General features: G+C 38.6%; 2 protein-coding genes across 2 annotated transcripts; both read right to left on the reverse strand.

Annotated features, from left to right (window-relative positions):
* Window positions 1-1,059: 1,059 nt before the first annotated feature.
* On the reverse strand, window positions 1,060-30,407 carry ARGLU1 (arginine and glutamate rich 1). Its single transcript, XM_036756881.1, has 4 exons — window positions 29,775-30,407; window positions 19,859-20,084; window positions 17,495-17,578; window positions 1,060-1,949 (listed from the first exon to the last, which is right to left on the reverse strand). Exons 1-4 carry the CDS (start codon window positions 30,119-30,121, stop codon window positions 1,782-1,784), a joined length of 825 nt encoding a protein of 274 aa, XP_036612776.1. The 5' UTR covers window positions 30,122-30,407; the 3' UTR covers window positions 1,060-1,781.
* Window positions 30,408-61,991: 31,584 nt separating this feature from the next.
* Window positions 61,992-62,530, reverse strand: LOC118848805 (ubiquitin-40S ribosomal protein S27a). Its single transcript, XM_036757830.1, has one exon. The coding sequence runs from the start codon at window positions 62,479-62,481 to the stop codon at window positions 62,011-62,013; it is 471 nt and encodes a 156-aa protein (XP_036613725.1). The 5' UTR covers window positions 62,482-62,530; the 3' UTR covers window positions 61,992-62,010.
* Window positions 62,531-72,089: the final 9,559 nt, after the last annotated feature.

Here is a 72,089-nt window from a genome sequence, read left to right on the forward strand (position 1 = left end):
TTAACACTAAAAATAAACCTCCCCCAAAGTTAAGACAAAACGAAAACAAAAAAAAACCCAAAGGTTAAAAAAAATAAGTGCAGCAATAATGAAAATATTCTGATCCTAAATTGCTTGTCCTTTATTTAGTAATACAAAATAGCTTTAAAGCCACTGACATCACATTTGCTTTTAAAAGCAAGATTCTTACAATTTATACCTATTTTTAATTATGTGCCTTATTTTAAAATTTATTGTGAATGATATTTCAACTGATCATGTAACTTTTACTTTACTGCCACTACCTTATCTTCATCCACAAGATAAGAATGGAAGTAAGCATGCAGGGAAAAGAAGTCTAACTTTTAGCTACCCTAACCTGTACTGAAATTCCCTATGAAATAATATTAGTATTTTCCCACTTCAACTCCATGTTTATCTAACTTGGATAATCATTTTTTTGTAACAAAATCATCTTCTCATATGTTTTAATATCAGTAGGTAAAAGGAAAAATACAAAAAAAAAAAACCCAAAAACTCAAACATTGACAAACTGAGGGCATCAGAATTCCAGTTAAAAAAAGATATGACCATCACATGCCTAAGAAATTTTTAAAATTCAAAAATATACTTTTTAAAAATAAATATATGCATGTATTAAAAAAAATACCTGAAAACTTTCTGAATAAACAAATCTTAAACTTTCTGAATTTTGGAAGAAAAAAAAAGAACCCAAATCCCTGTCTTTTAATTTAAAAAAATTTTTTTCCTAGTTTTTAGAACAATCTGTGGTGATACTTAAATCCTAGAGGCACAAATCTGAGGATTAGAATTTAAATGCCTATCTTGGGTCTTGTAAATGATACAGTTAAGCATGAATACTGAAGCTATAATCATTCTATCATTATAAAGCAGATATTTATGAAAATAGCCATTAAATATTAATTCACAAGCTTATTTTAAATTCTATATTAAAGGTATAAACTGGGAGAAAAATTAGTGCCCTTAAGTGTGACTTAACTGTTGACTGACGAAAAGTATTTTTAAAAATAGAACTTAAAAAAAAATTACTTAAACATATGAATTTAAGACTTATTTTATTCAGCAAATTGATTTATTTACACAATGGGGAATGCTGGTTAGATTTAGTCAATGTAAGAAAAACAAACTGAACAGAGACAATACTGAACTATATATATATATATATTTATATATATTTATATATTTATAGCAGAGTTGACCAACTGATTCCTTACCTGTATCAGGAACATCAAGCGCAACAGTGGAACAGTATCAGAGGACACTGATTTAACAATACATCACATAGGTCCAGTAATACCCTGGGAATTTACCAATGCAATTACCAACTTTTCCCTTTTTTTGTGTTTTTTTTTCTTAAAAAAAAAAAAAGAAAAAAAAAAGAAAAAGAAAAAAAGTCAGCAAAACCAGCATTATGGTCTAATAAACAGAGTATAACTCTGAGGTGAGTGGGTCAGTAAAAACCTTATCAGACCATCCACAATTTACAGTGTGACCTGATTTGTTTCAGACCACTAATACAGAATTAAAATGGGTGAAAATATCACTCTTTAGAAGACAACAATGATCTGATAAGGATTTGACTTAATGGAAGTTAAAAAGAAAAAAAAAAAAGTTGCAGAGCACAGCCCCTATTAGAACAAGCTAACTTTCCAGATTTTCCAAATTAAAAAAACAAACAAACAAAAAAAAAACCACTTCAACATGAAGCTACCATACAAAGTTTTTCCATTTCTCTTTGTAAAAAGTTCAGAGTTTTCAATTTAATCCTGGGTGGTTTTTATTGAGAAGGACAGTTTTGGCCTGGACTTCCCCTTGCCCAGGATAATTTTTTGCTCTTCTTTTTGTTGACGTTGTCTCTCTTGTTCTAGTTTCATCCTTTCCTCATGAATCTTTCTTTGTTCTTCAACAATTCTCAATTGTTCTTCAGCCTGTGAGTTAAGCAAAAATAAGAACTCTAAATTTCACTGATTTTAATATAAAATTTTTTATTCCAAAAATACATGTAGTAAACCTAAAACATTTAATTAGCTATATATTTTATTCTTGGCATTCTATATTTATGAGGGGACAAATAAACTAAAAGCAAAAATTAAAAGATTATTTTTTAACAAAAGGTAATTTAACTTCCTAGGTAAGTGCTTGTTGATTGCTGACTGAGGGTGTGACAGTCAGTAAGATCCTGTTCAATCTATGCCTTCTAAATAGGATGAAAGAGGTTCATAAATTTTAATTCTTAGGCATTAGAAGAAGATAAAAATAGATTAAATTATGTATCTACATTGATGAAATCATTGATCTTTCAAAGTACTTTGCTCAAACAAGTACATCTTAATAAATCATAGGATGAGTTTGTTTTGCCCCATTTCTGGTTCACCCCTAAACTTCCTTTTTTTACTATTTCCTGCTCATGGGACATGAAAATCATGGAACCAGTGTGACCTAGTCTATAAACTCATGTTAACTTCTAATGGGCACAATGCTGCAAACTCATTTTATTAATGCATCTATCGACTGCTTAGCGCAATTACCACATTTGGGAAGTTACTTCAATTATCCTTCACCAGACTCAAAGCCTTTACTTTCCAGAATCCCACACTTCTTCAGTGTTGGCCAAATATTTTTCCCCAATGGAAAAAGTAAAGTTGATACCACCTAGAAAGAGAAGGTCCCTATTTTTCTCTCCTTTCTAATTTAACCTCTTGTCTCACCCATTTTGTCTTTTTTCTATTTCTGAATAAGTAATATCCTTTCTCATCTTCAAGGCCCACCCCTCTACCTATTTATCCTTTACTCCATCTACTTCTGCTTCCTATAACCTTCTCAACTTCACCGTTTACTTTCTCTACAGGATCTTCAATCTTACAGTCAACCAATAAATAATTTGCACATAAACTCAAGAAAGTTTGTGATGCCCTCCACTATTCCTGGGACATCTCACTTGACTTTACTGGTCTAGCTACCATTTCTTTTTTATTAAGGGTAGTTGGTCCATACTCATTGCCTCTTTTTCTCAAATTTCCAATGTCAAATTATTTCTCTATTAATCTTCTTGACATCTCTACAGTATTTTATAACTAATGCCAACCACTTTCACATTGCCTTCTTTCTACGTATTCTCTTCCACAAAAATTTCATCTGCTCCCCCAGCTACATCTTCTACAGAGACTTTGTTGTGGAGCAACAATGCTATATTACCAACTGCCTGCAGATCATTTGTAATAGGCTACCCCAAATGCACCCAAAAACATCCCAAAATCTTTATGGTCTCACCTAATCTTAATCTCTAATAACCTTAACTTCCAGTACTCACATACATGAACCCATGCTCTAACCAACATGGTCTGACCACACCCTGGTGTTTCGCTTTAGCATATGCTTCCTTCTTTGACTATAAAAACTTTGACTATAAAAACCATATGGATCAAAGTCTACTTTAAATTATTCCTCAAGATCACTGATCACTTTGTTAAGAGTAGCAGCAACACACCCACTTCCCCAATTATAACACTTTGTTTATACAACTCAAATGGTACCTAGCTCATTCTGCCTCATACTGTAGTTCTGTTTCTTTCTCACCCAACTAGGACTGTAAACTCAATGAGCAAGAGGGAGTGTCTTATTTAACATTTATCTAGCTATATATCCAGTGTAAGAGTGCTAGGAGACATTCTGTCCTCTAAAATTAATGGCACCGAAATAAAATAATCAAAGGACCACTTTTTATTTTTTACACACCTAACTTCACTAATGGTCTGAAAAATAAAAGCAAGGAATGAAATAACTGCCAGCCGAAATAATCAGCAGGAAAAAAAAAGAAAACCCAACCCAATGCATCTTTATCCACCTAAATCCATTCACATTTGGGGGAGGGCCACAAGCTCACTTGAGGCAGAGAGGAGACCAAAAAACAAAGCCAGCAGAGACAGCCCTAACAAACTAGGAAAGAGCTCAACCTAAGAAAGACTCATGGAAACCAAAAAGGATATTCACGAACTAGTCCCTATTTCTCTAGCCCCATCCTAATCCTTAATTAAAAACTTTTTGTCTTTATGTCTAAGCCAATTACAGTTTGGCCAAGGTAAGCTAGTATATATGTCTAGCCAAAATCCAATGTTGTAATATCTCAATGCTGTAGAATCAAATGTTTTTACCTCTTTCACATCTCCCTGGTGTATCTCCCAGGACCAAAGAATATAATTCCTCCACTCCCCTCAATCTGATGTTTAAAATAGTGTTTGCAATGTAAGAGTCATTCAAATATTTGTTGAGTTACTGAAGGAGATAATTGAGGGATATAGATTTAAGTCAAGAAACACGTATGGGTTATGTTGCCGGTTCTGTTACAAAGCAGCTATACAATTGGGTAAAATGTTTAAACGCTCAGTGTTGTATTTCATTATCTATCTATAAAACAGGAGGAACATGGAACTATTCTCCTTAAATGTCAAAAGAAAACATAAATACTGTCTTGGTGTGTCTATGTGTGTTAATAATGAAGACAGAAGACAGGTAAGTAAAACTTGGGATTAAAACAACGGAAATTAAGCCCTTTAAAAAATATCATAATTGTCACATGCAATAAGTATCTTTGAGTGCTGGACCTGAAGTTAAGAAAACCCAGGTTCATAACACATTTCCATTGTGACTAGGGTGCAAAAGTCATTTAGCCTTTCTGCGCCTCAGGTTCTAAATTAATAAAATGCAAGTTAAGTGACACTCAAATAAGGTAATGCATTGTAAATTACCTTGCAAACCAAACTTTGAAGTGCTATACAAATGTCAGTTATTAATAATTTCATTAACAGATTTAAACAGAAGGAATATCACTAACATTTAAATTCACTCATGAAACCCCTATGTTCATAAAGCTTTAAATACCAGAGTTCCACAGACCACACAGCATGGAAAACACTCTAAAAGTTGATGGTTCCATGAATCAATTTACAACTAGGGCCAAAAAGTCTCCATTTTACAAGCATTTTAGTTAAACTGAGTTTCAGAAACAGTATAGAAAAACCACTAGACTCAGAATCTACCTAAAACCTATAGGAGACTCCTCGGCTCCCAGAAGTAGTTTGTCTTCAATGCAGCACCTTACAAAATCCTCTGCTCTTTGGCTTCCAGGGATCCAATACCACTCTTTCTAGTGGAAAGGGGACAGACTCAGCCTCTGACACTCACTACCTGCGTGACTTTGTGTAACTTACCCAAGCCTCAATTTCCTCCAATGTAAGGTTAAATACCCTCTGAGATCCCTTCTAACTCTAAATTTATAACTCAGGCTTCAAAATTACCTCTCCCCTCAATACCATATCAATAAATCAAGCATACAAACTAATTCAACAAGATTAAAGTGTGAATATTTCAACTCCTCCATCCCATTGAGAAGATTTGCTAAGCTGTCAAAGCTGAAAGCTCCGACTATCCTGACGTATCCAATTGTCTGTGGCTTCCCCTTGCTAAGAAAATCCAGTGGTTTGCATCACAAGATTCCAAGATTTTCAGAGGCAGCAGCTTCTGCCTTTAACTCCATAAACATTTATCAAATACTCATCTTCAAGGAATGCTGCTATGTGTAAAAGATAGAAAGATAAAATATAATCTCAGTAATTCCTGCCCACAAGGAGCTCTAATTATACTAAAGAAATGGACATGATGTGTATAAAGACAAATATAAAAAACAAATTTAAAAATGTGATAGGGTCAAAGAAAAAAAAATCAAGCAACAAATCAGCTGGCATTTATTAAGTGCCCTATATACCAGACGCTGGGGATACACATTAAAAAAAACAAACAACCTTTACTCTCAAGGAACTTAGTGGGGATAGACAAAATGTACTTAAGTATATATAAAAAATAAATATAACTTAAATACAAGTTAGTAGAGAGACCAGGAAAAGGCTTGTGTACAAAGGAAATAAAGGAAAGAAAATAAGGCTAGTCTGACTAAACTGGACAGCATAGGAAGTATAGTTATTTATCATCACACTGGAAAGATATATTGGGACCAGGCTGTTGAGCTTTAAAAGCCCAACATAAAATTTTATATTTAGTTCTAGAGACAATAGGGAGTAAGTAGAGGTTATTGGGGAGTGCTTTGGCCAGATATGATATTTGAACTTAAGGAAAAGAATTTTGGCAACTGTATGAGAGTCTGAATTAGAGGGGGAAGAAATTTGAGGTAGAAAGAGGCAAGAGTCTACTGAAGTAGTAGTCAAGAAAGTGATCAATAAGGCAGTAAGATTATGGGGTGAGATGTAGAGGTAGAAACAACAGGATGAATGGATATATGGGGGTGAGGGAGAGTAAGGAGTCAAGGGCAATGAGGTCAGGAACCTGGGAGACTAGAAGGATAGTGTTGCTTTCAACAGAAATAGGACATAGGAGAAGACTGGAAAAACTGGGACATTAGGATGTTTTAGAACATCAACCTGAGGAAGATAGCAAATCAGGTGCTACATGCTTTGAAAAAGCAGGGACGGTAAACTGGGGGTCAGTAGGCAAAAACCACCATGAGCATTATAAGGAGAAAAATATAATGGAATTTTGGAGAACTTGTTGGGTGAGGATTGCACAGAGAGAGCTGAAGTGGCAATAGGAAGCAAAGAGTATCTTGACGCCCTCCAAAACCACTATCAGAAGTTGAGATAAGAGAAGGTAAAGCCAGTTATAGAGGGCAAAATCTAGTCTTCTTACAATTTAATCTCTGGTCACCTACTCTTTAATCCAATGACACTGGTATCCTTGCTGTTTCACAAACAAGACACACCATCTCTTGTTTCCAGGCATCTTCTCTAGCTGTCCACCATGCCTGGAATGCTCTCCCTCCTCTTCTCTGCCTACCAAATTCTTTACTGATTCCTTTTAAGTTGAAACTAAAATACCATGTTCTACAGAAAGCTGTTTCTAAATCCTCTTAATTCCAGTACCTTCCTTCTGTTAATTATTTCATATTTATCCTGTATACAATTTGTTTGTAGTCTCCCCAATTGACGGTAAGCCCTTTAGGACAGAGAATATCTTCTGCCTCTTTTTGTATAAGGGGGTGGCTTTGAGTTGAGAAAGACGAGATGAGATGGGATGAGAGAAAAGATTAGTTGGGCAATTAATTAGGTAATAGGGAGAATAAACAGGTAAAAGATGTTTGCTAGACACAGAGGTAGTAATGGCTGGTAGATGAACTGCACAGTCCTCAGGGCGGAACTGTTAGTCAAAGGGGAATGGGAGTGGGGGAGAACAGGATGACATGCTTGCCTGCCTCTGCAGGAAGAGATTCAGATAAAAACTCTAGGAAAACTTGGAGAGAAAATAATTGCAGTAAAACTTAATTTGCCCCCTCATTCCTTCTAGCTAACCACAGCAGTGCTCAGCCCATCTTTAGGTTGCTCAGACATCCTATCTATTCAAACTTGAGATTCACTGTTTCTTCATTCCCCTGTGGGTTGTGACTGTATAAGTTAAACCAGAGTAAGGTCTGTACCCTCCCTTAGGGCCCAACACCTCTAGTTCCAGTTACCTCCTGGGATTTGAGATGACATCACAGAGGATGTGATGCTAGCAATAGGCACCTCTTCAAAGATGCAAATTATTCACAAAGTCTCCATTTTCATTTCTTTTTTCCTTTTAAACATAATATACTTATTTGTACCTCATAAGCATGGTCATCTACTCACTTCAGAAGTTATATTCTAGTCTTGATTCCTATCATTAAAACTAGCTGTGACCCTGACTGAGTCTCACTGAATTCTCAGTTATTTCCCTGATATGTACTTCAAAGAATGCTGAATCAATTATTTAAGTGGAAACATTTTAAAAAGTACAAAGCATTACCAAATAAGAACCTCCAGCAGAATATTTCTTTATGTTTTGCAAATTTTCAGGGCTTTATAAAAGCGCCCCATAAGCAGCTATGCCCACAGAACACAGATGACCAGCACCTACTTTATTAAGATGCATCCTTCTGCTTTCCACAATAGTAAAACACCGAAAAATAAAATTACAGGACCCTCAGTTCAGCTGGCATCCAATATGTCATCTAATGTTAAGTTCATGTTTTTCTCCCCTTTAAAGGACATAAATGGATCCTGTTTACAAATAGACTAATTTAATGTTTAAAGAACATCAGAAAACTCTTGGAAGGTAGGGAAGAAATACTATTTTTATAACCTGGTATTTTAAAATTTAGCTTTTTATGGCTTCAAGCTGCTTATAGACATTATATACAAGCATACTGTTAAGAAACCCAGAACTTCTTAAGAAAAACTAATATGACGTTTATAATTTAAAAGAGATGAAAAAAAGACCTTCGAGCTACCAACTCAGGCTTTTTGTTGTTCTTTTTACTACCATACCACCACCTCTCTTACTGGGTTATTCAATAATTTCTTTTCCCTTGTGTATGATCTATTTTTCACTATCCACTTCTGGTCAAAAAATGTAGGCCTTTCCTTACTGTCTACTAAGGAATCCTCAAGGACTTGCCTCTAACTCACTTTTATTCCTTCTCTCTCAGAAATCAACAGATCTTCTCTGAATGGTAGCTAATGAATTTCTTGTGGCACAGTATAACATCTCCAAACCACTACCGTACCCCACTACTTCTGCAACATTGATATTCTGGAAAAAGTGAAATCATATTACCTGAATTTTTCTATCAATTTCTCATACTAGGACAGTTGTACTTAAAGATGACTTGAAAATGAATGTTCTATATACATCTGAAATACTTAAAATGTTCTGAGATTCATATATATAGAGCTGGAAGGAACCTCAGAAGCTAAATCTAAGCCTTTTATTTTGAGGACCTCCCAGCAAGTTTTCTTTTTCATTTTATTTTAATGTGAGTATAGCAATTGAGATTTATCATATTAGAAATAAAAACATCCTAGTATTGAGTTTTGACATCACAGATTCCTGAATCACAATTTGAGAACTGCTGTACTATATCATGTCAAAGTAAAAGAGTAATATGAATCTTCCTTTACTAGTTAGAGAGCTCAACTACAACAAGCTCAGAAAGCTTGCCTATCAAATACAAGAGCCAGGCCAGATATGGAAGAGGATTTTGGCTAAATTTTGGGGATATGTGATAAGAACCAACCTTAAAGTATTCTGCAAGGGCTAGTTCATTCCTGTTACCAGCCACTGCTAATCAGTACAAACCATGGGAGAATCATTAACTGTGTTGGGTGTCTGGCTCTCCAACAATTGTGAATATCAATAAAGGGCCATCAGCAAAATTTCAGCTCTAAACTGACACACTAAATTCCACCATCTGACACCTCAATTCTAAATTGCTTTCTTGGAAAATGAGGAAATCACTCGGGTGTTTCAGGCTGACTCCTTTTCTGTTATTCTCATTCCCATTTATTCTTTTTCCTCCTCCCCTATAATTCTATTTCCTCTCTTTGTCTTGCCCTACCTCCAAGCTGATTAGAGTTAGAAGGGACCTCAGAGACTATCCTGTCTAATCCATGGCCATTAAACCTTTGTCTAAAGTCCTCAAAGTGAGAAGCTCACTACCTTCTGACATAGTTTATTATTCTTTTGGGCAGTTCTTTCATGAAGTTTTTCCTTTTATCAAGCTGAAACCTCTCTTTGTGCCGATACTCAGTGCCCCAAATTCTCGCTGCTTGGTTCAAACAAAAGTTCCTCTTACTCATGAAAGTCTTTGTTTGGAGAAATCTATCATGTCTTTCTTAAGTCTTATTTTGCCCAGAGTAGAAATGGTCTTAGTTCCTTAGCATTTTCAGCATCCTAGTAGCTCTCCGTCAGGGATAATAAATCCCTCCTAAAGTATGACAATAAGAACTGAACATAACTCAAGTATTTCCTGTGTGCAGAACATCACTGTACTGTGTATTTTATATGTATTCTTAATCATGATTATGTTAAAACAATCTTAGATGCCTACAGAACTTGTACTAGGCAAAATCAGGTTTAGCTGATTTTTAAGAATTAATACAAATTCTGACGTTAAAAAACAAAACAAAAAACCAACCCAGCATTTTTCCTAAAAATGTCCTACAATTCAAGCTGTTGTACTCCCTACTGAAATGAACTGTTTCACTAAAAATTTAAATGGCACATCCAAACCATGTTTTCTCATATGTAAAATGGAAACAAGGCTTTTGTCCCCATATTAGTTACTGTGAATATCAAATGAAATAAAATATATTAAAGAGCTTTGAAAATTCCCACTTAACTGCAAGGTTTTTAGTAAAAAGATTTAGGATTGGGTTTATGCAGAGTAAAAGGTTACACCACTGCAACCAACTGTAGAGGCTAAAAATTAGGAGACAAAACACATGCAAAAAAACAAAACTGAAAGTGAGATAAGATAGGGAGAGAAATTGGTGACCTCTCCTACCCTTCATGGTACTGACTTTATACTATTTTTCCTACCTTCATGACACACTGCAATTCTGATACCAAACATTTTTTAGCTGTTGGACTTTGGGCCAATCGTTTAATCTCTCTAACTTTCATTTTCTTCATTTGTAAAATAGTTATATTATTTATACTAGCTATTTAATAGGATTGCTATGAGGAAATCACTTTGTAAAACACTCTATAAATACAGTAATTCACATACTACAGGAACAAAAATTTCATTTTCTGAATGTTTATGGAACTGGAAGAGGCATTTAAATTTTGTATTCAACTCCCTTATTTCAGAGTTGAAGAAACTGAGATTTAGAGTAATTAGGGACTTGTCTAGGGTCACAGAGATGAGCCAGGACTAAGGAATACACAAAGATTATCACAATTTCTATACTCCCCTTGCCAGGTTGGTCCCATGGCTAAAACTGCCATTATTTTGCCTTGATAATATAACAGATTATTTCTCATTTTAGAAAAATCTAAATCTATGAAAGTAATAATAAAAGATAAATGAGTCATAAGAGCAGTTTCTCCATGTGCATTTGTATCGATCTTTAAATGCAGTAAAATATAACCCTAAGTTTTAGCTACTTACCAGAATTTATGATGAAGCATGTAGGCATGCCAGAGTTTCCAAATATATAAATAACTGAATATGGATCAGAAATCAAAGATCCTTGTGGTGGCTAACATCTACTTTTTAGTGTTCCATTCAAAATCAAAATCATTAAATGAACCTTCACCCTTCACTGCTTAGCTGATTTCAACTAACTCATCTTTCAAGGTTCTGTTAAAATTTGATCTTAAAATCATATAATCTTCTTTAACAACTCTAGCCTGGTAATCTCCTATAAATACCTGTAGCATTACCAAACCTGCTTGACCCTTTTATCACATACAGCCTTACAGAGTTAAATAATATTGTTGTTCAGCTGTGTCTGATTCTTAAGGGACCCCCAAGGACCACAGCATGCCAGGCCCTTCTATCCTCCACCATTTCTTGAAGTCTGTCCAAGTTTATGTTCATTGTTTCCAATACACTATCTCTCCATCTCATCCTCTACTGTCCCTTTTCCCTCTAAATATACTGACTCCAATTAAATTGTAAATTCCTTGAGGGAGAGCTCTTGGTCACCTTAATAAATTCATAATGGATCTCAAGGTGGAAAGGTATTTCAATTTTAACACAGCTTTTAAAAATCTACCATGAGGGGCAGCTAGGTGGCACAGTGAGTAGAACACCAGACCTGGAGTCAGGAGGACCTGAGTTCAAATCCAGCCTCAAACTCTGCCACATGTAGTAGCTGTGTGACCTTGGGCACGTCACTTAACCCCAATTGCCCTGCCTTCCCAGCTCCTCAAAAAAAGAAAATTTACCACATGAAGGAAGGTTTCTACTGCCTGTTAAGTAATCTTGCTTCCTTGCAATTTCTGACTCTCCCCCTTTCCTCTCTAACATGGCTAGTTACCTGTTGGCTTTGTTTTTTAAACATTTCATTGCCTTCCTCTTATTTACCACCAGATTTCTTCTTTTATTATCTTTTCTCTGGACTACCATACTTCTAAGACATGTCTTCAGAGTCTTAACAGGACAATTTTTTCCCCTCTACTTGAGATCTTGAACACTCATTGCTATCTAAGAATTTATTTTCCTTTTTACTTGAGATCTTGACTATATACCCCAAGACTGCAGAATATGATGCTTTTACCGATTAGAACAAGCTCCACAAATACAGTCCTTCATTCCTTCATCAACTCTTCTATTTAAAATGAAAAATTAAAAAAAAAATAGTTCCTCTTACAGTTCTCATTCTAGATCTAGGATCCTGTATTATTAGTCCAATCTAAACTATACACCTTATTTGTCTAGGCAAACCTCAGTGTTTCTTTTGCAGATATTATCACTCCACACATACTGAAAAGGCTATGTCCTTTCCATAACTCTATCAGCTTTACCTAAATGGAAAGGTAATTTGTCTGAACATACAGTTCCATTTACACTTAATATCTCCATCAGTACTTCTAAAAAGAGACTAAGCATAGAGTTCACTGCTTAACATAAAACAGTAGAGGCTTAATAAAATTCTTGCCGAATAAATGAATCATATAACGCAAAGGGACTTAAGAGAAAATCTGTGTACCAATCCATTCCATGCTTATAGACTATATTCTCCCAACCAGTCTTCTAGTCTTTACATCTAATTAGGGGGGAACAGGACTATCTATCTACCAACCTAACCTGATCCCCATACCCAATCAGTTTTCCTGAAATGGAAACAAAGCTGTCCCTAGTACGTGATTAGACTCATGTGGCTTCCTGGGCACCTATAAAGGCTAATAGTTCTACCAACATGAGTCTGATTCCCTCATTGTTCCTAGTCAATTTTCCTCTCTAGTCCTCAGCCTAATCACGTGCAAAATGAGAGGGCTGGACTAAATGAAATATAAGGTCCATTTCAACCCTGAAGTGCTAAGATACTAAATGTTAAACATTCCCAGTTCTTGCCAACCAAGTCCTAATATGATAAAATATTCAGGAAGTATATGCTCCAACCTGTCAGAGTCCTTCCTAAGTAGAGGAAGGACCTTCATCTTCCTCACTCTGAACACTGTATACATTTTTAGGGAGCTAGGCCATATTGTTTATTCACATTAACCTTGTAGTACATTATACAATCCCCTTCCCCCATTCTTTTCAATGTGCAGTTTGCTAAATGTTCTAAAGAAAGGTCCCTTTCAACTGCAAAATACAACCACTCTAAATCTTCCCTCTCCAGGTTAATCAAATCTCCATCCTTACTTGGGCAGTTGTAATTTTTTTAAGCTCAAATACGTCTTTACATTTATCCATATTACATTTTATCTAATTTGGTTTAACTGACATTTCTGTGATGAACTGTGTTGAATATATCCTCCAAAGTGGCAGAGTAACACCGGATTTGGGTTTTTGGAAGATCAGGCTTCTACTCATGCCTCAGAAACTTAACAGCTGTGTGACATTGAAGCAAGTCACTTAAATTTCTCTTAGCCTCAATTTCCTCATTTACAAGATGGGCAATAAAAACTACACTGATCTCAAGGGTTATTGTGCAAGTAAAATGTGCTTTGAAAACCTTAAAATCCTTATATAACTGTCAGCTATTATTGTTATTCTCATCTATCCCTCTCCAACTTTCTCTCACCCATAAATTTGAATAAAAGTTACCAGTGAACTGAGGAATAATAGTAAATATAAACTTCTAGGTTGTCATCATTCCTTTAATTATTAGCCTCAGACTTCAAACATTTAAAGGTCCCTGGTTTTGCAGTCAAAGGACCTGGGTTAAATTCCACCTCAAATAGATGGATCTAGGATCCTATGACTCTGGTCTAGTTTCTTCTATCTGGCTTATAAGGATAATATTGCTGTTAAATGCCAGATATGATGTGACATTTTAATCTATAGTTTTGCTTAGTTCAGTTACAGAACCACTCTTAAGTTGGTTATCTGTACCTGACCAAGCAAAGTCTTTGTGCCATGCTTAAAAATTTTAAAACTCAACGAGACTCAAGAGTTATCTATTTTTACTTCTTGCCTAATGAAGGAATTCTCTATACAACAAACCATGATAAGTGGTCATAAAGCCTATGCTTGAATGCTTCTACTGACAGAAACTTATCATTTAATAAGGCAGCCTATTTTCTTTTCAGATTACTCTTATTGTTACTAGGTTCTTTATATGGAGTGAAAACCTGCCTCACTGTAACTTCTTTCAAATGATCTTTGGGGGCTTCAGTTTATCAGACCAATCCTATTCTGCATTATAGTTATTGAAGAGGCACACCTGTTTGCCTAATAATTTTAGATGCAATAACTAGACGCAATACACAGCAACTTCCTTTCTGTCCTTTAACACCCTACTATCACCTGTTCTTTCTCTATAACTTAAATTAATATTCCATGCAAGTATCTTCCAAAACTAGACGTATTCAAAGCTAAGGTATAGTGGTATAAACCCAAGAGTAAAAAGAGAAAAAAAATATACCAGGAAGATATAGAAGAGATAGCAGAAGAAAATATAAGAGGTTAAGTCATAAAACCCAAACTGAATCTTCTGATTTAGTCATGTGAACTATGAGGATAACACTTGTACTAGCCATCTGACAGGGTTGTGAGAAGAGTTATCATTACTCAAAGGCTTCCTTCAAATTTCTATCTATTACTTTTTGCCTTTCTTTGTATCCCCAGCACTTAGCACAATTCCTCATACATAGGAAGCACTTAAGTAAACTTGAGTGAGGCAGCTAGGCGGATAGAGTGCCAGGCCTGAAGTCAGGAAGACTCATCTTCCTGAATTCAAATCTAGCAGCAGACACTAATTAGCTGTGTGATCCTAGGAAAATCATTTTAACCCTGTTTGCCTCAGTTTCCTCATCTGTAAAATGGAGAAGGAAATGGCAAACTACTTCAGTATCTTTGCCAAGAAAACCCCAAATGGGGTTGCAAAAAGTCAGACATGACTGAAAATGCAACAACAAGTTTGATTAACTTACTCCTCACATGCTCTCCAGCCCCATTTCTCCAGCAGACAAAAAGTATACCCCCACTAAAAGGTCATGCTATCAAACTAAATTCTTATCTCCTCAAAACCATTAAATTCCCAGTGCCTTGTATGGTGCCTAGTATATAGTATAGTAGGAATCAACTTTGTCAGCTACTGATTAACTTCTGCATTAGCTGTCAATAGCACCACCAATCTCACCAGTGTGCAACTCTGGAATAATCTTTCATTATAAACAGTTCTTCTACTACAAGGGTAGGGAACCTGCGGCATTGAGGCTACACGTGGCCCTCTAGGTCCTCAAGTGTGGCCCTTTGACTGTATCCAAGTTTTCTAGAACAAATTCTTTTATTAACGGGATTTGTCCTGTGAAGCTTGGAGTCAGTCAAAGTGTCGTACCTGAAGACCTGGAGGGCCACACGTGGCCTTGAGGCTAAAGGTTCCCTGCCCTGTTCTCAGATAATTTCTCAAATTCAAGCTTATCCTCTTACTTCCAAATCCCAATCTCTCATTGCCTTATCATGCTAATACTGATACAGTCACTCTTGGGTGGTCTCCCTATAGCTAGGTTTCTCCTATCCAATACACAGACCACTTATTATCTATGACATTAAACACAAATTCAATCAATTCAATAGGTATTGGTGTGTTTCAAACTGTTCAGGCTGACACTTTCCACCATATCTCCCCAACAGTCCTGGTATTTTCCAACAATCTCTCTGATCTGACTAGGTTCTTCTTACCTCAAATAGGCTTTCCCCTAGTTTCAACTATAGGACTTAATTCATATTCTCCCTTCTAGAACATTTCCCCGATCTCCCAATTCTTGACCATCTTTCATAAAGCCCAGGTTCAGACTGACACTATGAAGCTTTACCAAATTAGAAACCTGGAAGAGTGACCCTTCCCTTATGGTTATTTCCCTAAACTTAATGAACGATACATTGTCACACACTTTCTCATGAATTTGCCTTCTCTCTCATTTGATTTATGTATGCATACATGTATATGTATGTCTGTAATATATATATGCACATGTACACACACACACACACACACACACACACACACACGTATACATCTCACATCAACCCATGTTTTTGTTTATGTCTTTCTACTCAATTAAATCAAGATCCTGGGTGGTAGGAAAGAGCAGGAATTCATCTTATTTGAAAAAAAAATAGCTCAGGAATTATGATATTCATAAAAGACTCTTAATAAATGCTTGTTGCATAAGCTCTTCAAGCAAACTATTCTCCCTCCTGATTCCCAGCAGAACACTAAGCCCAAAGGAACAGTACCTAGGGAACCAGATCTGATGCACAGCTAAATTTTGATTAGAGAGAACGAATCCCCTGAAGTACTGTAGTCACATTATTTGAATTTGCACTGCATATTTCCATTGGGCTGGAATCAATTACCATATTTTACATAATTGTAACTTACAAAAGCATCAATTCAAATACATGCAACCACATCAAGGGATTTATTATTCACAATATTCTGGACCTAGCTGTAACAAAGAGTGCTAGAATCAGAAGATCAAGGTTCAAGTCCCAGAACTGTCAACTACTAGCTCTATAACTTTGGGCAAGACAGTTTCTTCATAGATGAAATGAAAATACTGGATTACATGATCTCTAAAAGTCCCATACATAACAAACATTTTTATAATTTAAGAAATTTTCCACATTTCTTCTACTTCATCTCAAACTCTGAGGACACTTGGGAACTAAAGATGTAATTGTCCCATGGCCTTAGACACTCCAACTACCCAAATAAACTTCTGGTCTAAGTTCCCTTCGTGGCCAATGCAATGTAAACGTGACCTTTCTGAGCTACTCTGGTTTCAAATTCCAACTCTGCCACTTAATGGTAGACTATGTGTGTACCCACAGGCAGGAAACCTCACTTCTCAGGGCCCTAGTGTCCTCATATGTAATGTGACATAGTTGGACTAGATAATTTCTAAATTCCTTTTTCTGACCAATTAACAGGATTTTAACTTGAGCCTGAGACAGTCCTCTCATCTCATCAGAGCAAGGCATTTTCTACAGAAAACAGACTCTCCATGACTAAAGTGAATGGATTATATTTATAATCCTAAGTTCTCATGAACACTCTGAAAATCAGTCTCTAAAATCTCAATATCCAAAGGATAAATTATTTCACCTTAAAGATTACTGCGTTGACTTTTATAAAAGTTGTTTATTTAGACCCAAATGATCAAATTATAAAACAAATATAAAATTCAAAATCTTGGTGTCCTATAATTAGTAAGTTAACTAGTTTTGTTTTGTCCCTCCAAAGTTGCTTTTAGCACCCTAAGTCCAATGGGACCTTAGGATTTAGGTTAAGAAAAAGTAATCTTTACAGGACGCAGTAAGTCCTTTTCTTGGTCCCAAATTACACAGATTACTTTCAGAGGGAGAAGACGGTTTAGATTCTTGGACTAGGGGCTGCCCACCCCAACCTCTAGTTTTAAAGAGGCAGCTAAGGGGCACAGTAGATAGCATTCTTTTCATTCATGGATTTTTTTCGGTACATACCAGTTTGGCTTGTGCGTCTGCAATTTTTCGATTATTCTCTTCCAGTATTCGTTCTAGTTCCTCACGTTTTGCACGCTCTTCCTCCTAAAGGGGAGGACATGGAAAGATGTTAGAAAAGTGAAGTATTTTTTATTTGTGCATCTTTACTAATCTTCCTCTGAACTTTTTTTTGTGAACTGACTTACAGGGCAGCTTTATAGCCACCTTTTGTCTGACAAATGGTAAACTGTGCAGCCACTAAAATTGGTTCTAGTACTAAATTTAAATCATCCCTCCCAGTCCAAACAGCAACCAACTAAACCCTCCCTAATCATAGTTTCCTGACAGTTATTACTAATACTTTAATATCACACAAATCAACAAGGACAACTACAAAACTGGATAGTATTTACCAAATTAAAAAAATAATATATAAAATATAAATAAAGTGAATATTTGTCTCACCAATTATGTATACCTACGTATTCTTTACCTATACTCCTTTAATCAGCATTAAAAGTTGAATATTTACTGTCTTGTCCAGTGTCCTGCAGAGTGTGCTCCTCGGCTGCCATACGCGCCAGCTTCCTCTTTAAAATGATTTGTACTGTTAGCTTGGCAATACCTGCATCAGCAGCTCAACCATTTATAAAGAAACAACATACAAGGAAGGCTGAGCTGAGGAATGCAGATGTTTATGGTAAGAAGGAACAAAAAATGTAATTCATCATTCCTAAGGCAAACAATTAATAAGAAAAATACATTTACTGTTAGTGAAAAATACAAATGGTAATCCATACTTCATGGAACTAAGGGCTTCTTCCATGGGGAAAATGGACTTAACATTCAGTATGTTGACAATTTCTTAAGGCAGCTTAAATTGTCATCTACAGTTTGAACTGGAATTCAGGAATCCAGGGGAGGCATGGTCAGGAAATAAAGTTCTGTAATTTATTTTTCTTGGAGAATTTAATGAAATTTTGTTATGCAACTATATGAATACTGCATGATGGTTTGGGCAGTGTTCAGTTTACAGCATACATGATTTTAGTATTTGGAAAGACTGTCAGAGGATTGTGTCCGTGTGAAAAAAAAAATTGTTAATATGAAACAAAGCAAGCACACGAAGAGAAAAAAAATCTTACTATGATTAGTAACTCGCTACAAGACAGCACTATTACTCCCAAAACATTTTCTTATTAAAAGCACTGATATATACCACATTTAACAAAATAAGACCTAGGGAATTAACTGCAATCCACTGTAAGCAGAGAACTGTATGTTTATCTTGGCCAAGTTAACATGAGAAAACTTAAAGTAGCTTTTAAGTTAAAAGCAAATAGGATTTGGCATTCTGTTGTCAATAACCAGAAAACATCAAGATTAAGAGTGACTATTAGTCACAGAAATTTAAGAACAAACTACTACAGGGTTTCCTGTAGTAAACAGTCGTTTTCATTTCTGCCCACATAAGTGGAGTATCACTCAGTGCTGTAGTTTTGCCTCAAAAGTCTCAGTGACTTTTTAGAAGTTTTAGAAATCCGGAGTAATTTGGTGCAGACAAGCCATAGAGACTTCAGTAGCAAATTACTGTCTCACAGAAAGACATTTTCAACTTCTGCTCCAGCTGCTGATAAAACAAATCATGTGTTTAGCTTGACTCCAGACAAGGACAACCTGTTCCTTCATAACTCTCTAGAGAAAAAAGGAGTTGTTAGTAGATACTAAAAAAAATGGATAATGATCTGGACATTTTTCCTAAAAAGATTCTTTGAAACACATTAGGACAGTGGAGGGCCTTAAGGATCAGAATGCCAAGAATTAATCCATTGTGTTGAGGCAGGATATGAAGTTTGTTTTTTTTTAAAGGGAAAAAAGAAGAATAAGAAAACCTATTTGTCAAAAGCAGGTACTGTCGCTCAAAGCTGGGCCCTGCTCTTTTTAATCTGACTGAAGGCAAGAAGCCTCTCACAGTCTAGGTAAATAGAATGATAAAACAGAAAAGAAGAATACATAACCACAGGTGGAGTTTAACCTTTTCCCTTTACCAGTCTCCAACCCTCCTCTTCCCCCGCCCCGAAAAAAAAGAAAGGATTGGTTGTAGGTCCTGCAGCCATGGCAAAAGTTTCAAACACTTCTCAAATATGTAGGCCAGTTCCATTAAAATCAAGTATCCTCGAATAGGTTTTAGGAGAATAACTGTTTAAAGCATCAGTCAGCTCTTCTGAATAGGCTAAAAATTAACTTCCGCAGCAATGCAAGTTTATATGAGAAAGGAATTAGATAGTCTGTATTCCATCTCTTTCTGAACTGAGCAGGAGGCACAACCCAACACTGAAAGTTTTGCCATGGACTGTCTCTACTTTCCAAACGACCGAGCGTTACCTCTCTAGCTTTTTGTGCTGCAAGCTCAGCTTGTCTCTGTCGCTCGAGTTCTTCGAGCAACTGCTTTTCCATGATGCGCTTAGCTTCTTCTACCCTTCGGAGAACTTCTCGCTCAATTTCATCCTTCCTTTTCTCCAATTCTTCCTCTACTCGTTTTGCCACAAGTTCTTCCACTCTTCTCGCTGTTTCTTCCTCAATGAGCTTCTCTTCTATTTCCTGCTGTCGACTAACAAATGAAAGGAAAAAAAAAACCACAATAAAACATGTAATTTGAAAGACATAGCAGCTTATGCTTTATCCCCAAACTATCAATCATAATTTGCTTTTAGAGTTAATAAAACAAGAGTAATGTATAACTTCACAGCACTATAGGGTTTATAAAGCATTTCCCTTACAACAGATATGGAATAGATACAACTATATTATCTTGTCCATTACACTATTAAGGAAAACTGAGGCTCAAAAATGCCACAGAGGTGTCAGAAACAGGATTCACATCCAGGTCTCCTGATTCCAAATCCAGGGATCTTTCTGCTTCAGCACTGAGATCAAAGGAGTATTTTATAGGCTACAGAGCTGAAAGGGACACTAAAGATTATTTAGTCCAATCTCCTCATTTTACAAAGAAACGGAGACACAGAAAGATTCAGTGACTTGTCTAGGTCACACATGAGCTGTGAGGTAGAATTCGAACCCAAAGAAATTTTGAATCATTTTTTATTTTAAAGACCTCAGAAAAGAATTCTTCCATACAATGTGCTGCTAGCAATATTGAGATTTTGTGTAGATATGAAGAAATCATATAGAAATTAAAAATGAACACACCTAGAAAAACTATAAAGGAGGATTTAGAATCAAGACCCATCTGTGCATACTAGATATAGTCCAGGTAATGTATTTGAGCTGAAGGATCTGTATTGGCATCCTAGCTCTGCTACAACCCAATGGACTCTGAGCAAGGCATTTGGCTTTTCTGGGTTTCAGGTCCCTTATCTGTAAAATGAGAGGGTTTGATGAGCTCTCTGAGGTCCATTCCAACTCTAAACCAATGATTCTGTTTAAGTTATTTGTTACCAGCTCAATAAAGAGGAGATATCCTCTGACTTCCAAGTAAGTTTTTCCTATTCCTTATGAAACATACAGAGAAAGCAGAGGTGCTTGGCATGGCTATTTTATACTAAATGCTTTTTGCAAAAATTGAAAGGTTTTTGTCCTTTTGTGAAACCTCAAGGGATAATTCTGTGAGATATAAAAAAAGATCCACGGAGTGGATCAGCAGAGAACAGGGTAAGGAGGGAAGCACGGACATTATTTCTTGTTCATAACATTCTTATCCTAAAATAAATAGCATATACTAAAAAAAAATTTAAAAGGGAAAATTACTGGTTTTACAAACAAATTTTCAGAAAAATTTGTCTCATTAACATCTGAACAAACTTTAGTCCATACCATATAGCAAATAATCTAGTCAATCCCCCACATTTTAGTATGTTCAATTCAACTAACATCATATTGTTAAATTGTGATACTACTCTATTTTTCAAAGTACTTTTTAATGTGTACACAGTACACAATATGTAACAGAAAGATGTTTAATTTTGTTTTGAAAATTCTTTACAACTCTGAGGGAACTCAGAACTCCACAACTTGTGAATTAGTATTCATTTTGTAGTATATGAAAATGCCAGTGTTCCTAAGTCACAAAGACAGTCCTCAATGGATCCAGTGTAACAATCTGGACTTGGTGGTGGTCATTTGAACAGTTCTGGATGTTATCTGTATATGTAGCACAAGTTCTTAATAAGTGCTCGTTGATTTGATTTGCAACTACAAACAGTGAATGAAAGAGTCACTGACCACTTACCTTTGACTTCTACCTCACAAAGACAAGTGTTAAATTATGGAATTTTCTATATTCCTGTTTTTCCCTTCTTTTCTACATATCTACTTTTTTACACTTTTTTCTTAGAAAACACTCTACACTAGTAAATCAAGTAATGTGCTTAAGATCAACTACACAAGGTTGCTGAGGAAAATGTAAACTACAATTGGATAGATTCTTGGAGGTAGTCACTGGGATCATAAATCTAGAGCTGAAAGTGATCTCTGAAACAATCTATTCTAACTCTCCCATAACTTTAACAGATAAGAAGACTGAGGCCAAGGGAGGATAAATTCCTGGCCCGTAGGTGAAAAGGAAACATGGGAACGACAACAATGTACTTAAGACATGCCAAAGAGAATGGGGGAGGGGAGACAGGTATACTATCAAAGAGGCTTGGGAAGATAGCAAACTGGTAAAAAATAATAGAAGCTGGTAAAATTGTAACACTCATTTTCAAGGTTGTTTTGACTCCTAAATAGGACATGATGCTGACATCTGCTAAAGCCAGTAAGAACTGGCTGAAACAAGGAGTATTGGAAAGAACCCACTAGGTTCAGTCTGGTGAGGTTATACTACAATACAGTATAGCTACAACTAAAAATCAAGTCTCTATGAATCACACTATTATGCTTGATTGCTATTCTTTGCCCTTAAATGCTCCTTCAACCTCGTTTGACCACCTTTTACTGTTTTATTTAACAGCTTTACCAGTATGGGAGAAAATGAGTGAAAATTAAAGTGAGTCAATTTTTCTATTTTAGAGGCTTCCATTGGAAAAGACTTAATGGGACAAGTTAGTAGAATTACTGGTTACAAGGAAGCTTTTATTCAAAATGATAAATTTGTTCACATTAACTCTGTCAAATAACGTTGTGCTATGCATAGTTTTACTGATGGTGGGGGAATAAGCTGATTAGGAAGAAAATCCTTTGACTAAACAAAGACTTAGTCAATCAACATTTATTAAGTGCCTACTACGTGCCAGAAACAGGGCTAATAAGCAAGTGGGATATGAAAAAAGACAAAAGACAGTCCCTGTCCTCAAGAAGCTTACACTCTAATGAGGGAGACAACATGTAGACAAGTATATATACAAGGGATCCATAGGGAATAATCACAGGGGGAAAGGTACTAGAATTAGGAGCAGTTGAGGAAGGCTTCTAATAAATGATACAATTTTAGTTGGGACTTGAAGCCAGGGAGATCAGTAGTCAAGAGCTGATAGGGAAGAGGTTCAAGGCATGGGGGACCGAAGGAGAAAATGGCCAGAGAGTATCCTGTTTGCAGAATAGCAAGGAGGCCAGGGTCACTGGATCAGAAAAAGTATAAGACGACTGGAAAGTAGAAGGTGGCTAGGTTATGAAGGTTTTTGAACGCCAAACAAGAGTATTTTGTATTTGTTCCTAGAAGCAATAGGGAACCACTGGACTTTTTTTGAGCATGAGGGCATGAACAGACCTTCATTTTAGCAAAATCACAATAATCAAGGCTTGAGGTGATGCATAGAGTGGTGGTACTATTAGAGAAGAGAAGGCGTATTGGAGAAGTGTTGCCAAGGTGAATTTGGCAGGCCTTGGCTAACAGCCTGGATATGAGGGACGAGAGATAGTAGGGAATTCAGAATGACTCCTTGGTTGTGAGCCTAAAGGACTAGGAGGATGGTACTCCTCTCTACAATAACAGGGAAGGTGGGGTTGAGGGTGTGGGAGAAGGATTTAGGAAGAAATTAGATAACGAATCCATTGGACATCCAGTTAAGAGAGGTCTGAAAGGCAGCTGGAGATAGGGTGGGGGCAGGAAAATATTAGAATGAGCAGAGAGAAGTTATTAAATCCATGGGAGCTGAGGAGATTACCAATCAAAAAACAATACAGAGGAAGAAGAGAGCCCAGGACAGAACCCTGAAGAACACTTCGGTATACAGGGCATGATCTGGAAGAGGATCCAGCAAAGGAGACAAAGCAATCAGATAGATAAGAGGAGAATAAGGACAGTAGCATCCTGAAAACCTAGAGAATGATCAATAGTGTCAGAGATTGCAAAGAGCGGCAAGAAGAATGAGGATTGAGAAAAGGCCTTTGGATCTGGCAACTAAGATCATTAATAACTTTGGAAAAACAACAATTTCATTGGAGTAAGAAGGCTGGAAATCAGACTGTATGGTTTAAGAAGAGGGTAAGAGGAGAGAAAATGGAGACAACCTATTGAAGATAGTCTTTTCAAGGAAAAGAGGACACTACCAAGCCTCAAAAGGAGTCTCAATCACTTGGCAGATGGGTGATGGACTAATGTCCAGAAGGAAATATAAATTTTCCATGATGATTTGTTTTCTTTTTATATATGTATATAAAAATAACATGCATATATATAGATATGCATATAATACCTATATATATTAGAAGGCAAAACTCCTATTTGGGGGAGGGGGAAATTGGTATTCAGTGATAGTTTAAAAAAATATATAAATGAAACATTAAAAATGGAAGAGAGAAAAAGTTCAGAAAGGGGACAGAATAACAGAGCAGTTTTGTTACTAGTGCCTTAAATTTAAAATACATGTTAAACTGTAATAGGGGTTTTATATATAAATATTCTGTTTATACACTGGAATGCTGATGTTTGTTAAGTTCATAATAAAAATTATTTTGAGTTCATAAAAATTATCTGTGATAATGGATAGTTGTTGCACAGGGAAAATTCAAAACATACTTTAAGAATATAAAATAGCAAGAGAGCCAAGCAAGGCAAAGTATTACAAAACCATATTTAACCTCTACCTGTGTAATTTTTTTCACCTGTTAGGTTTGAGGGTTGAATGAGATGATGACTAATGTTCTGATTTTTAAAGTTTAAATCCTAATTCAATGATTTCCTATCATCTAAAATATTTGTACTTATGCATTTGAAATGAAGCATAACTTCAGGGATCCATAAACAAGTCCTTATCCTCAAGAAATTACCATACCATAATGTCTAACAGGCACAGAAACAAGTAAATGCAAATTAACCGGTAGGACAGGCTGAGTAAGCCAGTAGGACACAAACGTAAAAATATTCTCAAAAACTAACCCTTCCTTCAGGCTAAGCTGAGAAACGGATTTTACTCAGCAATACTCTAGTTTTATTACCCTCAGGTAGCCCATGACTTTGAAATTATCTTGTAGGGAAGTTATAAATAGATGTTAGTACCAGCCAGAAAAAATATCGTCCATACATGTATTAACCTATGCTCTGTAAAAAAATGGATAGTATGCTACTAGCACTTGATAAATGTTTGAATAACTGAACTCCTTTGAAAACTGATCAAATTTTTAATCACCAAAAGTTTTAGTTCATGAGTATCTGAATTAACAAAAGCAAGTCAACTTATTCTGATTAAACTTTGAAGCACATAATTCACAAAGACCTATCAAATAAAAACAAAATACCAAGCACAACCAAAATATTCTACCATATTGTAAAATGGCTCAAAGGCCAGCCTGCACAGAAGTGAGTTCTGCAGACAAAGCCCTAATTATACAATGTCCTGATTTGCTCAGTCAACTAACTCTATCTAGGTTTCTAATCATTTATCTGAGCCTGAATCTCAAGGCCATCCTAGATAACTCAGTTGCATTTGTTCATAAAAAGATACTTCTGAATGGCCATCTTAAGCTCTTCTCAAGAAGAATCCATCCATTAGATAAGGTAAGCTCCTTAAAAGCAGGGATGGCCTTCTCTTCCTTTTGTATCTCAGTTCAATGTAGATTGGTTGATTCAGACCAGTATGAAGGTGCTCTAATTTAACTTGGTCATATGGTGCTGTTCCACAGTTTTAGATGACTGACTACTTGCTAAAAATAGGCTGCAATGTTACCCAAAGGCTAGAAATGTCCTGCTCAGGGATCACTCACCTAAGGGAAGAGAAACAAAGCTCTGCCTAAATTCTAATGTTATAAAGGACATATGAGTCAATATAAGCACCGAACTCTCAACATTTTCCTGTACCCTTTCAGGTCATGTGTAAATCTTATGATTATCAAAAAAATTGCATAATTGTGCCATTTTCCTGTGCTTGAAGAAAACTGGAATCGAACATAAGAGATACACTATTGTACACTACTCTATGGGAGTATCACTACTCTTTGCTCTACATTCATAGTTTGGAGTATCCACTCTAAATGTTCACATCGACTTAGTGCCTGACCTGTGGTAGAGTATTCCGAGTTTGTATAGACCTGATCGGCCACAGTTGGACACACTGAATCTTGATGCAAGCATATCAATGTCATTTTGGTCCTCTTTGAGAACGAAGGACAACCACCAACCAACCAACCACGTAGTACCCAAACAATGCTGAACAGTACAGGTTGGTATGTTTTCAACATGGCACACTGATACCTTCAAGTGTTAGTAAGTACAATGGATGAGGCTGTTTGCACCTCTTTCCCAGCCAATACTGCATAATTACTGTTTTACCTTGGTCATGGACATGTTATTGTCTGTTTTCCTTTTAATGTTGTTCTTTTCCATTTATTTTGTCTAATCTATCTTATAATTTTTACTTTTTTTGACTTTTACATGAAAAAGTTGACCTTTTATTTATTAGGAACTGTCAAAGTTCTTTGCATAGCAAACAAAGCAATCAAAGCAAATCAGGTTGATTTTAGCGCCTTTATTTCTTCTCAGCTATATTTACCTATTGCTAGGTACTTAAGGACTGATTGGTTTTTCCTTTCAGTTAAGTCCTTAGCTTTACTCACAAATCTTTATCTCTGATTCTTACCAAACTCTCCTAAACACAACACCTGGACTTCAGCCAGAAAAGACACTCTCTCAACTACACATGATTATGTATAATAGGTAAGGAAAGAACACTGAAGACAACCTCACAATTTAGAGAATGAAGGGCTTGGAACATTCTCAGGGAGTCCAAAAGTAGTATATATTGGTAGTTAAGTCCTGAACAAAGTCTAGACTTAAAGGATCTACACTACTGGAAAGAAAAGGGACTAATGTAGTTAGGCTGGAAGCAGGAAGAAATGTGGACATCACTGGCAAGGAAAAATAAGAGGAAGGAGAAAAAGTAACTAAATAAAAAAAGTTAGGTCTATGGTAGGGAAGGGTAATTGAATCCCTACAAAATCAAGTAATTAACAAGTGCCTATTAGGAGCCAAGCACTTTTAGGAGATGGAGATACAAAGCCAAAAAGTGAAGCAGTTCCTGCCCTTAGAGGAAACACCATAACATGCACCCAAAAGGATCTCTCTCTGTCTCTCTCTCTCTCTCTCTCTCTCTCTCTCTCTCTCTCTCTCTCACACACACACACACACACACACACACCGTAATTTACATAGGACCAAGGAAGGAGGCACTAGTAATGGCTTCTGGGGCTCAGTGGCATCAGTACTATTTCATGTAGATCAAAAATGAGAAAATACTTGTAGATCACTGTGCAAACGTTAAAAATGATATTAATGCTAGTTATTTCCACTACTGTCTACTGCAAATTACCATGGATAAGTCTTCAAGAAAACCTGAAAATGTATACACACACATGCAAATTCCAAAAACTTCATTCAGCACACTAAGTTCAAAAATTCCAAGAACTTTCCAAATGTGTCCTCAAGATCTGTCAAAAAAGACACCCAGCAGCATTAAGAAAAAAGTCAAACAAGGATAGGAATGGCTAAAATGGACAGTACTCTGGCCTCTCGTTAGAAAAAGAAAACTAAACTGAATTCCCAGAGCATCAGAGCCCTTATTCAAAACAAAAAAGCTACATTCCAAAATCAAATATATCTTTCAAAATAAGTTTGATCATCCCCAACATTTGAATGATCTCCTATTAAGGATTCCTGAATTAAACTAATTTTATGTGGACAAGTTTAAAAAGCAGCATGATGCAGTTGAAACAATTCTGGATATGGAGTCAGGTATCTGGATTCCAACGGGGGCTCTGCCGCTTCTTTTAAGACTTAAGGTAAATCGCTATCTCTTTTGGGTTTCAGTTCCCTCATTTATAAAAATGAGGAGTCTATATCTCAATACTCCTGACATGCTAGCCCTAAGATTGTGGGCATTTTCACCTTTACGAACTTCAGTTTCCTCATAAGTAGGAAAAACAATATTTGCACCATTAACATAGCACTGGTCTAAGAAAACATTTTTTAAACCATTAAGTGTTACTTTAATGCGAGCTATCAGTTCACACGTTCAATGGGGTGGAGGTAATACAGGCCACTCCATGCACAGGCAGCCAAACTCAAATGCCACCTCCTCCAGAAAGCCTTCCCAATAGCAGCACAATTTAATATAGTTGTTTATTCACAAAACATTTCCTTTGCACAATCCTGTGACGTGGTTAGAAAGAGGCTAGAACCTGAATATGGTCTCCCTCCATCTTACAGAAAAAGGGGAATGAGGTTCGGGGAATTGACTAGATTCCAGGTTACATAGCTAGAACCCAAATGCTGACTCCAAAGCTCTTTCCACTAGGACATATGGTCTCCTCTTACCCTACCTCCAAAAGTCCATAATAACCTTGTCTCCCTGTACCTCACAAAGCACTATTTGTACCTTTTCATACTTAAGTATTATTTTATTTTTTATATATACTTATGTATTATTTTTGTGCCCAAGATATTTCCCACCTACACTTACTAAACACCATTTTACAGATCATGGAACTGAGCTTCAAAGAAATGACTAAATTCAAGGTCATTATATGGCTAATGTGTCAAATTCAGACTTTCAGACTCTAAGCTCTTTACATTACATGTTGCCTCTTCTTACCCTCCCCCCCTCCACCTCACATAGCACTACCTGCACCATTCATATGTAGTTGTGCTATTATTTAGTTTGTTACATACTTTTATTAAGCCTCATGAAGGCTGGAATCCCATCTCATCTATGACTTGAAAGGGTGCTCTGCACACAGTTGAGTCTTTAAAAATAGGAATAATTCTTAACACTACAAATTAGTTCATGGTTTTTGGAATGCACTCTGTCAACTAAGTACAATACAAATGAAAGTTTAAGCCATATCAAACTGCTAAATTCAAAAGGAAGTTTAAATTTCTCTTTCCCTCCATAAAATTCCACATATGGGCTATAGTATATTATGACTAACCTGTTTTCTAAACAATGAGTAAGTGGGAAAGGTACTATAGTTGTATAATAGCTTTGAATTTTTTTTTCCCCTTAAAGGAACACAAAATGCTCTTAAAAATGTAAACCAAAACCTCTGCGAGTTTTGACAGCATAGAGATGATCTCATCTTGCACAATGAGAAAGGCGAAGAAAGCTCTTAGAAAATTTTTTACCTTTCAGAAAAGCTCTTAGAAAAAGTTTAGACATTATAGATGACTTCTTCATCTGCATAATAAAACGGGTGGGCCAGATGACCTCCAAGGTCCCTAACCATTTATAAATCTAACATCCTAAAGTTCCAAGAGCATAAGGAATAATCTATTTAAAATATCCCGTTGAGCAACGAAATGTTCTATTTCTTTTCAATAAAATAAGTGCTGCTTCCCAAACTAATCGGTATTGGGGAAAAAAAATTAGTTAGCAGGGTTTTGCACTGCATCAGTACACTCCACCCCCGCCCCCCAGTTCCCACGCACGCAGGGCCATGCAGGACATAAGACCATTCTCCCCAAATCCCTGTGTGAAGTCTCTCCAAAGGAAAATTCAGCGCCCAACCCGGCCTGCTTCTCACATCTCGGACAACCCAATTTCCCCGCCTCAAAATGATTACCCCTCCCCCTCTCCCACTGCCCTCCCTCTGAACTCGGGCCTCCCAGCTCCCGCCCCGCCTCGCGCCAAAATAGCTTTCTCCTCCGCAGGCCTTTCCTGCCCCGAACCACATGCTTCCCGATTAGTCCAATCGTCCGGGCGGGAGGAATCCTCTCTTCCAGAAACCGTGGAGGAGTCTCCGTGTTTGCGTGCAGAGGGGTGCGGGACGCCCCAAGCCCGCCTTCCTCCCTCTTCCCCTCCCGATTTGTTCCTCCTCCCCTCCCCCTCCCCGTCCCTCGCCGCGGGCTCACATCTTTCGCTGCCGCTCGAACTCTGCCTTCTTCTCCTCCTCCTCGCGTTTCTGCTTCTCGTCCAGGCTGCTTCGCTTGCTCACCGTGCGCCCGAAGATGTCGATGCGGTCAGGGGGGGACGAGGCGCGCTCGCGCTCCCGCTCGCGGCGGGACACGGCTGCGTTGGTGGAGCGCGAGCGTGAACGCGACTCCCGGCGCCGGTTCCTCTTGCTCTCCCGGGACTTGGAGCGTTTCCGAACCCGTTCCTTATCCCGGGACCGCGACCTCGACCGGCTCCGCTTTTTGTTGTGCTTACTGCTCTTGGTGTGCTTGGAGCGGGACGAGCTCCGACTCCGGGACCGGCCCATCTCTGCGGGCCGACGACGCTGTTGGCTCAGCCGCCTTCGCCTACGGGCCCCTCTTCTCCCCGCCTCGCGCTCCTTCACTTCTCTCTCCCGGCTGTCTCCGGACACTGGCTGAGAGCTCCGCCGAGATCGGAAGTCCGGGAGCGGGCCTGGTAGGCCTTAAACCGATCTTCCGTGTTCACAACGGCCACGAAGGGCTTCCCCCCCCCTTCAGACGCAAAGGCCGCAGCTACAGGACTTCCCTAAAATGGCAGCGACGGCACCGGCTGCCCTTCCCACAATGCAATGCGTAGAACCAGCCGTCAGCTTAGTCACGCCCCCTTCCGATTATTGCGGAAGTAGCTGCGAGGGTAACGAATTCCTTCGGGTATTTCCGGGCATTCGAGCGGAAGTAGCTAGGAGGGTAATGAACTTCTTCGGTTACTTCCGAGTTTGAGCTCCTCGAGGTTTTGTTATGATCCCTGGAATCCTAAAATAAGAATTCATTCCTTTAGTCCTTGTCTTTAGGATCACATACAGAGGGAGAGAGAGAAGAGAGCCGACTGACAAGTATATGCAAAGTTGACGTTCATAGTTTTGCTGGGGGAGCCCGTAGACAGTAACAGCAAAGTTTGGTGTTCGCTGCGCCTCAGTCTAATGCACACATAAAACCTAAGTAGAATTTATTTCACTTCCAAGGATACTGCATGTGCGATCTACAGCCATACCTGGGCGGGAGGGGGGGAGGGGGGGTGCATAGGCCATAGTGAAGTATTTTGATTTTAAAGGTCATTCTCCACACCCACCCCACCCCCATTCAAATACTTATTAAGCTGCTTCCATCTGTGAGTCTTGCACAGAACCCTCCTTCCAGGTCTGAGCGTGGGAAAAGGAATTAGGAGAGAAAGGAGTCAGAGACCCCCCCCCCCCCAAAAAAAATCCTGAATTTAAAAAAAGCTCCAAAAATAAAATAAGCCCTAAGTGAAGATGGAGGAATCGTGACTGAGAATGAAAAAATAAAGGGGCCTTCTGCGATTATAGTTTAAGACAAACCTAGCATACCTAGATGCTATGTAAACTATTAGCTCCTCCAGGGAAGACACTTTGGTTTTGCATTCCCAGCTCCTAGTAGACAGGTGCCTGGCATTGGTTGGTAGGCACCTAATGGGGTGGAGACAGGGCAGCTATTCGGTGCAGTAGATACAGTGCTGAGGCCTGAAGTCGGCAAGTCTCACGTTCCTGAGTTCAAATCTGGCCCCGAGACACTTAGTAGCTGCGACTGGGCAAGTTACTTAACTCTGTTTGCCTCAGTTTCCTCGCCTGTAAAATAAGCTGGAGAGGGAAATGGCAAACCCCTCCAGTATCTTTACCTAGGAAACCCCAAATGGGCTCCGGAAGAGTTGGCCTCGACTGAACAAGAACAAACGTTAAATTGACTCAGTGTTGAATGAAAGAGCGGAGCCCAGGCCGAAGTTCTTAGAGCAAGGAGATGTAGCTGATGAGGGCACAGTCTCTGGGAACCCCTTGAACCCTTGAACTCTCCTTGAATCTTCCCCACTTGATCTGGCCTTGGCCTGAGGCTATAACCATTAAGCCCAAATGCCTACCTTGCCCAGTCCTCTATTGTCCAGCTGTTTCCTACCCTTAATCTTGTCTTCCAACGACCTCCCACCCTTAATCCTGTTTCCCTCCTTAATCCTGATCAAAATATCTATACCCAAGCTCTGTTACCCTAGCCCTTTATGGTTTGTCATTTCCATATAGCCTTCAGCTGTTTCCCCCACCCTGGAGTCTAACCTCATCCCAGTCCCTTCAAGCTCCTCCTTAGACTCCTCCTTAAGTCCCTCCCTAGACCCCTCCTCTGGTCACCCCAGACCACCCCTCAATCCCTCCTACAACCTTTGTGTATATGATCTCCATCTTGCCTCCATGAAGGTGGTCAGATCCAATCTAGCTCAGACAGATCTGGCACTCTTTCCTTACAGGCGTCGCAAGGGGTGGGATCTCTCGGGGCAGGCTTATTTGGCTAACTCTTAATAAACTTTATCTTTTCCCTTGGCTGAGAAAGCTTGAGTTGAATTCTTTTGGCAGGACCTGCGCGTCGGTACTTTGGGGTGTCGAGCACCTCTCACCCCAAACCCTCATCATAGCCATACACTGGTCTAGAAGTCAGGAGACCTAGGTTCTCATCTGGTCTCAGATTTCCTTATCTGTAAAAATAAGGTGGTTGGATTAAACTTCAGAGGTCTTAAAATTTTAAAGATCCACGATTCTGTGTGAGAGGAGAGGTTGGGGAAGGGATAGTCAAAGGGGAATCAAGACAAGCGATTCTCCTTCTCATGTGATTAAACATTTCTCTTGTGGACTTAAAAGATTCTAATTTGTGTTTTCAGGATTGGCCATAAAGTTATGGGCTTCTTTGGGGCCAATGAAACATAACTCAAAAAGAAAGGGTAAATCTAAGCTAGTGAAGGGAGTGCCCCAGAGATAAAATCTCCTGTCACTGAAATTTTCAAGCCTGGGCAGGAAAGGAGAAAAGGAACCTGGGGAAAGGGGAGTAAAGGGAACAAGAGGCCTTACTTTGGTCTTTGGCCAGGTGTCCTCCCCTATCTCTCTTTTGGCTAGATGATGACCTTTTGAGCTTCAAAAGGTCCAGAAGATGTTGTGATTTCTCATATTCCCATTGGTGTCCTAGTGCATTCCCAGATCATCTGATGGCCAAGTCTGTTTCAGGATTCAAGTATAGCATAGACATAGATTCACGGCTCCACAAGGAAGAAAGCAAATTGACTACAGCATGACTAAGGGGATCTTCTTGAAGGACTTCCAGTAATCATGGTGTGATGACAGCTTGGAGGCTTTGTGGATAGAGTGCTGGGCCTAAAGTCAGGAAGACTGCCTCAGCTTCCTCAACTGTGAAATGGGGATAATAGTAGTACCTACCTCCCAGGGTTGTTGTGAGGATCAAACAAGCGATTCATAAAGCATCTAGCACATAGTAGGCACTCTACAGATTTTAGCTGCTATTATTAATGGTGAACTATGAGTTGCTGCTTTGCCCCATTTGCCTTCAAAGATTGAGTTCCCCTTTCTTTGGACTTTGTATTCTCCTTTGGGAGAGTGTGTCACAGACTTTTGGCTGGGATGTTTTCACACCAATTCCTAACTGTACCACCTCAGTAAAAATTCATTTCTAAAAGCTATTTGAGGTTGGCTAAAATGCTTCCCAATTGGTAATCTTAGTGGGGGCAAGCATACTTGTGGGAAGGTTGAGCCACCATTGTCATAAAAGACTCACCCCAGCTCCTCAGGGGTACTCCTGGAACCCTGAAGGGGAAATGTGCCCTTGTTCTAGGACCTACGTCTGATTTGGGATAATAGTCCTCAGAGCATGTAATAATCAAGCCGTACAAATGTCCATGTTGATCATTAAGAATTATATTCTAATGAGGAAATACAATGCAGGGTTGCTGGAGTTGGAAAGCAGGGGACAGTAGTTGGCCCACACAGTAGCATTTGGGACTGTCTGGTGATAGATAGCAAGGTGTCTTGGTGCAGGGCAATATAAGTTGAAAGTTCACCTATCAGAATAGGGTGTTCCAGGATCAGTGGTTCAAGTTCCAGCCCAAGGTGTCAACAGGAAATCACAACTTCACAAAAGTCAGGTGAAAACTAGGTTTATCACAAGAGGAAAGAACACACATGTGGAACCTAAAGAGTTCACAAATCACAGAGAAGCTTTCACATTTATAACAGTAGAATAAAGGAAGGAGGAGGAAACACATATCTCCACTTAAAAGAGCTGGCATGGGAGGGGGAAAGGTTTAGTAAGGTGGGGTGGGAAAAGACAAAACCCCTCCCGGAGGGGAGGGGCAAAGTGATGGCAAAAGCAACATTCAACAAGATGTGATGGTCTGCTTAGCTACAAGCGTCCCAGTTGCACAAACAGTTTCTCAGCCTAGTGCAGACTGGCTGGTGCCTGTCTTGACTCCCAAGGACACACAGGGAGTCCAGTTTGAGATGCAATTGTGTTACCTGGGAGGTGGGGCAGTGGAAAGGCTTTGTCCTTGACAGATTCAGGGCCTCCTGAATACTCTGGGTCCAGTGTTTCTAGAAAATATGGCAATTTGAAAAAGCAAGTTCAGGGGAACCCCTTAACATTCCTTAACAAAGGTAGAGGAGGACAAGAGTGGTTGTGGCCTAGCTTAGAGCTGTCTGGGAAGACACCAAACCCATCAGGGAGCAGGAAAAAAAATGAGCTCTGAGGAGAGAGCCACTATTGATTCCAGAGGGAATTAATACAACAGAGGCACCATGCCCTGGAGGAACAGTGTAAGGGTACCACAAGAAGAGAAGAACTTTAGAGGCCAGTAGTGCTAGAGGAATGAGTTAGCTTAGCAAGACATATTACCTCTCACTGAGACCTGGCATCCTCTTGATGGCACAACCTACCTGGATACTCTGCAGCATTGGTTGCAGTTTCATTTATTCCCCTTGAGTAAATGGTCAAGGCAGGGGAGTAGGAACACTCCTTGATCTCCATTATCACTTCCAGGTTCTACTCCTACCACCATCACTCAAGTCCATACAGTTCACATTTAATCAATCAATCAAAATTCCGGTTGTCTCCAAACCCCCAGTACACTCTCCTACCTTCCTCAATGAGTTCAGTATCTGGTTCACTATCTTTCTCACCCCTCCAACTCCTGCTGTCATACTAGGGGACTTCAACATACATATTGATGCTCCCTCAAACACCCTAAACTCCCAGTTCCTCAGCCTACTAATTTCCATGACCTACTCCTCCACCTCACCTCAGCCATGCCTACAAATGGTCATATCTTGGCATTAACCACAAACGCACCACCTTCATTTCAAGAACTCCGAAATTCCCTTATCTGATCACATATTTTTGGCTTTCTACCTCTCCTATCCCAAACTCTGCTCTTAATCCACACCATCAGCTCCAATGCCTAGATTCCTCAGTTTTCTTCTGGGGCTAGGCTGTCACTCCTGCATTAGCCACACTCTAATCCGTTCACATCTTTACCCATCAGTGAACCTGTTCAACTGTATATTGTCCTCTTCTGGAGTCTCCAGCCTCCTTATATCACCTGTTGAGCCCTGCCAAGCCTTAGCTTTGGGTCACTTCCACTATCTGCTTACTTTCTTCTTCTACATGTGCTGCTGAATGAAGGTGGAGAAAACTCATCTGAATCTACAAATGTATATTATATAACCTCAACTGGACCATTACTGGTCCTAGTCAATTCTTCTACACTTCCCTTATCAATTCACTATCCCAGTTGCTACAGGCACTCTTCCAAATCTTTTCATCCCTCTTCAAACCCCCCATGGCTCCCCCTTCCCTCACACTTTCAGGTGAAAACCTTGCCTTGTATTTTACAGAAAAATTGAGGTCTTTTACTGTAAGCTCCCCTTTCCCTCCTCCTTTAATGTCACTCTTCTGCAACTATCTCTTCCTTCACACTTATCTCACAGAGGAAGTGGTCCTCCTTGCCAAGGAAAATCCCTCTGCCTGTACAGATGATCCTATTCCATCCCATCTCCTCCAGCACATTGCTGCTTTTTTCATTTGCACTCTCTCCCTGGTCTTCAATCTCTTCCTGTCGATTGGCTGTTTCCCTGCTGCCTACAAACATGTCCGTGTCCCTCCCATCCTCAAAAAACCCTCACTTGATCCATCTATCCCCTCTGTCAACCCATAACCCTTTTGCCTTTTGTGGTTAAACTCCTTGAGAGCATATCTTCTTCCTCTCCTCTAACTCATCATTCACCCAGAATTGCTCTCTTCAAAGTTACTAATGATCTCTTAATTGCCAAATTCAATGGCCTTTTCTCAGTCTTCCTTCTCCTTGACTTCTATGCAGCTTTTGACGCAGCTGATTATTCTCTTCTTTTAGACTCTCATCTCTGGGTGTCCCTTGGGGCTCTGATCTAGACCTTTTTCTCTTGTACACTATTTCACTCAGTCATGTCATCAGCTCCTGTTTCAACAATCTGGCTAGCAGCTTCTGTGGAGGTGCAAGATCCACCCACAGCCAGCACCCAGAAAGCTGCCAACAGCACAGGTTCTTTTGATCTGCTTAACTAAGGAAAGCAAGGTGAAGGGGTTGACAAGCGTACTTTAATTCAGCATACAAATATCATTCACTTAGTTTAGAGGAAAAAACCAGCACCCTGAACTTCAGAATAAAATACAAGTAGATTACAAACATCAACAGACAGACCTTGTCTGATTCAAATCCCAATACATAGTTACCAGAGTCCAACGAAGTCTCAGCTCCAAACCCCCAGTACACTCTCCTGCCTTCCTCACTGAGTTCAGTACAAGCTGGAGGGCTCCTTAGCTACAGCTGCCCAGAGTCTCCTCATCAACACCATCTCGAGAGTCCTGTCTTCTTATAGGGCTTCAGCTGTCATCAAACATCATCTAAATGACCAGAGCTTAGGCTCTGGTGATTGGTTCTTGAGTTGGGCCCTCCCCTTAAGACCCTGGGAGGTTCACATACACATAGATTAGGTTAACACCTAATAGGGCATGGCTCTGGAGTTAGCACCTCCCCTTAGCCAGCCCCACCTTGGGCCCCACCCCAGTCACCAATCCACACCCACATAGGCTTAGCACCTAATAGATAGGGGTTTGGGCCTGGGGCTTAACACCTAGTAAGACTCAATCAAAGACACTGAATTAACCAAAGGAAACAAAGGCCAAACTCTTCAAGGGCACTTGTTGAACTAAGTGCAAGGAGCCCATTTTGCTTACCAACACAGCTCCCATGGATTCAATAATCACCTCTCTACTTATCCAGCCCAAACCTCTCTACCGACCTCTAGGATGTAGTTCCTTTAGGTCAGGCAACTTGAATTAACCATGGGAAACTGGGTGCTCTCTTACTATCTTCTTATATATTTTGGGTATCAACTCCCTGCTAGCATTTTTCTTTTATCATTGCATCACAAAGGTCATTATCCTTAGCAGAGAAAATAGAAGCAAAACAAAAATTGAGTAGCTTTCCTTCTCTCTGCGGCCAGTTATGATTGTCCCGTTTTTCGTCCAAGAAGTGATCCCCTTCCTTTCCTGATATTCTTGACATAGCTGGGGGGAATAATCCCTCTTCTTCACCAACTTCAGATCATTCTGAGTTTTGTCCTTTCTGACTTTCTTTATAGGGCTGTGCAATGCTATATTCATCTTCTCTTACCAACTCTTGCTTCTACCTTCTTCACATTCCTTTTAAAAATCTAATTTGGTTGTTGATTTCTCTATGTATTTATATTAGTCTTTTTAGACAACTCTAATTTCCCCCCCCCCCCCCCCCACTTAGCAAAGTTGTTTCCCTTAAGAATTTCTTATCCCTCTTGGGATGACTTCTCCCATCTAATTTTAGTCTATGAGATTCTGCCTCTTGTTCCTCTGAAAATTTTAAAATATGCACTCTCAGAACACAGGAAATGAATCAGATTATGTCCAGTTTTCTTCTTCTCTATCACAAGCACAATGAGTGGTTACATAATTCCCATAATTTCTACCTTAGAAACCAATATTCCCTTCTTAGTGTAAATCGGATCTAAAATTGAATTTATCTTTGTGATTCTTCAGCTTTTTGAAGGATAAAATAATCATTAAGGCACATCAAAAAGTTATATAACTGCTCTGCTTTTGGTCTGGAAAATTGAAGCCTCCATCACTTCCTACTGTATAATGCTTTGGTGCCAGGCTTATAGTCTCTAACTTTTCATCTGTTTCCTCTTTCTCCCCAAGTGGTCTGTAGTGTTCTCCAATGACAAGGTTACTTCTGTTTCTCTTTCCATTTATTGTCACCCACATGTTTTGCATCATGTTTCTGTCTTCTTAAGGTATATTAAGGTATATAATATACCTTATATAATATATAATATGTGTAATATATTATACAATATAATATATATAATATAATATATAAGGTGTATAAGATACCTTAATATACCTGAATGATGATATCAGGCACCGGTAGCCTGGTTATGTTGCTATGGTAACATAACTATAATAGTAACTGTAAATGCCAGATAGACTGCTACAGAGACACAGAGTCCTCTCTCTCCCCTTCCCCAGTTTGGGGAGTCAAATTTTTTTTTAACACATGACCAATTCATCATCTTTTTTTATCATAATTTCTTGATGACATCCTTATTCGTTATAGGTTGCAATCTGTTGACACCTACCATGACCCTCTCCTCACTCTCCAAATGATATTATTTTTGTTTCTTCAGTCATTGTAGTATTTTATGACTCTTAGTCATATAAAAATACTGGTAGCATGTTGGCATTAAAAAGATGGGTGTTTATTTCTGATAGAAGTTTGGGATGTTTCAAGCTGGAAAAAAAATCCAGCCAACTCTATACCTCCTGCTTAATTCTAGATCCAACTCATTGTTCATTTATATTGTCTGTCTGAGATATGTATATCTTGATGCATGAGTTCTACAGGTTGTCTATCTAACTGCATGTCATAATCCATACAATTAGACATTGTTCATCCACTTGGTATTTCCTGTGCATATGCTTAGGCCAAACTCTTGAGTGGTTGATGAAAAGAGCAAAATGTAACATCTGGAGCACCAGTGATACGGAATTCCTTTCCAACTTGGACTCTGTATCAGATGTCCTACATGATAGTGACAAACACCTTCATATAGTAAGTATGCATTTATCACATTTTAACTTGTATTCTAGTTATTTGTATAAATGTCTTATCACTTTCTGTAAATATTCTGGTGTCTACAGTCATAGGCAGAAGTGCTGGTGTAGTTTAGTATATTATAAGTTCCTTCAGGTTAAATACTTTACCATTTTTCATTTTTGCATACACATACTGCATATCACCATGCCTTCAACAAATTAATTGGAAAATGAAAATAAAATACGTGAAGATCTTTCTTCTCTTTGTTCCTAAGGCAGCTTCCTAAACTGACACTCCAGGCTTCTCAGCCTCCCTCAGTCTTCCTCTGTATTCCCTTGCCTCCCTGATGATGAGAAAGTTGGACTCCATTGTCATATTGGCTTTGAAAAATTTTTTTCTAATAGCACTAAGAGCCTATTAACCTCTTAGTAAGCTGAATAGTCAGCACAATTTGTAAATCAATTGATCTTTCCTTTCATTTAGGAATTCATAAAGTGATAGAGTTTCTTTCCCATTAGCTTCATATAACCTCCAGAAAATACTATGTCTTGAAATTATTATTGAAACTTTCAGAGAGTCCAGCAAAAATCCTAGCTTCTGCACGTAGGCCTTGCCCAATGTCATGTGACTTTCTTGAAGCAGAGACAGCCTTGTCACTTCTAAAACTGTTGAGATTCTAGCATAATCAGTCTGGACCACTTTATCCTTGTCAGAGAATATAATAAGCATAACAAGAACAGCCCTGAAGGCTAAACTCTGAATCATCCATTCTGAGGTTCTCACTCCTCCCTAGCAGGCCTAGGATCTCAGACCTGTCTGGTGCTGCTTTTGTTACCAGAACACCTGACTTCTAAGGGTAATTTGCTCTTTGCACTTCCCTAGTCAGGCAATAAACATTTAAGTGACTTCTTTGCACTGGGCACTGTGCCAAGTGTTGAGTATACAAAAAGAGGCAAAAGATAGTTCTTGTCCTCAAGGAACATATAATCCAGTGGGGGAGACAACATACAAACAAATATCTACAAAGCAAGTTATATATAGGATAAATAGGAAATAATTAAAAGAGGGAAAAGACTGGAATTAAAAGGGATTAGGGAAGGCTTCCTGTAAAAGGTGAAATTTTAGTTGGGATTAAAAGGAAGCCAAGGAGGTCAGTAGTAAGCGTGGAGGAATAATGTTCCAGGCATGGGAGTCAGCCAGAGAAAATATTTGGAGCTAAGAGATAGGGTGTCTTATTTGTGGTACAGTGAGAAGGCTAGTGTCACTGGATTGAAGAGTATGTGTTGGAGAGTAAGATGGAAGAGGAATGGAAGGGTAGGAGAGGGCTAAGTTACGAAGGGCTTTGAATGCCAAACAGCATTTTGTATTTGCTCCTGGAGCCAACAAGAAGTCACTAGAGTTCATTGAATATGTATGTGTATGGGAGGGAGGGGGAAGGAGGGGAAGGAGACACATGTTCAGATCTGCATTTTAGGAAAACCACTTTAGTGACTGAATAGAAGATGAATTGGAGTGGGGAGAGACTTGAGGAAGGCTATTGGAATAATCGAGCAGTAAGGTGAAATAGTATAGAGAGAGAAGAGAAGAAGGCCCAAGACAGAACTGTGAGGGACACCTATAGTTAGAAGGTATGATTGGAGAAGGATCCAGCAAAGGAGACAGAGGAGTGGTTGGATAGGTAGAGAGAAAACCAGGTGATAGTGAAGTTCCCAAAACTTAGAGAGAAGAGTGTGTCAAGGAGAGAGTGATCAACAATACCAAAGACTACAGAGAGGTCAAGAAGAATGAGGATTGAGAAAAAGCCATTGAATTTGGTCACTAAGAAAACATTAGTAACTTTGGAGAGAGCTTTTTTTGATGAAATGATAAGGTTGGAAGTCAGATTGTAAGGGGTTAAAAAGAGAGTGAGAGAAGAGAAAGCAGAGAGGCACTTATTGTGGATTGCTTTTTCAAAGAGTTTAGCTACAAGAACAGAAGAGATGTAAGATGATAATTAGCGGGGATGGAAGGATTAAGTGAGTTTTTTTTTTTCAGGATAGGGGAGACATGATAATGTTTGTAGGGGGAGGAAATAATCCAGTAGAGAGAGAGAGAGATTGAAAGTAAGTGAAAGAGTGTAGATGAGTAGAGGAGACAGGATACAGTGGGATCATTTGAACAAGTAGAGGGGTTAGCCTCGGCAAGAAGTAAGGCTGCTTCATCATGTGAAATAGGGATGAAGAAGGAGAAAGTGGCAGAAGGCATATGAGTGATAGGAAATGAGGAAGAAGGGAGAAGAGGAGTTCATGGAGAATGGCCTTGCTTTTTTCCTGTAAAACCATGAGGCAAAATTCTCAGCCAAGAGAGTGGGAGTAGGAAGAGTCATGGGAGGTTTGAGGAGGGATGAAAAGGTTTGGAAGAGTCACTGGGGAGAGTGGGATAGTGAGTTGATAAGGGAGGGCTTGTAGGTTTGTCTATTGGCAGTGAGAGACCAGTTGAAATTATGTAATGTAAAGTTGTAGTGAACCCAGTCAGAATGGTTTCATGATTTTCTCCACCTTTGTTCAGCAGCACATGTGTAGGTATGAAGGCAACAAATTTTGAAGGTGGTTTAAGGCTGAGACTTGGCTGGGCATAATCAGTGATATGATGAGGGGGATAGGAATCCAAGAAAGAAGGATAGTGTAGAGTTGAATTGGTTCACAAAGGAGTCAAGATGGGGAGAAGAGGAGGGACTAGCTAGTGCAGGGGAGATGGCCTGGGAGAAAATTGAAGGGTGAAGGGATTGGAGGTCAAAGTATGGACAAAGAGTACGGTTATATAAGAGAAGACAGAGAGACAGTTGGAAAGCCAATAGATTGTGATTGGCTAAGTGGTTTTCAAAATTCTTGATCATGGAGGTGATACATTTGTGGTTGATGGCAAGATCAAGGAAATGACCATCCTTGTGTGTGGCTGAGGTGGTGTGGAGGAGTGGCTCATGGGAGGTGAGTTGATCGAGGAATGGAGTGGTTGGAGTCTTTGAGGGAAAATCAATATGTATGTTGAAGTCTCCTAATAAGAGAGCAAGAGTTGAGGAGAAAAAAATTATGAGCCAGGTATCAAATTCATTGAGGAAGGAAGGGGAGTGACCTGGGGGTCTGTAGACAATAGCTACCAGGATTGTGACTAGGTGGTCCATATGAATAGCAAGACCCTCATAGGAAAAGGTTACTGAGAAATGGAGGAAGAGGGAAAACCTGGAATTGGCAATATGGAAAAAGAAGTATTGAATTCCCCTGCCTTGAGCAGTGAACTGGGGAGAATGAATGAAGGTGCAGCCAGTATGGGAAAGGGTGGCCAGGGAAGTTTTGTCATCAGGGGAAAGCCAGGTTTCTGTAAGACCTAATAGATATAAGGAGTGAGAGAGAAACAGATTTAAAATGAAGGGAAGTTTGTTGCCTATGTAAAAGACATTCCAGAGAACACAGTGGAAGGACTGGGTGGAGTTAGGATAAAACTTTGGAGTGGGAGAGTTGAGGGAGATAGGAATGAAGAATCGGGTCGCAGGGGATGTGGAATGGGTTTGGATTGTCATCTACAAGAGTTTAGAGTCACTGGATGTGAAGGTTACAACCAGGTATGAGAATGTCCAACGTAGAGTAGAGGGTGCCACTTTTCTACCACCAAAGGACAGGCACATAAGGAGATGGAAGACCTAAAGTTGAATGGAGGGTTGCTCTTCTTTGCACCATAAGTTCACCATATCTCAATTGGGAGATTGGGCTGGCAGCAGGAGGTAGAAAATGCCATGCCCTGCTATAGATGGATGGAAGATGCCTAGCCTGGCCCAAAGCAGTCTTTCCTCAGGGATCATGCTGAGCCTGATGGGGGTACAGCCTCTGGGAACCCCCTTGAACTCTTCTTGAATCTTCCCACTTGATCTGGCCTTCCCCTGAGGTCATAAGCCTTTCATTTTCTAGGCCCAGATTCTACCTAGCCTTGCCCTCTATTGTCCAGCTTAGTCCAACCTTGATCCCAATCAAAATCCCATTCTCTTATTTCCTGGAGTCTTGACCTCTAGTCACCCCAGTCCCATCAAGATCCTCCTTAGACTCCTCCTCAGAACCATCCCTAAACCACTCCTCTAGTCACCCCAGACTACTTAACCACCTTTCAATTCCTCCCGCAATCTTTCTGTATATAAGTCTTATCTTGCCTCTTTGAAGGTGCTCAGACTCAATCTAGCTCTGTAGATAGAATGTGACTGGCTTGTGAAAACAAGCATCAAAAATGGTGAGAATTCTGAAGTCAACCCAATATGGTGAATCTTTAATAAACTTCGTATTTCCATGGCTGAGAAGGCTTGAGTCGAATTCATTTGACAGGACCTGGCTTGTCAGTATTTTGGGGTCTCAAGCACCCCTAAAAACATATGGTTTCCTATCCTCATCATTTTCTTTAACCTCATCAGGCCCAGTAGGAGATGGAAGGTTCAGTACACTAGTATACTCCTGGTCTGAGGTCTTCTTTCCTGAGGAGTGTGGCAATAAAACTGGGGCAGGAAGTGTGACTCTGCCTCTAGCAGCTTTTCCTTGAAGGCATGCTACACCCTAGTGTACCCTTGATCATTTTTCTCTGGCTGTCTTGCATGCCTAGAATACTCTCCCTTCCCTGCTCAGACTGTTGACCTCCCTGGCTTCCTTTAAATCCCAACTAAAATTGCACAGCCCTCCCTCACTTAAATCCAATTCATTTGCAAGTCATGGCATCATCTTCCTGATGTCATGGTCCTCTTCAAGAACGAAACCACAAAATTTCACCTCCTACAGGAAGTCTTCCTCAAACCCATTTAAATCTCTTTTTTTTTCATTATTTCTTACCTATCCTGTATAGTTTGCTTTGTACATATTTGGTTGCATGTTGTTTCCCCGGTAAAAAGGTAAGCTCCTTAAGGGCAAGGACTCTCTTTTTGTATCTCCAGCACTTGACACTATGCCTGGTACAAGAGCAGGCACTTGGTAAATGTTTATTATGAGTTTGGCTTTTAAAAAATTAATAATTCTATTTCAGTATAATTGGTTTTCTTTATAATTCTACATATTTTATTTTATACATTTAAAAACATTATTCTGAAAAGTGATCCGTGGACTTGGGGAGCCTGCCAAAGGAGTCCACAACACAAGATTGAACTAATTCCCCTATATTAGAGGAAACTCAAGTTATTTTTATAAGATGGTGATCTGTATGAAGTAACCTTCTGGTCCTTTCACTGTAGTGGTCATCCACAAGGCTTTGAGAAGTTTAGTTCAGAGCTGATCATAGGATCATAGGATCACATATCTAGAACCAGAAGGGCCTACCTTCCTTTATCAGTAGAGGACTCAGAAGCCCATGGAGGTTAAGTGGCTTTCTCAAGGACACACAGATAATGTCAGGGGCAGGACTTGAATTCAGATTCTCTAGATTCCAAAAGTATCATACCATGCATATCAAAGCAAAGCTTGGAGAGCTTTGGGGAGATCCCTAGTGAGGAATCTAATCACTGCTTATGTGCCATGAGGTTCCTTACCTCAGTGACTGTTAGAGATCTTATCATCTCATCATCATTTTAGGAAGGTATAGTAGCATAGTCAGACCCGGACTTAAGTCTTGCCTGGGGGTGAAATGGTGGTTGATCTTCCCTTTGTATACCAACATGGTTCCTTGCAGGCCACATAACCCTAAGATAGTCATTAACTACAGGGATTGTAGTGTGTAGAGTGAAGGCCAAGAAAAAAATACAGGATAAAAGCTATAGTTCATGTAAAAGGCCATGTTGTGGGTGGACAAGTGGATTAAATTTTAACAAATTTCCTTGGTGACTAGGAGGGCTGTTATCTAGGTCACACAGGTAGTCAAGTCAGGACTTGAACTCAGATCCTCTAACTCCAACTACTGTTTCTACTGTACCTATAGACATATTATAGCAAAGCTGACAGAACATCAGGAAGATCCACAGTGAGAGGTTTAGTCATTGCTAGTGGGCATGTGGAGGAATGTTCTCATGGCAACATGGAGTTTATTAATTTCCATGATGACCTGCTTCTGTGGGTCTGAGGATATCAAGTCAGAATCTGTGGTAAACTAATTTCTTCTAGACCAAGAGATGGAAGGGACCTTAAGAGATCATTGAGTGTTCTCTGTATATAAGAAAAATGAGCCTACAGATGTCTAGCGACTTCTTCAAGATCTCACAAAAACTAAGTAGCGGTATTTAAACCCGAGTCCTCTGACTACAAATCCAGTTCTCTTTTCACTAAACCTGACTCAGGATGTTTCAGAAGAATGGCAGGAGGTTTATTGGGGTAGAAAACCTGGGAATGAATTGGTGGTTACACCCCATGAAAGAGGCACCTTTGGAGAATACACCCAGGAAGATCTAGATTCCAATCCCACTTCTGATACCAGTCATAGATAATCATGGACAAGTCATCTAACTCTTATGTAACTAAGGCAAGTACCTGTTAATTATCTACCAAGCCATAAATTGGCTGAAGCCTATGAAAAGAGCCAAATTTGTTGATCCTTATGCTGGCAAAATTAGTCATCCTTCTCATATTGGAGCATTAACTAGTGATGCAAATCTTATAAAGAGGTGAAGAGTCTCTACTGCATTATGGCCTCTATCTGGGGTCTATTCGTATAGACTGATTTCATTTGCTCCAGGAAGTCCTTCTCTGCCTTCTCAAATGGACAATTTCTCCATTTTAGCAAATAGCCAATGCTGACATTAGTACTAGAAGACAGCTTGGATAGTTTAACGTACTAGGTGAAGTTCTGGGAGTATATGAGGCTATTAGTGAGATAGACCATGACTTCCTGAGGCAACAGGTCATGGAATACAAGATTTATGAGCATTTGAAGAATTATAGGGAATATAGTAAAAATTGAATAGCATAACAGGGTATTCTCACCTACTATAATGGGGCTATAAGTAGTGTCATTGTATACCTCTGGGATATCTGATTTGGGGAATTAGAGGGATGACTCTGCCAAATGGCTGATTAAGGTTAAGAGGTGTTGGTCCTAGCTTGTGATGGCATTTAGAAATCCGTAGGAGTGGCAAAGTCATACTTCCTTGCTTTTGTTGTTGTTTGTTTTAAAGCAAATAGTGCTGGTGTTCTGTTAAGAGAAGATTTTCAATTCTCTTCCAAAAACTCCTGAAGAACACTATGTGGTCACTTCTTGGTCAATGAGTAGATCTATCTGGACATGACTGGGGATCCCAGAACTAGGTTGATTGCATAATTGTATATCCTAAATGGGGTTAATATCTCTTCTGTGCTAAAACATATTAATAGTTCAAAGTACAAACATAAACTAAAGGGAAGACTGAGTCTGAACTCAGAGTTGTTCAAGATGCCAAACCAATCAGCTGAGACGTGATGGAGCTCTGGTTTGGAATCTGGCTGGAATTATCCTTGGATTTGGCAAACACATGTTCTAGGAAATGCATTCAGCAGTCCTGAGAGAGGAAGGCAATCTTTTCTAAGTACAAGGTGATAGCCATATTGTGAAAAAGTAGCCAACCAATCCCTATCATTATTGGGAAGAGGGGAAGTAAGCTGTGTTTTGGCTGAGTACTCCAAAATGTTTTTCTACTTCTCTTGAGTCATTGATCCAAACCAAGGCAGGTGCCTATTGGTTGATTCAAATCCCACTGGTGCAGCCTGGAATTTCTAGGGTACTTCCTCTCATTGGACTAGAACCAATCCATAAAATTCACAAAAACCTCTAAGCCTACCATTGCTGGGACTCATACCACTTGGGAACTAGGCAATTCCAACTGAAGGGTCAGTAACATATGGGCTATGAGGATTAGTTGGCCTGGATATGGGTTGGGAAAGGATGCTCTCATAGCTCTCCTACCTATGGTAGTAGGGAGGTTGAACTCTGTCTAGTATCAGATTGAAGCATTCCTGGCACCCCTTGAGGTGCAGGGGTGATGGCCTAGGAAAGAATTAAGGAGCTTAGGGATTGGAAATCGTGGTGGGGATAAAGGACTGAGTTTAGGATTGTAAGGCAGAGGGACGAGTGAAATGACAACAGATTCCAATTGGATAAGGGAATTTCAGAATTCATAAACATGAAAGTAGGACATATTTGGTTGATAAAGGTATGATCATCTATGTGTATATTGAGGCAGAGTGGAGGAGTAAGTCATAGGACATGAACAAACTAGGAACTGGGAGGTAAGTGTGTTTGAGAGAATAAAAATGTGTATGTTGAAGTGGCCTAGTATGAGGGCAGGAATTTAGGAGGAGAGAAAGATTGTGAGCCAGATACTGGACTCATTGAGGAAGGAAGGGGAGTATATTGGAGTTTAGATACAACAACTACCAGGATTTTGATTGGGTTGTAGATCAGAATTATTTGGACCTATGAGGAGGAGGAGAGGTTACTGAATAGTGGTGATAGGGAGAGAACCTCAAAATGGCGTTGTAGAACAAGGAATATTACTACTTCTCTGCCTTGACCATTGAGTCAAGGGGAATGAATGAAAATGAAGATAGTTCTGGAAAAGGTAGCTAGAGAGTCTTTATCATCAGGAGGGAGTGCAGTCTCAATGAGAGGCAAAGATGAAAGGAGTGGGAAAGGAAAAGTTTAAGATGAAAGCAAATCTAGGATGCCTACCAATTGGGGAATGACTAAACAAGCTGTAGTATATGATTGTGATGGAATACTACTAGTGTGCTGTAAGAAATGATGAGCAGGCTGATTTTAGAAAAACATGGAAAGATTTGCATAAAATAATGAAGAGTGAAAAGAGCAGAACCAAGAGAATATTGTGACCAGGAACAGCAATATTGTTCAAAGAATAACTGTGAATGACTAAGTTATTTTGAGTACTAAAAAACTCAAATCAACTACAAAGGAAGATGCTATTGACTTCCAGAGAAACAACTGATAAACAGAAGTATGCATAGTATGGTTTTATATACATACATACATACATACACACACATACATATCTGTATCTGTATATTGATATAAATCTGTGTCAAATGGTGGCCTCCTTTAGTGTGGGGTGGAGAGGGAAAGAGGGAGAGAATTTTGAGCTTAAAATGTAACAAAAAAATAAATAAAAATTTAAAAAAGAAAGCCAGTTTATTACCTATGAAGCAAATATTCCACAGTGAAAGGGGTAGGTAGCTTTAAAGTGTGATATGGGGTGTCCGAAGGTTGGGTTGAGGGGAATGGAGATAAGGGAATGGTCAGTGAGGGATGGAGGATTGGCTTTGAAGAATGGCAGCTGGAGATTCAGGATGGGTGGGATTTTGTTAATCACTGACACAAACTCAAATAGATCATTAACATTTACTAGGGATTCTCCCTCACTTCGGTGTCAACTCAGGGTATTAGGTAGCTCAGGTGAGGAGGGGATCAGTTGGGGAAGCTTTGTTTAGCTGCCGCATCAAACTGCTGAATAATATTATAGCTTCAGTTCACAAAACTTCCTATATCTTTTTCACATCCCCTGTTTTCTATCCACTTTTACATCCTGTACTTGTATGGTTTATTTGTTTTCATTCAAGTGTGAAGCTTTATATTTATCCCTATTAAATTTCATCTTATTAGCTTTAGCTTTGTCTTCAAGCCTGTCAGTTTTTTTTGGTGGTGGGGGGGAGAATTTTGCTATTGTCATCTAATGTATTAGAAAACCATCTGAACTTCATGTCATCCATAGATTTGATATGCATTTAATTTATTCTTTCATCTAAGTTATTGATAAAAATATCAAACAGAACTGGGTTAAGGGGCATCTCACTGGAGACCTCTATCCTTGTATTGACAGATCCATTAATCAATACTCTTCGTTTTTAGTTATTCAACCAGTAAGGAATATACTGTAACTACCTTTACTATTATCTAGCACACTACCCTCTATCTCCAATGTCTCTCCAAAAGGATATTATAAGAAAGGAAACCTTGTCAAATATTTTACTGAAACACAAATATATCTGCTATGGTTGCATGATGCCTCTTGACATGCTAGTCTAATAGCCCTGTCAAAAAAAGGAAATATTAATCTAATAGGATTTGCTCTTAGTGGTGACTTGTAATAATCGACTCTCCCTTTTTTATATACCCACACACTCTTCATTTAATAATCTATTCTATCATTTTCCTAGAACATGGCATCAAATTTACCAGACAACAATTTGAAGAATGTGCCCTTTTTCTTTTTCTTTTTTTTTTTTTTGAAAACTGAGTCACTATTTACCTCTCTCCCACTCTGAAGTCTGCTTAGTCTATTATTATAGTCTTAGTCTCTAAGATTCTCCAAAGGTCACTAATAATACTGCAGCAAATATAGGGTGTTCCTAAAGTCTGGACACATAGGAAAAAATGCATATTTTCAAGAAATGAAATGAATGAAATTTTCAACAACATTTTTGTTTAATTGGAATATTAACAAATAACATCTTCAATATGATTTCCATCATTTGTGATGCAAAGGTTGATGCGCTTTGCAAGATTCACATGAACTCAATGCAATAACTCCACGTTGTCTATGTGTCCAGACTTTAGGGACACCCTGTATATTTGCAAGTTATTTTAGGAGGTATAATCTTTGGCGTGCTGGTTAACGTTTAACAACTGACTCTCCAGTGGAAAAAATGTACATGGCACATTTAAAAAATTTAATCTTCATAATTAACATTTTTCTCTATCACTTTTTTCAATCTAGACAGTTAGCAAAACAATAAATCAATCCTGTTTGTAGTGTTTACAGATTTCTGAAGTGTAAATGTTCACACTTGAAAATTCAACAATCTGCTTTCTGTGTTTGAGCTGGCCTCGGTATGTCCCTGGGTGTAGGGAGTTTGGGCCTGCCGACTTAAAGTTATTGAGGACAGTTGGGCCCTTACTATTTCCTTACTTGATTTGGATTTTGGCCTGTTAATTATCATTGTTCTATCCTTCTTGCACTGAAGTTTTGTCCTTGACAGAGGAAGATAGGGAGATAGGAACTGAATAGTTCTGCCCTTCCCCAGGGGCTCATACCTGTATTCTTAGGCTCATAGATTTAGAGTTGTAAAGACTCTTCAAGGTCATTGAGTCCAAGCTCCTCATTTTACAGATAAAGAATCTGAAGCTTCACCAAGGTCACACAGGTAGCAAGTAGCAGAATTAGGATTTGAACTCATGGTCTCTTACTCTAAATCCAGTTTACTTTCCAACAACTGACTGTATTATGGTGCTGTTCATGAGACAGTATCATCATTATTTTATTTGTCTTTTATTTCCATGTCCTTTTCTTTTGAATACGTCCATGAATGAAAAATTATCAAATACCTCTATATTAGAGGCACCGTGCTAACTCCTGAGGATACAAATACAAAAGAAAGATATCTTTGCCATCCAAGAACTTTTTTTTTTTCCTATGGGGGTCAAGAGAAGGAAAGGAGGAGGCAACTACGGAGTGGGGGGAGTGATGTCCAGGAAAGGGAATTTTGGTGTGGAGAATCTCAGTGGAACTTTCATGAGGCTAGGGGCCACAATGGATTTAGAGTGCTGGAAGGCCCGAGTTCAAATTCAGCCTCAGATCCTTAGTAGCTGTGTAATCCTGGATGAGTCACTTAATTTAAATTGTTATCTGCCGTCTGCCTCAGTTTCCTTAAGTATGAAATGTGAATAATAGTAGGACTTACCTCCCAGGATTGTTGTAAGGATAAAATTAGATATTTGTAAAATGCTTTGCACACCTTGGAGCCATTAACTATCATTATTATCTGAGCTAGTCAGTCTGTAGCCACACGAGTTTCTTTATTTGAAATCTCCATATATTTTGTTTTGCCACAACAGCCAAAATCCAACGAATAATCCTGAATAGGATGACTATAACTGACCAGACGTGTTATTTTTTACTTCTGTAGTTAATGAATCGTTTCCTGAAAGGATGCATGTGCTTTAGCTTTGATCATTTAGTATAAACATTGTCTTGGACCTGAACGTATTGCTGTCCTTGTGCAGATTCTGATTCAGTGTCTTTCACCTTGTGTCATTTCATAGGTCTGCCCATATTCCTATGAGATTTTCACGTTTGCCATTTCTCCATTTCTCTAGACATACAGTTCCTCTTTTGCTTCCTCAGTGGAATGACTTATGATTGGCGTCATCAGGATTTCATACCTAAGAGCCTCTCTCTCCTTCTCATCTTTCTTTCCTTATCCTCACTATGAACTGCAGGGTCTCTGGAGCCTTCACTAGGGAAGACCACATACCTCCTTCTAATCATATGCTCAGATTTATGCTGGACTTTCTTCCTGTTTTGTTCTGTTCTAGGACCAGGCCTTAGCCTTCATTAACACTTCCTATAGAGAGGAGGAAAGGGAAGTGTATTCAAATTGGCTTTTGAGACCATGACCTAAAAATACAAAATCCTTCAGCTGGGACTATATTTATCTCCTTGGTCAGACACTTTCAAACTTCCTTTGATGACCCAACCCATCTTACTTGATATAGTTCATTTACCATGGAGATATTCTTTTTTTAAAAGTTATTTAGTATTTTATTTTCCTCCAATTACATATAAAAACAATTTTTTACATTTCTTTTTAAAACTTTGAGTTCCAAATTTTCTCCCCATCCCCACCCCCCATTGAGAAGGCAAGCAATTTGATATAGGTTATACATATGCAGTCATGCAAAATATTTTCATATTTATCACGTTGCAAAAGAAAACATAGACCAAAAAAAACCCTCGAGAAAAATAAAGAAAGTAAAAAAAGTATGCTTCAAGCTATATTCAGACACCATCAGTTCTTTTACTGGGGATGGATAGCATTTTTCATCATAAGTCCTTCAGAGCTGTCTTGGATCATTGTATTGCTAAGAATAGCTAAGTCATTCATAGCTGAGCATCTTATAATATTGCTGTTACTTTGTACCCAGTATATTTCTCTTTGCATCAGCTCATGTAAGTCTTTCCAGTTTTTCTGAGAGCATCCTGCTCATCACTTCTTACAGCACAATAGTATTCCATCATAATCATATACCACAATCGGTTCAGCCAGTTCCCAGTTGATGGGCATCCCCTCAACTTCCAATTTTTTGCCCCCAGAAAAAAGTTGTTATAAATACTTTTGTGTCTATAAGTCCTTTTCCCTTTTGTTTTTTATCTGTTTTGGGATCTAGGTGAAAGGCTATGCATGGTTTTATAGCCCTTTGGGCATAGTTACCATGGAGATATTCTTAACATTCCACATCCATCCCTCCTCCCAGGTATATACATATGTATATGCACATACATGCAGAGGTATATAGATATCTATCTACATCTATCTGTATCTGTATAGCTACTGACATGTACATACCTATCTAGATAGATAGAGGATATCTATTTCATAGATAAATATCGATATCTATCTAGCTACCTGAGATAGATAACTACATACCTATAGAGATATCGATATTGATGTCTATATGTTTTAGTGGCCAGAGCTACTTCTGCTGAGTCTTTAAAGCTGATACCATTACCTAGCCACTTTATTTTGACAGAGATAGCACAGTATAGTAGGTCGATAGAGCCCTGGACTTGGAACCCAAGGAAGACCTGGGTTTAAATCTTATTTTAGATGGTTACTCTCTGTGTGACCCTGGGCAAATCACTTAAAATTTCTGAACCTGTTTTTTCATCTGTAAAATGAAGCTAATCATAGCACCTATTGTACAGGGTTACTGCAGGGATTTAGTGAGATTTTATGCAGTGCAAAGAGTACTGGGTTTGGAGACAGAGGAACAGGGTTCAAATCCTACCTGTGTAATACACAGAAAGAACACTGATTTGGAGTCACAGGACCTGCGTTCACACCTACATTTAAGGAGGGCTTCCCAGCCATCATCTTTCTTTTCCTTTCCCACCTGGCTGTCCTCCTTTACACTTCTCCCTCATACACTACCTTCTTTTCTTCCTCCCCTCCTCCTTTTACTTTCCTTTTGTGTGTTGCCTTACCTCATTAGATTTCAGTTTCCTCAAGGGTAGGCATTTTTTCTTTATCGTATTTGTATCCCCATCACTTAACATAGTCCCTGGAACATAGTAGGTACTTCATAAATGTTTATTGACTGCCTAAAGTGTTGACTCGGCCAATTTACTACCTGTGTGAACCTGAACACGTCATTTAAAATCTCTAGGCTTCAATTTCTTCATCATGAGGGGATTGGACAAGTGAACCTCTATGACCCTTTCCAATTCGAGATCTAGCTTCTGATGAACCTTGAGCAATTCACTTGATTAACTCTCTGAGTCCCAATTTCCTCATATTTAAAAGTAGAGACTAAACAGCCTGTAGGATCCCTTTAAGGTCCCTAGTATGTCTAAATCAATCATCTTAAGAGCTATATAAATGCCAGCTATTATTATGTCTACACAAAAGATTCCAAAGACTTAATGGGTCAGCTCTGAAATAAAATGAAAGCAAGTTTCCCATAAGAAGTTCATTGTTTTTATCCTCTTACCATTTGACTTTCTACTGAGTCAAAAAAAACCCCCATCAATGACAATTCACTATCTCTTTCTGTGGAGCTTATTGATATTTTACACTAAAGTGTAAAATTCACTATCCTTTTCAATGGTGACTTTAGGATGTGTTTTTGTTAAGATACTTATATTAGGGTAAGAAACCTTTCTTGTATGAGTTTCCTTCAAGATTTACATAGAAATATGTTGACTCAGCATCCTGTGAACAAAATGGAAGAAGACATAATCTTTATTTTGTGAATGATGAATGGGCCTACAATTAAATGGGAAGAAATCAGGTTGAACATCATTTCAGAAATTACATAGTAATTCAAAGGTCTTCAACTGCTCAATGTCATAAAAAGTCATTTCTTTAATACCAATATTTTACTAGTGATGTTATATTATGTGGTTATGAATCATGGAACACTATGATCTTGGAGTGATTAAAATTACAAATAATCCAAGGAGCAAAGGAAGAAGGCATGCTGGCCATAAGTAAACCTCCTGTTTACCTGGGACTACCCTTTCCCATAATGGTTATTCTCTGCTTTAGGGATACCCCTCCTTCCCTTTTGTTATCCCCACCCTGTTGCTTTTTGGGAACCTTTCCTCTCTGGAATATTACATGCCCAGAAACTTCCAGCCTTGCTACCTAGTACTTCCTTGCCCCTGATATCAGGTTTAGGAAACCAGCTAGACAGGTCTGAGCCTAACCCCTTTGCTCCCTTATTCACACCTGGATTCTTTCTCAGACTTCTTCCACCATTAGAAGAAGCACACTATCCACGTTTCACTTCAACCATGCCTGGTGTCTCTCTCCTCCCCTTGCCCCTAACCCCTCTTCCTTTTCCTTGCCGTGAAGGAATTACCAGCTTGGAGAAACCTTCCCGCCAAGACTCTCCTGATTAGAGACTCTCTCAAGCCATCAGTTTAGGAAGTTCTGAAGTCCTATTTCACCTCAGTCACACCTAGGGTTGTCTCTGTCTCTCTCTGTCTGTCTCTCTCTGTCTCTGTCTCTCTCTGTATCTCTGTCTCTCTGTCTCTCTCTCTCCCCCCCGCCCCCACCTTTCTCCTCACCTGACACATTGCTACACCTCCCACCCCCGCCTTGGTTCCTTACCTGCTTCCAGCTCCCTATACAGTGCTGTCTTCTTATACAAGGATAGAAATTGTTTTGTTTAGAAACTTACAGTAGTGCCTGACACATAGTAAGTGCTTGATAAATGCTTTATCTGCTTATATATCTTAGTAAAAAAAAAATGTGTTTTTTTCTCTGGAAAATTCAGTCTCTTAAATTCTTGTCTATCTGGTGAGTATTACCTAGAATCCCAAGTATACACTTCTCTTGTCCCTCTGTTGTTGCTGCTGAGTATCTCAAGTTAAGTCATAAGACTCCACTTGTGTTAAAACATGCTGAAGAAAAGGCCTATTACTTTTAGCATCATTGGACAGTATATCTTTTGCTGTTAGCCTCTAAATCTACCAAGAGCAGAAATAGTTGATTGGGAAAGTAACTGGCACCAGAAATGGGTTTGTTATTAGCAGGAAAGTGTCATTTTCTTCTTTTTGTTATCCTGATTAGAGACCTAGGACAGATATTGAGGTACCCCTGACCCTCTATTCCCAGATTTTTTCCACTGAGGATCAAGTCTGTCTGTCTCTGTCCTTCTGTCTCTGTCTTTGTCATATACTCTCATGATATATTCCATCTCTCTGAAACACCTTCCTTCTTAAGTTACACTTTATCTATGGTCTTTTTCTTCCCTTAGCTCCACCTAGTGTTGCACCAAGAGATAGAAAAAGCAGAATTTTTTGGCCTCTTAGATCATAGGAAATTCTCCACCTTTTGAAATTCAGAAGGTATTCAAGTGTTGCATGAACTCTCACTGGAGAATTCACTGAAAGACATAGATAACAATTGCATAGACTTACAGAAGTTGCCATCAGCTTGATAGAGGGGGAACCATATGGATGAAATCAAAGTTCCATAGAAGTACCAATTTAAAGTAAATATAGGATTTTGGGGGGTAATAAGTCAAACCAAAATAGGTTTTTTAAAAAACGTAAATACCAATCCTTTATAATTTAATTACGTTATATACATATAAATATGAACCATATTAATCAATTTTTTTTGCCTTTTGTTTTTGCCTCTAGTTTTTCAAATATTTTCCTATTAGATAAAAATTGTCAGATTTTTTTTTAAATTTAACATTTATTTATAACTTTAAGATTTTCAGAGTGTTTTATACATGTTTTTATTTGATCCTCACAGCAAGCATGGTGCTATTACAAATGTGCGAAAAGAGTGTAGTGGTAGTGGTTTCTACCTCCAACCTAGTCAAAGCAATCTTGAAAAGCCAAGACATCTAGATTGAATTGATCAAACAATCAAAAAAATTAGTGTGCAAAAGTCCTTAATCAATTTAAAAGCATCATAGAGATTTTGAGAAGAATATAGATAACCCCTGTGAGAAATAACCTGTGACTGGCTAAAAGAATCAGGTATGCTCTAGGCCTGTGTATATCACAGGACCCTGAAGACAAACTAGACCAGGGACCATAGAGTTTTTTCTATGAAGGCTATATAGTAAATACTTTAGGCTTTGTGGGCAGAGAGATAAAATTGAGGATATCATATAGGAACTTATGTTCATTGTTGGAACTGTAGTTTGAGCTTGGAAAATATGTCTGCTGCAAATTTGTGTGGAATGGAGGTCTCAATTCTTGTTTTAACTTTTGATAGCCATGGGAATTGTATAAAGCAGCTTGACACTACTTGTGATTCAAATAATGTCAGTTGTTGTCAAATTGACTTTACCACAATATAAGTGTAAAACAGAAGAGTTTTTACATAGAAATGTTTACTTCAGAAGGTGTATCACAAATATACAAACATACTCCACTCCCACCTCATGGGAGGCATAATCCCCTTTCCCTCACTTCACTAATTCAGTCCCGGGAGTGGGGAAAGGGATTAAGTCTATAATTTAGCTCAATCCCCATTCAGAGTTCCCTTGGGGGAAGGGAATGTTGGCATTACAGTAACCCTGGCTTTTCAGAGTTTCAGTGTTGAGATGACTGTCTACTGCACCCATCCCATCTATAATCCTATTTCCATTCTCCAAAATTGCCAATGCTTGAACTCCTGGTTGGTGAGGATCACCTCCAGCATCTGCAACTGAGGACGAGTAATGCAAAGAAAGAAGCAACCAGGCCCACTTCTCAAAAGGGGAAAAAGGAGAGGAAGGGAAGGGCAAATCCCTTCCCTCCACCTGCCTCTGATTCATTTCCTGGCAAATACTCTGGGTGAAATAGGTAGGAATCTCCGAGCTGCCAAAAAAAAATGGAGGAAAAAGAGCAAACTGCTTGGGCATAGTAGTACCAATCATGGAGGCTACCCCCACCCATGTGGTAGGGACGCAGTGGACTCTGCCCGTGTTTGACCAACCACGCTCAAAAGTGGAGTTACATAAATTTTGCATAAAAGTACTGTTTTGCCTCCTAATTTTAGGTTGAATTCATTAAGAAACATCAATCTTGCAACAAAGTGCTAATTTTTTAAAGTCACTGTATTTGATAATAGTGGGTAGGAAGTTGAATAAGCATTTATAGAGTGCCTACTATTTGCTGTTTACTATGTGCACTTTTTACAAATATTACCTTATTTGATTCTCACAACAACTCTGTGAGATAGGTGCTACTATTATCCCAGTTTTATACTAGAGCAGGGCTGTCCAAACTATGACCCATGGGCCACATGTGGTCTGATTTTATGTGGCCCACCTGTGGGTTTTAATTTTCACAAGTGAAAAAATAAAATAATAATTTGCATGGAATGCATATTAGGGTTTTTAATTCCATCACTAATAAATAATCTCATTGATGTTAATTTTCTTTTAAGCAGTATTACTGACAGAACATATCACATGGAATTTTCAATCACTCTGTGGGATGCGTTCTGTCTGTACGATGCAGACTAGTCAGTATGCACCTACCTTTATACTGTCGTGTTGTTGCTTTGTTGTTTTGTGTTTGCTTTTGCATTTTGCTCCTTCACCTGTCATGACATGTGTTCCCCCACTTTCTATTAGTGTACTGTATTTTTTATTCTGGGTGCAGCCTTTGAATAATTATTTTATTTTAATGCAGCCCTAAGATAACCCAAGGTTGGACAGCCCCGTACTAGAGGAAACTGAGTCAGACAGAGGTTAAGTGATTTGCTCAGCGTCATAGGCTAACTAACTGTCAGAGGCTAAATTTGAACTTAGGTTTTCCTGCTTCCTGGCCCAGCCACCTATTCACTGCTATCTACCAACTACCTTCCCTCCTGCTTTGAAAATAGTGGTTGCAGATGATTTTTCTGGCTTAGAAAATTTTCAGACCTGGCCCTGAGCTCAAAAAATCATAGTAAACTCCCCCCTCCCTTTTCTTTTGTTTTGACATGATAGGTCTGATTGGTAATAAAAAAAATAAAATGAAATGTCTTGGCATAGTGATACATATGGCAGTCAAAATGCTGTGTAGTTATAATTTCATCACCTTGTTTGGTAGTGAGCTAAGAAGTAGTGTGAATCCATGAAAATATCGTGTGTGATCTCTTCACCTTCTCAACTCTGCTGCTCTATCAAAAGAGCAGCTATAGACCTTACATAAGTAAAGAAGTGTGGTTGTATTCCAATAAAACTTTGTTTATGGATGTTGAAATTTGAATTTGTCAACTGGACAGAACTGGCCTCTAACCTGTGGGTTGTAGGAACCGAACAAAGCAGTCTAGAGACAAGAGAATCAGGAATCAAAGAAGTTTAAAGTGAAAGAAATGGCTTGAAAGGAAGGACACCCTGTTGGAGCCCTGCCCACTTTAATGTCTTCTAAGGGATGAATATGCTGAATTAAAACCATAGATTTATAGATTGATATCAGTATTTGGCAGTGCCTATATATGTGAAAAGACATTTTCAAAGATGACTGACAGTGAGAGGTAGCAGCAACACCATGAGAAATTTGATTCATAGCAGGGCTTCATGACCAGAAACAATTCTGGGATTTTGTTGTGGCTGCGATCATCCAAAGGGTGAGTGCAAAGGATTGTTGTTATGCCAAGCTCAAGGCACAGCTTGTTTGCTGGGCCTTAGTTCTGGAAAAAAGGTGTCTCCTAATATCTTGACACATTTTATGTAATTTTCATGTGTCATGAAATATTCTTCTTTTGATTTTTTCCTACCATTTAAAAATATAAGAACCATTCCGAGCTCACGGGCAGTACACAAAGAGGTGGTGGGGCCGGATTTGGCCATTGGGCTGATGTTTGCTGACCTTTGAGCTAGACACTGATGATTCTAAGAGGGCACTAAGCCTTAAAGACTTACATAGAGCTACACCAGAGGGAAACTTGAGACCTCCTTGAAGTCAATAAATGACTTCCACTATCTAGGAACTGTGAGTTTACCATATTTCACTGCATAATTGTCCTACCTATTTTTTCAGTCCAAAAATAGGTTTATAATCTTTAGTCTTGTAATTGTTGCATGGTATAATTCTAATCATCTTAAAAGGTAAACAGAGCAACATTGTATTCACTAGTGGCATATGGATACGTATTTATCTCTTGAATTGCAAGCTTCAAGCCTAGAATTCTCAGCCCGTGTGCATTGTCAGTATATTTCTGTAAGCTGACTTGGGTGATTTGTTTAGAATGCTGCAGTACTAACCATATTATTACTTGTAGGCAGTAGAGGAACAAGCGGGCAGGTGAAGCTGCCACAGGTAAGTCATGTGATATGGAAAGACTTGGATCTTCCCTAGTTAGCTCAACTGCACAGTTCTCCTGCCAGCCATACTGTTTAGTAATAAATGATTTTTAAGTAATACTGGCACATCTTTAAAAAAATTTCACTTAATGATTGCACACCACTTTTTGCAAAAAAAATTTGGCATAAAATCTGTGACGATTATGTGGTGAAAAACAATATTCTTTTGCTGTATTGTAGTCTCTAAACTCTCCCCAGGCACCTCATTTATACAAAATGAAAGTGTTCCTCTGGTTTGAGTATGTTTATAAAAATCAATTAACTCTGGCTGATAATCAGTAGGAAGAGCACTGGTGGGGACTTGCGATCAACAGAACTAGAAGAAACCCAGCCCAAAGTGTAACTTCTAGAACTTTGAGGGGAGAAGTGGAAGCAGCTATCCTTTGGGGACCCCTTTCACCAAAGTTAGTGAGAGTTGGAAAATTAGCCTAGAAGGTGGTACTACAGGAGGCTGAGAAAGTTAAGAAAGTGTCTTGTTTCAGAGTCACATAGTTATACCTGTTTTATTGTAACTCAAATCTTCCATCTCCAAGACCAGTACCCTCTGTACCCTGCCACTTAGAGGCTAGATTTGTGCATTGATTTTGTTATTAGTTCCTTAAGATGGGTATTTGCCCAGAAGCTTTGCTTCATTAGTTGATGAGGAATGGAATCATTCTACTTCATTTTGTGGTGGACAGGATATATTGTGGTTGTGGCTGCACCCCTTCAGTAAAGGTGAATCTAAAGAAGAAGCAGAGACAAGGAGCTGTTTAAGTGTGCAACTATCATTCAAAGGGTGTTGGGAAAATAAGGGTGAACCTGTGATTTCACTCATCTTTTTATTTCCCACCTGACTACACAACTTTGAGCATCAGTACCTCTACCATGAATGGAGAATGGAGCAAAGAACTCCTCCCCAAACTTCTGTTTAATGAGGGCCCCCAGGCTAGTCAACTCTTCATTTTCCAGTCAGTCAAAAAGCATTTATTGACTTATTATTTCCCATCTAGCTTAATTATTTTGGCCTTCTTCATGAGCATGCCCAAGTCCTTCCTCACTTTTCAGTTTCTTTGTGTATAGTCTTCCCCCATTTGATTATAAGCTCCTTGAGGGCAAGAGTAATATTTCTTTTTTATACTTATATCTCCAATGCTTGACACATTGTCTGGCACATAGTAAGCACTTTATAGATGTTTGTTCACTGTTTGATGGGTCTAAGTAATGCCTAGGTGAGGAAACGTTTTCTACCAATTTGGAGTAGAACCTCTTCTGCAACTTACGGTCTCAGAGTGTTGTTTAGAGCACTGAGATGATAAATGATGTACTGTTCACCCAGAGAGCATGTGTTATCTATATCTTTTTAGTTTTGAGGCCAGTTCTATCTACTATACCATGTGGGAAACAGTCCTCTAAATGACCTTTTCCATTTGCCTGGTAAGAAGCCTTAAATTTTGCCTTTGGGCATCATGGAACCAAGGCATACTAGAATTGGAAGGAATATTAGGAGTTGTCCAATCCAAATGCTACCTTAACCAGGAATCTCTGCTGCAAGAACATCTCTAATAAGCTGTCATCTATCCTCTACCTGAGCACTTCCAGTGACAGGGAATTCAGTAGCTTTCATGGTAACCAATTCCATTATTGAGCTCCTTTAATTATAAGACATTTCTTCCATATATTAAGTTGAAATTTATCTTCCTATAACTTTCACTCATTGGTCCTAGTTTTGCGCTCCAGTGACAAGCAGAACAAGTCTAATCATTTTTCCGGACAGTCCTTCAAGTACAATACTAGAAGATAGCTTTTATATCTCTTTTCCTCTAGGATTTTCTTCTTCATACAAACCCCAAGCTCAACAGATCTTTCCACCAATTCCTTTGGATTAATTCCTCGCTAAAAGGCAAATATCCCCTAGCAAGGTGGCAGTTTTACTAAAGCCATTATTTATTTATTTAGTTGAAGCTTTAGGGATCTCAGGAAGACTGTAATACCATTTGAAAAGGTGATAATTTTGTTTCCTTTTTACCTATTCTGATTACCTTAATTTATTTTTATCATCTTATTACCATGGCTAGAATTTTATGAATTATGTCAAATGATAATGGTGAGAATGGACATCTTTAAGTTACTCTGATTTTTTTTTCAGGGGGTGAGGGGGGGGAGGCAAAGCAATTGGGGTTAAATGACTTGCTGAAGGTCACACAGCTAGTAAGTGTGTCAGGTGTCTGAGGCTGCATTTGAACTCAGGTCCTCCTGACTCCAGGCCTGGTGCTCTACTCACTGTGCCACCTAGCTGCCCCCAGTTACCCTGATTTTATTGGAAAAGCCTCTAGTATTTTTCCATTACAGATAATGTTGGCTCTTTGTTTCAGATAAATATTATTTACTGTGTTAAGGAAAGGTCTAATTATTCCTGTGTTTTCTAGTGTTATTAATAAAAATGAGTGTTGTATTTTATCACGAACTTTTTCTGCATATATTGATGTAATCATATGGTTGTTGTTTTATTATTAATATGATATAGTATGTATATAGTTTTCCTAATATTGAACAAACTCTGTATTTTGTGTATAAAGTCAACCTGGTGATAGTGTATAGTCCTTTTAATATGTGGTTGCAGCCTTTTTAAAAATAGCTATAGTTTTCTTTTTCTGCTTTGTCTCTTGGTTTAGGTATAAAAAATTTTTTTATTGTAAAAGGAATTTGGTAGGATTCCTTTTTTCTATTTTTTCTAAATATTTTATATACTATTGGAGTGAATTATTTTTTGAATGTTTAATAGAAATTACTTGCAATCCATCTGATCCTGGTTCCCCTGATGCCTGCCCTGCCCACCCCTACCCCCACCTTTGGAAGTTCATTTATAGCTTGTTGAATTTCTTTTTTTCCCCTTCTGATATTGAATTATTTCAGTTCTCTATTTCTTTTTTTTTAATAGTTGACTTTTTTTTATTAACACATATACATTTACTTGTCTTCTGGCTTGTTGAAGCAGTAGGTTAGACAGCACTTGCCACAATAATGTCTGTCAAAATGGCTAGCCATAAAGACTCCGGCACCACATTCATCAGAAGGGCACTCTCGTCGAAGGCGGCTAATCTTGCCATTCTCATCAACCTTATAGTACTTCAGAACAGCAAGCTTAACCTTCTTTCTCTTGTGCTTGTTCTTTTTGGGAGTGGTGTAAGACTTCTTCTTTCTCTTCTTGGCACCACCGCGAAGTCTCAGAACAAGATGAAGGGTAGACTCCTTCTGAATGTTATAGTCAGACAAAGTACGCCCATCTTCCAGTTGCTTGCCCGCAAAAATCAATCTTTGTTGATCAGGGGGTATACCTTCCTTATCTTGTATCTTGGCCTTGACATTTTCAATAGTATCGGACGGCTCGACCTCAAGGGTGATGGTCTTCCCCGTCAAAGTCTTCACGAAGATCTGCATCGTGGCACTGGGTCCACCCGCTGATGGCGGATCCGAAAGAGAGCAGTTCTCTATTTCTTATTTTATTAATCTTGGTATTTTATAGATTTTTGAATGTTGATTCATTTAATTTATCATTAGTTTTATGATCAGACTTGCTCAAAATAGTTTCTAATAGTTTCCTTTATTTTTTCTTTATCTATTGTAAAACTTCTGTTTTTGATATTGGAAATTTGATTTTCCTGTCTTTAAAAATATCAGGTTAGGGTCAGATCCAATCTAGCTCAGATTGGTCTGGCCCACTTTCCTTACAGGTGTCGCAAGGGGTGGGATGTCTTGGGGCAGGCCTATTTGGCTAACTCTTAATAAACTTTATCTTTTCCCTTGAAAAAAAAAATCAGGTTAACCAATTGTTTTTCTATTTTATTAGTTTCTCTTCAACAAACAAATACTGGTTTTATTCAGCAATTTAGCTTGTGTTGCTTTCAACTTTGTTAATTTATTCCCTGATTTTTAGGATTGCTATATTTGTTTTGTTAGATTTTTTTTATTTGCTGCTCCTCCAATTTTTAAAAGTTGCACACTCAAATTATCTTAAAAAATTTTCATATTTGTCACGTTACAAAAACAAACAATGAAGAGCAAGAAACTTAAAGAAAGCAAAAAGAGCATGCTTCAATCTACACGCAAAATTCATGAGCTCTCTCAGGGGAGGTAGATAGCATGTTCATCATAGGTCCTTTGGAATTGTCTTGGATCCTTTTCTTGATCAGAATAGCTAAGTCTTTCACAATTCATCATCATTTCAATATTGCTGTTACAGCATACATTCTTCTCCTGATTCTGCTCACTTCACTTTGCGTTAGCCCATATAAGTCTTTACAGGTTTTTCTGAAACCATCCTGCTTGTCATTTCTTGTGGCACAACAGTAATCTATCATGATTGTATGCTACAACTTGCTCAGCCTTTTCCCACCTGTTGGACGTCCCCTCAATTTCCAATTCTTTACCATCACGAAAAGGGCATGCTCAAAGTATTAATCTGTTCTTTTTTGGTTGTTGATGAAAGCATTTGGAGATATACATTTTCCCTTAGGGATTGCTTTGGCTACATTCTAAAAGTTTTGGTACAATATTTCATTATTGTCATTTTCTTTGATGAAATTATCTATAATTGACTAAAATTCTTTCCTATTAAGTCTTCATTTAATTTTGAAGACTTACTCAAATTCCCTGTGTTGATTATAATTTTATTACATTATAGTTTATTACATGGAATCAGGAGGACCTGAGTTCAAATATGACCTTAGATACTTACTAGCTGTGTGATCCTGGGCACATCACTTAACCTAAATTGCCTTCAAAAAATAAAATACAATTTTTTTTTTATCATATTGTGGTCAGTAGAGGGTGTGTTTAATGTTTCTTTTTTTCTACATTTGTTGAGATTTTTAGGCCCAGCTCAAGGTAAAGGTCATATGCACATCTAAGAAATGTGCATATTCTTTTCTATTCTAATTCAGTAATTACCAGAGATTGATCATATCTAACTTTTAAAATATATGCATATATTTATTTATTTAGAGTCTTCATTTTTATTTAAATCCTGTTTATCACTACCTGCATCCCCTTGAGTAAGTCACTTCATTTCTAGTGAACTAGTCAATTAGCATTTATTAAGTACCTACTAAGTACCAGGCACTTTGCTAACTGGTAAAAAGAGGAGGTTTGGACCTGAAGGCCTTTAACATCCCTCTGGAGTTCTAAGTCTATGATCTATGTTTACCTGTGTTCATGCTGGCTTTCTTAGTGAGATCCCTCTCTAAATATCCACAGGCTTCTGGCTGTCTTTTTGTTCAGCCTGTTCCAGATAAAGCCACTTATCTTTTTCGTCAGATTTCTTGAGCATTATTTGATCTGGGCAACATTTTAGATTTCTGTTGGAATGTATATGGGAGCACTAGACTCCTCTAGGGCATTTCACATCACAATCTTAAACCAAAGATATTATAAGGTTTTAAAGCACATTACTCACAACAAATTTGTGAGACAGGCAGTCTAAGAGTTATTACCTTCAGTTTGCAGATGAGGAAACCAGGGGCTCAGTGTATAAAGTGGTTTGAAACAGCCAATAAGAGTTAGAATCACTCATTGCCACTAATTGTGTACTTGAGATTACTTTAGCATGCAAAATGATCTGCCATACTGCAGGACTCTCTACTAGCGTGCTGGCAGTGAAGCTGACCTTCAGGAGTCTGGGTAGGGGCACCTTCTATTGCTCTCTGCTATAGAATCTATTATCAATCAATCAATCACAAAACATTTATTAAGTGCCTCGTATATGCCAGGTACTGTGCTAGATGTTGGGCTACGAAACAGTCCCTGTTCCCAAGGAGCTTATATTCTCTCATGATAGAATGCTTACTCCCCTGCATGTGACATCTAACTTTACTAAAATCTTGCCACAGAAGAAGAGAAAGAGCAAGTTTTCAGACCTTGCGTTGTTCCTTAGCGACTTCACACCTTTCCTTTAAAATATTATTAGATGAAGGGTCCCAGACTCCTTCCTGTCAGGGCTGAAGGGAAGATGATGGAGATAAAAAGTTTCTAAGCCAAATAGGATCACACCCTGGGCATGTAGGTCATATAGCTGACTTCAAGTATCATTTTTTTTTTTTTTACTATTGAACTTCCTATTGTCGTAGTTGCTATTTTTGTGTTTGATTACTATGACTTCATCCGGTGTGTAATTCTCAAACCAGTACACTTAGAATTGTTACTAAACCCACTTAAGCAATGAAACCTATAGAGTTTTGACCAAGATCTGTTGAAAGCAGGTGAGAAGAGGGCAGCAACACCCCAGGAGGAATCCAGGGTTTCCTGCTGAGTTATTGAAAATGTACTTCTTTGCCTTTGATTGTCACACAGTAAACAGTAAACGTCCTGTTGGTTCCCTGAGGAAGTGGTACTCATAAAGGTGACTCCAATGCCCTCTCTCTTTTCTTTTCTTTCCTTTTCTTTTTTCTAAGCAAACATATAAAATGAGGTTTGAAACCTTTCATCTCTTATCTCTGGTTCATCTAAAACTCCATTCAGTTGGAATGGATAAGGAGATGGTCTGTATCCTTGAAAAGATTATGCGTCTAGACTTGAGGCAGGTCAGTTTTGTATTTTCACGTAGAAGAAGCTTTTCCCTGACAAAGCCAGATGGTGGACAGAATTGCTCTACTTAATGCTGGAAGCTGTTCATAAAAAAGAACGTGCACTGGATACACTGACAGAGATTAATGCTTTGGAAACCACTCCCATGGAAAAGAGAAACTTGATTTAGAACTGAGGAGGCCTCATTGATTCCTTAAGTGACTGATCTAGTGGAAGGGGCTTAAGATTAGTGTGAATTGAAAAAAATATATTCCAAATCCTGAATTTCCTCTCTGTTTTAAGTAGCAGCCTACTGTATACTTATGTAGCTAGACCTTTGATTAATTTCTAGGTCATTGCAGAGAATAGTTATGCCAAACCATAATCTGTAACAGATTCCATATGTGCTATTTGATTTCTTGGTCTTGTTTGTTTAGCAGACAAAGATTTGATTCTTGTCCGTGCTTGTACTAGAAGGTGATCTTGGGTTTGTGCTGAAAAGAGAAAATAAATGTAGCCCATGTGCTTTCTTCAGAAATGAGCCAAAAGGACAAGTGAAGTGCTTGAAAAGTAATGGTTGCCTGATTAACAAATTGGATTCTGCATTTTCACTCTTCATAGCTCATCATCTCCCTCACTTTCCATCATCTCTCTCTTTCCTGTAGCTGGGAAAAAATGCAGACTTGTTTGTGTAATGTTTTGTAAAGGAAGTTCTATATTGAATTGTGACACTGTGAAACAGTAGGTCTGAAGGAAGTTGAAGATCTTTGCTCTTGTACTACGTAGTTAGCAATGTGATAGTTAGTAATCTGTCAGCATTTCCATAATAAAATTTCATTTTCAGTGGTTTATGGAGTAATGGTCTTGAAAATTCACTCCAAATGGAAACTTGGCACGGACATTTTCAATCTAATAATTTTTGTGCTCATTGAAAGAAATATTTAGCCTTTTTGGAAATTTTACAGGAGGTCATAAAAATAGAAAATTTCAGTTTTGGGATGTTTTATTGCATTCCTGTTACACGATAACAGCTTCATTAAAAATAATTTTTCAACACAATGTGAACTTTGTGAGTTACTTAAACCACTTTTACTGGCTGTCTTTTTTAAACCAAGCAAATCAGCTACTGTGCGTTCAAGGAAGTTAATTATTCTTACTAAGTTTCTGTAGTATATTAAGTTACCACTCCCAGAGGTATGATTCTAAGGATTAAGGACACATTAAAGTTATACTGACACACTGAACTCTACTTTTTTATATGCAAAGGAAGAAGGTCAACCCTGCAGCATGCACAGAGGTACTATGATGCTCTCTCTCTCTCTCTGTGTCTCTGTCTCTCTGTCTCTCTCTGTCTCTGTCTCTCTCTCTCTGTCTCTGTCTCTCTCTCTCTGTCTCTCTGTCTCTCTCTCTCTGTCTCTCTCTCTCTCTCTCCAGGGTATTTTAGAGTTCACTGGTTCGTAGAATCCAAAGGGGTCATTTCTGGGAGCAGAATAGGGGTGGACCTGGAGTAAGCACTGGTCTCTGCCCAAAGACAGGGTAGTCCCCAAGTACCCTGTAGATTAGATGTGATGTAGCAGTGAATTTTCAGTGCTAAGAAAGAGCTCGGCCAACAGGGGTAGTGAAAAATCTTCAGGGGAGAGTGGAGGGAAGTAAGTAATAGAGGTTCTTTAATTCTCTATCAGGAATGATTATTTCATGGGGAAAAAAAGGGAGAACTTTGCTAATGACAAACCCTCTACTTACTAGCTCTGGAACATTAGACTAGCCAATTTAAACCTCTTGGAGCAGACTTCTTAATCTATAAAATAATTTTTGCATTACCTGAGTTACAACTATGGGGTGAAGACTGAATGAGGTGTCCACAAACTTCTTTATAAGTAAAGAAAGTAGTGTATTGGGAAGAATGTTGGATTTGGAGTCAGAGGACCTGAGTTCAAATCCTGCTACATGCTACTGGTGTGACTTTGGTAAGTACTTAGTCTCTCTGGGCCTGTTTCATCATCTGAAAAATGAGAGGATTGGACCAAATAACTTGTAAGTAATCTTGTAGTTTTCTATCTTTATCCTGTGGTCTGAGAAAAATGCTACGTAACTGTAAACTAGCGTTATTTTATATAACATTTTAATGACATCCCTTTACATGGTGTTGCACACATAGTAGCCACTTAAAATACCTTTTGAATGAAATACTTATTAATGAATAATCCATAGAATAAAAACTCTAGAAAAATATGCAAGTAATGAACTTGCTATTAAGATGCTATACCTTATGCCATCTTGGGGTGGGGTAGAAGGGAGAGATGGGGAGAAAATTTGTAACTCAAAATCTTGTGGAAACAAATGTTGAAAACTAAAAATAAATTAATCTAAAAAAAAGATGTTATACCTTTAGTAACTTAATATTGTGATTTTTTGATAATACCTGTGATTTCATTGGTTTGGAGAATTCCTGATAGGGAAACTCCTTCTACATATATATCTATATATCTATATATATATCTATATATATACATATACATATGTATATATATATATATGCATCTTCTCTGTTACTGAAGAATGAATGAATGAGGGGCAACTAGTTGGTGCAGTGGATTAAGCACTAACTCTGGAGTCCGGAAGATCTGAGTTCAAATTTGACCTCAGATACCTACTGGCTGTGTGGCCCTAGGCAAATCATTTAACCCCAAATGCCAACACCAAACCATCCCCCTCTGCCCTGAATGAAAAACCACATGAAGAGTTTATTGTGTTCCAGGCACTGTGAGAAATGTTGGAAATACAAGTACAAAAATGAGACAATCCCTGATCCCGAGAAGCCTGCATTCTAATGGGGAGACAGATAGGGGAGTAATGACCTGGGTACCAAGAAGCTAAGTGAATTGTCCAGGGTCACACAGTCAGAAGATTTCAGAAGTGGGTCTTGAACCTAAGTCTTCCTGACTGAAGCTGGTTCTTAAAATACTGTATCATACTACATATCTTTGTGTATTTATTCATTACATATTTTTTTTAATCTCTAAATAGGTTCATGGATGAAAAACTCAACTATACTTTAAAAGTAAGTACAACCTATTAGTAGGAAATATCAATTAACAATCTTTGCATGCTTTATGCTACAGACTCCATTATTGGGTGGAGGATTTGAATGGAGATGTTGAATGAGTAAGATGAGGGAAGAGAAGAGATGGGTGCTTGAGAGACAGAGTAAAGAGGAGTAGTGGCTGAAGGACAACCAAACTCCACTGTGGCTGCCACCAGCACTTTCATCCAATGAGGCAGAAGGGATGACTGATACAGTATATTTGATTGTCCATGAACTTTTTCCTGACCAAGAATTCATGTAGATGGTGAAGTATCCCTTTCTCCTTCTTCCCTCCCTTTACAAGGTCAGAAAGGATAGATGTCTAATCCAAAGTTTTTCTGTTCTTTAAAACTATTTGCTTGCTGTGTTAGTGAGTACCAATGCCAGCTGGATTAAGGATCAACCCTAGCTGTCGCTGGTTGTGTATAGTACTTTGTTATTTGGGAAGGGGAAGGCAGAGAGAATAGGGCAGGGAATGGCCTATGGTTTGCTGTTGTTCTCCCTTTGTTTTTGAGGAGACCCAATGACATCATGTCTTGACTTGCTTGTGAATTGGATTTAGTGAGGCAGAGTTGCACGAGGACTTCAGCCTAACTCTCTCTTCTAGAGTCAACGCCTGGGATGCTGTGGATGACCTTGGCATCTTTGATGTCTGACCCAAAATAAATACTCCGTAGCACCTGCTTCACCCATTTTCATGGCCATTAGAACAAATTGTTCTGATCTTCCCATTCTACTGGGGGAAAATTCACATGCTTGGGATAGACAGCCTCCTAACTCACTGATGGGTTTGAGGCCTGGAAATTACCTTCAACCTGATTTAGCCTGTCTGCTAAGATGGTTTTTTTTTTTTACCAGATATGGCTGCTTCATATGCTACAGCTTCTTGGAGGCACAGGTGAGAGCTGGGTGACAAGTGGACACCAAAGATGGAGGAGAAGCTCTGAAAAGGTCTTGGCACACCCCCATATCAGTGGTGCTAGTCCTTCCTGAACATCCCATACACTCCTCTATGGTTTGTAGAAATACATGGTAAGAGGTCTATATCTAAGTCTCTAGTATCCCATCTTGGCTGGGGACTTGATCCAAAGAAGAAAAAAATCTTATGGATATTACCAATAATTACATTTTATAATCTTTTCAAAGAAGATAATAAAACATATGAATCTAAATCATTAACCCTAAACAATGCTTGACCCCTTGAAGTCAGGGAAGAAAAATAAGGTGAGTCAAGAGCCCAAGTGCCTCACACAGACTTTACTAATTAAATTGTTCTTTTTCAGGTTCCAAAGAACCCTAAAGGTATTGACTAAGATAAAGTCATGTCCCAGGGACCTGCTGAAGGGAAGAGTTGGTAAAAAGTGGCTTTGTGAGGCAATACAAGAGAGACTAGATAGTTTTCTACTAAGCTAAAATCCTCTGATCCCTACATCAGCTTTTAAGAGGTCATTAAAGGTAGCTCACAGTTGTGTATCTGCAGATCTAAAGGCTTGTGTTTTTATGTGGTAGGGTGCAATGTCCCACTCTGGTTTGTTCAGTCCCCAAACTTTCCAACTCTCTTTTGCCTTCAGCTAATCCCTTTATCTTTCTCACTTTGGAAGAACAGAAAAAAAGACAGGGATGGACAGGGAACCCTTGATCCATCCTTAATTTTTGGTATGGCGGCAAATGCTGCTGTTGTTATTTGAGATAATTTGAAATAGGCTTGTGAAATCAACCTTTAGAAAACAATTGAGGTAAAAGTCTTTTCATTCACTTTTGAGGCAATTCTGACCTGAACACAATTCAATCACCATGGAAAATAAGGAGCCCAAAATGATTTGTCCTCACTGAAAAATCAATGAGACTGAAGTTCTTATGGAAGAATGTGGAAGGAGAGTAAAGGAAGATTGTTTTTTCTCTTTTATCCTGATGAGTACACATTGCTACTGCCCTCTCTGGGTGTGAGAGTACTGGGATAAACAATTTTTTAAGATGAGAAATACCCAAATTATATTTACATTTCACCCCAATTGCTTAAACTTGCATCTGTTCTAGGATCCACCAAATTTGTCTTCATAATTATAAATGAAATTGCCATGCCTTAGTCCATCCAACTATACCATTTATCTTAGCTTTTACTTATGCTGCTGTAAGACACTGACCATCACTCTTATTTGTTGGATATGATAGGATAAACCTTTATTAAGCGCCTAATATGTGCCAGGCATTGCACTAAATGCAGGGGATACAAGTAAGAAAAAAGAATGTCAGTCCCTGCCCTCAAGGAGCTTACAGTCTAAAGGAGAAAGATAATACACAAAAAGAAGCTGGGGGGGGGGGGTGCGTGGATGTACACAGAATGTCCTTCCCAACATACAGTTTCTTTCTACTTCTTTGCTTCTCTGATCCCATAAGCATACCTCACAATGATATATCATTTAGCCTGGGATCCCTGGCTTCTAACCAACTAACCATATCTGCAGCAGCCTAGACCCCTCCCTACCTCATATTGCTCCACACTGCTCTGAATCTGATAGCATACACCCTGAATGCTCCTGCAATGCCACACATAGCTTCCCAAGGCACAAAATGGTTTGTGGTACAACTTTTTGAATTCTCATCTCTCAGATACCTTTTCACCATACTTCTACTCACCTGTCTCCTTCTATGTTGCCTTATCTGGCTTTTCATACATTTTCCAATGACAAAACCTCTGTATTAAAATAAATAAAAATGAAATTTTAGCTAAATGGTCAGGTATATGTATATGTGTGTGTCTGTATGTGTATGTATGTATATATGGTTGTATATATATATATATACATATAAACATACATAACAAATATATATACACACACAAACACATACATTGGTGGTAGGCTGGTTATTGTCTTTTGTTGTTGAGGACTAAAATGGTATCACTATGTTAGAGTCAAGTTACAATGAGTCCGGCTGTGATGGCTCAGACCAGTAGGAGCTTGGAATGCTTGACCACAGGTCAGGCACAAATAGTTGACGTGCACATTTGGAGCAGATTCTCTAAATTTATGCATCTCACCTTTCTTTTGAGCTCCTTCAATTCTGCTTTATTTATAGCACACAGCACCTTCTCTGATGAGGGCATGCCGTGCTGGACAATCCTGTGCCAGTGTCTCCCACGTCATACAATCAATTCTGAAGTTCTTAAGAGAGACCTTGAGAGTGTCCTTGAATCCCTTCCTCAGACCACCACGTGAATGCTTGCCCTGTGTGAGTTCTTCCTTTTAGGCAAGCAGACATTTGGCATTCAAACAACGTGGCCAGCCCATTGGATTTGCCCTCTCTGAAGAAGAGTTTGAATGCTTGGCAGTTTAGTTCAAGTAAGGACCTCAGTGCCTGGTATCTTATCCTGCCATCTTCAGGATCTTCCTAAGACAATTCA

The sequence above is a fragment of the Trichosurus vulpecula genome, chromosome 4 (genome assembly GCF_011100635.1).
Source record: "Trichosurus vulpecula isolate mTriVul1 chromosome 4, mTriVul1.pri, whole genome shotgun sequence".
NCBI classification, from domain to species: Eukaryota; Metazoa; Chordata; class Mammalia; order Diprotodontia; family Phalangeridae; genus Trichosurus; species Trichosurus vulpecula.

Bases quoted from the DNA above. Each gene is read 5' to 3' on its own strand.
- ARGLU1 (XM_036756881.1), bottom strand. From the start codon at position 30,121: ATGGGCCGGTCCCGGAGTCGGAGCTCGTCCCGCTCCAAGCACACCAAG. The intron at 20,085-29,774 runs GTGAGCCCGCGG...TTCATTTGTTAG, and splicing joins TTCGAGCGGCAGCGAAAGAT to TCGACAGCAGGAAATAGAAG. The intron at 1,950-17,494 runs GTATGTACCGAA...CTTAACTCACAG, and splicing joins CAGACGCACAAGCCAAACTG to GCTGAAGAACAATTGAGAAT.
- LOC118848805 (XM_036757830.1), bottom strand. From the start codon at position 62,481: ATGCAGATCTTCGTGAAGACTTTGACGGGGAAGACCATCACCCTTGAG.